The 70,866-nt window shown below is 48.3% G+C and overlaps 1 protein-coding gene across 3 annotated transcripts; it reads left to right on the top strand.

Moving 5' to 3' along the window:
- The first annotated feature begins 33,354 nt into the window (after window positions 1-33,354).
- FBP1 (fructose-bisphosphatase 1) lies at window positions 33,355-70,597 on the top strand. 3 transcript variants are annotated; one of them, XM_019034179.4, is made up of 8 exons: window positions 33,355-33,622; window positions 34,336-34,529; window positions 53,123-53,285; window positions 55,729-55,821; window positions 63,669-63,809; window positions 66,777-66,914; window positions 68,151-68,270; window positions 70,161-70,597. In XM_019034179.4, the coding sequence occupies exons 2-8, from the start codon at window positions 34,360-34,362 to the stop codon at window positions 70,350-70,352; spliced, it is 1,017 nt and encodes a 338-aa protein (XP_018889724.1). In that variant the 5' UTR covers window positions 33,355-33,622; window positions 34,336-34,359; the 3' UTR covers window positions 70,353-70,597. The 3 variants fall into 3 exon arrangements, with proteins under 3 accessions (XP_018889724.1, XP_055205957.1, XP_018889723.1); XM_019034178.4 differs by lacking the exon at window positions 33,355-33,622 and having other exon boundaries at window positions 34,031-34,529; XM_055349982.2 differs by lacking the exons at window positions 33,355-33,622; window positions 55,729-55,821 and having other exon boundaries at window positions 34,015-34,529; window positions 70,161-70,587.
- Window positions 70,598-70,866: the final 269 nt, after the last annotated feature.

Here is a 70,866-nt window from a genome sequence, read left to right as displayed (position 1 = left end):
CACCGTGTTGCCCAGGCTGATCTCGAACTCCTGACTTCAGCTGATCCGCCCGCCTCAGCCTCCCAAAGTGCTGGGATTACAGGCGTGAACCACTGCGCCCAGCCCCCCATCTCTACTAAAAAATACAAAAAATTAGCTGGGCATGGTGGCAGGTGCCTGTAATCCCAGCTACTCCAGAGGCTGAGGCAGGGGAATCGCTTGAACCCGGGAGTTGGCGGTTGCAGTGCGCCAAGATCGCACCACTGCACTCCAGCCTGGGCGACAGAGCTAGACTCCGCCTCAAAAAAAAAAAAAAAAAAAAGATTAGACACAACTCCAGGAAAGCAGGGAAGATCCCAAACTGACTACTAACATGATTCCATGGCTTGGCAGAAGAGAAGCTTAAGAGAAAATTGTTAAAAAAAAAAAAAAAAAATACAACCAGAACAATTAGTCAAGAAAAAGAAATAAAGGGAACCCAGATTGGTAAGGAAGAAGCAAAATTCTTTGCATCTGCAGATGACATGGTTTTGTATATAGAAAATCCAAAGAACACACAAAGACAAACCAAAAAAACCTATTAGAGCTAGTAACAAGTACAAGTTTGCAGGATACAGGATCAATATACAAAAACCAACTACATTTCTATTGGAGTAGAGACGAGATTGCGCCACTGCACTCCAGCCTGGGCAACAGAGCGAGACTCTTGTCTCCAAAAAAAAAAAAAAAAAGCACTTTGGGAGGCCGAGGCGGGCAGATCACAAAGTTAGGAGATCGAGACCATCCTGGCTAACACGGTGAAACCCCGTCTCTACTGAAAATACAAAAACAAAAACAACAAAATTAGCCGGGCGAAGTGGCGGGCGCCTGTAGTCCCAGCTACTAGGGAGGCTGAGGCGGGAGAATGGCGTGAGCCCGGGGGGCGGAGCTTGCAGTGAGCTGAGATTGCGCCGCTGCACTCCAGCCTGGGCGACAGAGCGAGACTCCATCTCAACAAAAAAAAAAAAAGGAAAAAGAAAAAAAAGTGAAAGAAAAAACGCTCTCTGCAGAGGAGAGAGGATTCCGAGTGGATTGCGGGGTTACAGCTGAGTTCAAAAGCTTTTATCAGAAACTCTTATCTCTGTAGCAGTTTGAGTCACTTCTCTTATCAGTAAAGCTGTCTGTGCAATTCCCCTTCTGTTACGCAGCTGTGGGTATGTCTCTAGGCCATCACGAATTCTGCTTTTCTAGTTTGTATTAACTGTGGGTTTGTTTTAGGTAAGCCCCCTCCCGATCTGTGCAAGTTTCCACCGTATATATGCCTGAAAAAAGGGAGGAAACTTTTTTCCTGGGAGCTCACTAAGTTGCTTATCTGTGCGCAGGTGCTGCCTGAGGTTTTTTGTTGTTTTTTTTTTCCCCCAAGGTTGTTTCATTTTTGCCTGTTGCTGTAACTTTTCAGGCAGGCTGCTTCTGCAGTCTGCATTTTCCCCCACTGATTTTTTCCTTTCCCTCTTCTCACAGTGGCTCTCATCTGGGGTGACTTTGCCTCCCTGGGGATGTTTGGCAATAATATCTGGAGACATTTTGGCTCTCACAACTGGAGGGCGGTGGATGCTACTGGCACCTAGTGGTAGAGCCCAGGGAAGCTGCTAAACATCCTGCACTGAACAGGACATCCCCACAACAAATGAATTATTAGGTCTAACGTCAATAGGGTGGAGGTTGAGAAATCCTGCTATAAATCTCGTTTAAATCCTTGAGGATGTGGGCTTTTGAAATAATAATAAATAATTTTAATTTGATTTTCTGTGGTTATATTGCCATCCCTGGGACATGGAGGCAGAAGGTCTATTTGATTAGGGAAGGGCAGGGAGCAGGAGAAAATATCAAAGAGCATCTCAGTCGAGTACCACACAGCAATGAAAATGAATGAGCCATAGACACACATGCCACACAACAACAAGATAACCTTGAACAAAAGAATATACAGCATGCGTTCATGTACATAAAGTTCAAAAACAGGCACAACTACTTTACTGAGGAGATTATAGCTGGACAGTAACACTACCAAGAAAAGCAAGGATATTATTGCCATAAAAGTCAGGGTAATGATTACCTCTGGGTGGGGAGTCGGAAAAAGGATACCAGGAGACTGGCATCATTCCATTCCTTGAACTTTTCATTTTCCTTTAAATAGTGCATTTTTATGAACTTCTACGTATGTTTCACAATTAAAATATAAAAAAGGGGGACATTAGTCAACATTCAAAAATCTCATCCTCCTAAAACAGAAAGAGTACCTAAGTGGAAAAACAGGTGAATTACTTTTCTTTTCTTTTCTTTTTTTTTTTTTTTTTGAGACAGAGTTTAGCTGTTTCACCTAGGCTGGAGTGAAGTGGTGCCATCTCGGCTAACTGCAAACTCTGCCCCCTGTGTTCAAGTGATTGTCAAGCCTCAGCCTCCTGAGTACCTGGGATTACAGGCACCCACCACCACGCCGGGATAATTTTGTATTTTTAGTAGAGACAGGGTTTCTCCATGTTGGTCAGGCTGGTCTCAAACTCCCGACCTCAAGTGATCCACCTGCCTCAGCCTCCCAAAGTGCTGGGATTATAGGTGTGAGCCACTACGCCCAGCCAAACAAGTAAATTTCAAACGAAGTCTGGGGTTTAGATAAGTCATGTACCAGTCGTAATCTCCTAGTTTTGACACATGTACTACGGTGATGTAAGATGTTCACAACTGGGGAAACCGGGAGGGGGAAGGGTCTCTCTAAATTATCTTTGCAGTGTAGACCTAAAATTCGTTCAAAATTATAAGTTTCTTTAAAAACAAGTCTCTAACACATTTCTAAATGTTTCCCTCTAACCTTTGATCTTTTTCTCAGCTTTCACTTTATCAACTTTTGATGATACGAGTAACAACGCTGGGAATAACAGCAGCTAATGCTTAAAGCAAGGCTAGCCCCACAGGCTGCGCTTCTGCTGTTGCTATTATGGAGGATTGGGGAAGTGCAGCAAAGTCTGAAGAAACAGAAAAAACAGCTACTCAGATGCAGTCACTATTTCACTGAGGCATGTTGCCGTCCTGTTTTGGTTTCTCTGTACATTTTAATTTGGCTTACACCATTTTGTAACCTGATTTTAAAAAAACTCTAAACATCGCTGGGCGCGGTGGCTCATGCCTGTAATCCCAGCACTTTGGAAGGCCGAGGCGGGCGGATCACGAGGTCAGGAGATCGAGACCATCCTGGCTGACACCGTGAAACCCCGTCTCTACTAAAAATACAAAAAATTAGCCAGGCGTGGTGGCGGTTGCCTGTAGTCCCAGCTTCTCGGGAGGCTGAGGCAGGAGAATGGCGTGAACCCGGGAGGCGGAGCTTGCAGTGAGCTGAGATCACACCACTGTACTCCAGCCTGGGCGACAGACCGAGACTCCGTCTCAAAAAAAAAAAAAAAAAGAAAGTAAATTAGACCAAGGTAGGAGGACAACATTTTTCTTTTTGTTTCTCCCACTTGACCATCTGAGGATTCTGTGCGTTCTCATTTTGGCAAAATTCATCAGGATATGGTATTGGCTCAATGTTACTCCTGCCTCGGGCAGCAGAAATGTATATGGCACCAATTCAGCAGCCAGGAGGAAAAGCCGTCTGCCCCACCTCACTCCAGCACAGTCGCTCCTGGGGGCATCACTACAGTACTGCCCGTGTTCAGTGTCCAGCTGAGAAGCACATCAGAGCCCACCCTGTCTGTTCAATGATCCTGTTTATTTGACCCTTATGACAAAAAGCGTGGAGGGGGCAAAATTCTGTCGCCCACAGCAAAATGTGGCATTTCCCTGGACACTGGAGTCTAGAACTTGGTAATTTAAGTTTGATTTATTTAATTTTGGATGTCACCCAGACACCCACATTGGTACAAACGTCATGGCAGGGTCAAGGGTCCCAGGTTGTTCAACAGCCACATCATCAGCTTTTTGCAAGAGCGGCTGACAACAACAGCGATTTCCCCATATGCAGGCTCAGGTCCGGCCCGACGGGGCTCCAGAGGCCTTACCTGCATCTGAACCTTGTGCTCTAAATTGAGCACCACACATTTCACAGCCCAGAAATCAGCTGATTCAGCTTTGTTGGAGTCTCTGGACTCGACCTTTCTCCTATAATCTCTAAGCTTGTTTTTAATAAATGTTTAACTTCTTGATTAATTTCAGTGATTTCTGAGGGTCATTTTTCACAGCTCAGATAATGCGTTCTAAATGCTTGCTGGGCTGTCCTCTCACTCAAAACTGTAAACGCTTCAGATTGCTTTTTGTCTCCCTAATACTCTCCCTTATGTGGGAATGAAATTCAGTCTTTATTCTTTCTGCCATCTGCATAATTGCCAGCGTTTAAAGATGCTTGCTTCTCTCTTTCATAGCCACTGGGAAAAAAGTGTTTGTTCGACCTTCACTAAATTCGTATTTTTCCGGTGTCTTATGCTCATTTCTTGAAAAGTGGCATATAATTAATTCTTAAATGTTGATTTTTTCACTATACTGCCTTTTCTTCAGCAATTTACCTGTTTTTCATTTTCTTCCTCCCCATCCATTTATCCCAGGGAGAAAACTTTTCATCCACATCTTTATTCCATTTGTTTTTTAAAAAGCTTTCTGGTTCTTTGGAAGAAGCAAATGTGATCTGCTGCCCTAGAACCCAAGTGGTCTCCTTTGTCATTTTGTTTGAGCTCCGTGGGTCACATTCCCCATCCTCTGTTCCTGGGTATTGGACTTTGTGGCGCCACATAATCCTGTAATGGAACCACACTTAAAAGCCGGTGGATTCCTCAGAGTATGACTGCTCTCATGCAGTCCCATTACCAGCATTTGTCAGTACAGGACTGAGACAGCAAAGCTACCAGGAGGATATCCGAAAGTGGCAGGAAAGACCAGGATGAGTGGGTTTTCTCCCAGTGTTTCTTTCCCCTCTGGCCATACCACAAACAGACTTCTTTCCTTTTCTTTTTTCCATCTCCCTCCTTCTTACCATGTTGCCTTGCCTTATAATAGCACGTGCTTTAAACTTGCTATTGTATGCCCTGTGATATGATTTTTCAATCACTTATACATAGCATTTTAAAAACATAAATTGAAGAATGCTGTACATACTGGTGGACACTTGTTTTTTTCACGGAAATCTTTAATTTCAAGATGATTCCAATCTCTCTCTGTTCTTTTACAGAAATGTTATCAGACAGTATATTACTATTTTCACTTAGCAATATGTAGACATCATGTTTCCATGCTTATAATCTCCCTTAAAATGATTTTTAAGAGGCCTAATTTTCTACTTTGGGACCTGTCATCTGTGTCAGTAACTCCTGTCTGCATCCCGCGATGTGCTATGTGGTTCCCGGGTGCTTCATCTACATTTGTGGCTGCACTAGAATTAAATCAACTCACTTCAATGGAAAAAGTCAAATGGTAGATTTGAAGAGTCAGAGGTGGGATTTAGAGAGATTGTAAGTTCTGCAGTCCAAAGGCACCCAAGATTTTTTAGTTTCTTGTTTCTGTTTGTTATTGCTTAATCTCTTTGGAACAAGCAGAATTATTTTCTAACCTCTCATCAGAGTGGGGGTGGGTGTTCCTGTCACACAGGGAAGAGCAGAACCCATCCTCAGGCTCAGCATTGGCACATCATTTGGGTTTTCATCTCTGAGTTGATTGAGGCATGGACCTAGTTGGAAGGCTGGTGATTGAATGAGACAGTCTCTCGAGGCCTTTGCAACCCCATTGGGGTTTTTTGTTTGTTTGTTTTTTGTTTTTGAGAGGGAGTTTCGCTCTTTTCGCCCAGGCTGGCATGTAATGACGCGATCTTGGCTCACTGTCACCTCTGCCTTGCAGGTTCAAGCGATTCTCCTGCCTCAGCTAGCTAAGTAGCTGGGATTACAGGTACCCACCACCATGCCTGGCTAATGTGTTTGTATTTTTAGTAGAAACAGGGTTTCACCATGTTGGCCAGACTGGTCTCAAACTCCTAACCTCAGGTGATCCACCTGCCTTGGCCTCCCAAAGTTCTGGGATTACAGGCATGATCCACCGCACCCATCCCAACCCTGTGGTTTTATAATTCCATGGTAATGTTAGGATGACTATCTTACACCTACTTTAAGATAAAACTCAGAAGATGGTGGAGACGTAAATTGAAGATTACCCTGGCTGGTCCTGAAAGCTTACAATTTGGCTTTCTTTCACAAGGGATAAAAATACCCCTTTAGTACCATGGTATTTTTACAGCTCTAAGATTATAATTTTTGAAGTGTAAGTCAGATCTAATTACCCCCCACCCCACCTTGTATAAAGCTCCAGTGCCTTCTCCTTGCCAATAGAATAAATCCAAATACCTCATTGGGGCCCATAAGGCTCTACAATGAAGTCAACTGACTGTGACTGCCATGCCGTATTCTTTTATGTTCTGTCGATGGCTGCTTCCACACCACAATGGCAACACTAGACTATGGTGCAACAGAGACAGTATGGTGCTCAAAGACAGAAATATTTGCTGTCTGGCTTTTTTTTTTTTTTTAATTCCAGGAAAACAAGCCCCCTCCTGCTGTATATGATCTAGCCGCTACCACCTCCCACCTGTGACAGGTCAGCACGAACATCTGACCTCCATTGCTTCAAGACTTTGTCATCTCCACGGCTCTCAGCAAGCCAAGCTCTGTGACTTTGTCACTGCTCAGTGTACTTGAGTCAACTCAAGGCTGCCTTTGGCTATTTGCACCCAAAGTCAATGAACTTTGGCTGGGGTGGGGTGGGACAGGGTCACAGGGCCTCCTAGGCATGGTGACTGTTGACCATGTAATTATCTCTTGGAAGGAAAGTGCATATAAGGTATTCCTAAAACAACACTTGGAAATAATTTTTGAAAATCTGCTTTCCTAGGGAATGTAGGGAAGTTTAAATTTTTCCCCTGAAATTTTGATAATTTGGGTCTATAAAACACACTGAGACTAGATTGGTGGGAAATTTTATTAACGTGCACGTACATGCACAGGAGTCCCACAAAATACGAAAACTCAAAGAATGGCAAGATGGTTGATGCTTCAATATCCTCTTCGTTGGAAAGAGGGGAGATGAAGGAGGTGTAGAAATAAATGATTTTCAGGGAAGACGGGAGAGCCCAAAGAACAATGGCCTGGAACCACATTTCTCGGGAGGTGGGGTCACAGGTTGAGGGGAGCGAAGGGAGGAACGCTCCTCACACCAAAGCTCTCATGTTACGCACGTGGAAATTGCTCAGGTAATCACTGAGCTGCTCTCAGAAAGAATGGGTGGGGCCTCAGAGAAAGCCTGGCTGTTTATTTCACCAGTGCAGACTTTTTCCTACAGACGCAAATCTCTTCCACAAAAGGTAGCTTTGCAGGGCTATTCCTGTCTGCAGGCCCTCCAAAGAGCCACCCCAAAGTATGACAAAGAAGTATATTTTGGGATAAAATATTTTTGGTTTCCTTTAAAAGAGAGCTGAGAAACCCAGGAGCCTAAGTAGAGGAAGAAGAAATAATATTAATACTGAGGAAGTTAGTTTTACAATGTAATAATGAATTTCCAAGTGCCTGAACCCCAAGAATTCTCATAATAGAGGCTTCTAGACATAAGTATATATCAGAATCTTCTGAACAGTGGCCTAAAAATACACTACAGATTTCCTGGATTCTGATTCATTGGTTGAAGAGAGGGTGTATTGGGAATCTCTGTTTTTAGAATACCCTTCTCTGATTATTCTGATGCACAGTAGAATTTGAGAAAAACTACCACACAGGAATTGTCAGCAAAACTAACACAATAGAAAATCAAGCCTCTTTGCTAGTTAGAAAATTTCTTCTCAGTTGCCTATTGCCCTGGCTCTAGGGGGGTAATTCTAGCAGGAGAGAGGTTAGAATGCATTTAAAGGCTGAGGCAGGAGGATCACTTGAGCCCAGGAGTTTGAGGCAGTGAGCTATGATTGCACCACTGCACTCCAGTCTGGATAACAGAGCAAGATCCTAGCCAAGGTAACAAACAAGACCAAAAACAACCAAGAATGTAACCACACCTGAATAGAACTCATTCACAAGTTAATCTCTGTTCCCTGTTCCATTCATTCTCCCTAGTAATCATTTATTGCCCCTCAACAGAATCACCTATATTCCCTATCTCCCCTCACCCCTCTGAAATAAGGCTATATAAATATGTGGGCCCCAATGAGATAGGGGGCGATCACTCTGTGATTCTCCCCATGTGCACGTTAATACATTTTTATGCCTTTTCTCCAATTAGTCTTTAAAAACAAAAACAAATACGAACAAAACATCACTGAGAGAAGTGAAATAATACCTAAATAAATGAAAAGTTATACATATTCAGGCGTCAAATTGCCAGTCAATATTCTTGCAAGATTTTGTGGGAACTGACAAACTGACTCTAAAATTCACAAGAAAACTTAAGAACCTAGAATACTCAAATGACTTTTGGGAAAAAGTTGGGGGATTAACACTACCTGATTTCAAGACTTATTTTAAAGCTACAATAGTGAAAACATATGGTGTTGGTGCACAGAGAGACAAATAGATAAATGGAATAGAATAGGGAGTCCAGAAATCAGAAACAGATCCACACATATATGGATAACTAATTTTTGACAAAGGTGCAAAGGCAATTCAGTGCTGGAGCAATTGGATCTACATTGGCAAAAATTGAACTTGGATCCATACCTTGCACCATATATAAAAATTAACTCAAAATATATCATAGACCTAGAGGTAAATCTAAAACTGTAAAATTTTGCCAGGCGCGGTGGCTCACGCCTGTAATCCCAGCACTTTGGGAGGCCGAGGCAGGCGGATCACGAGGTCAGGAGATCGGGAGCATCCTGGCTAACACGGTGAAACCCCGTCCCTACTAAAAATACAAAAAAATTAGCCAGGCGTAGTGGCGGGCGCCTGTAGTCCCAGCTACTCAGGAGGCTGAGGCAGGAGAATGGCATGAACCCGGGAGGTGGAACTTGCAGTGAGCCAAGATCATCCCGCTGGACTCCAGTCTGGGTGACAGAGCGAGACTCCGTCTTAAAATAAAATAAAATAAAATAAAATAACTGTAAAATTTCTAGAATGAAGGAGTACAGAGAACTTTACCCTGAAATATGGCTTCCTGGTATAATGAGTATTTTGAATTAAAGGCCCTTAGAGGTCAACAGACCTTTGATCCGGAAGAGACTTTCTCCTACCTTCATAAAGACTAGATGGACCCATCAGGAGAACAATTGTTGTTCCCTCCCCCTCCCTATTATCTTATTATCTGTTGCAGAAAACAAGACCAAGGCGGTAACTCATGCCTGTAATCCCAGCACTTCGGGAGGTCAAGGTGGGCAGATTGCTTGAGCTCAGGAATTCAAGACTAGCCTGGGCAATGTAGTGAGACCCCATCTCTACAAAAAAATTAAAAAATTAGCAGGACGTGGTGGCATGCATCTGTAGACCCAGCTACTCAGAAGGCTGAGGTAAGAGGATCAGTTGAGCACAGGAGATCAAGGCCAAGATTGTGCCATAGCACTCCAGCTGCGGTGACAAAGCAAGATCAAAAACAACCAAGAATGTACCCACACCTGAATAGGACCCAATCACACCTGAATAGAACTCATTCACAAGTTAATCTCTGTTCCTCTTTCCATTCATGCTCCCTAGTAATCATTTATTACCCCTCAACAGAATCACCTATATTCCCATCTCCCCTAACCCCTCTGAAATAAGGCTATATAAATACATTGGCCCCAATGGCATATGGGGCCATCACTCTCTGATTCTCCCGTGTGCACATTAATACATTTTTATGCCCTTTCTCCAATTAGTCTGCCTTTTGTCAGTTGATTTTCTAGTAAATCTTCACAGAGTGAAGGGGAATCTTTCCCTTGGCTCTTACAAAAACACAGGAAAATGTTTTATGACCCCGGGCTAGGCAAAGTGTTTTTGTTTAGATCCAACACCAAAACACAGTACATAAAAGAAAAAAAATTGACAAATTTGACTTCATCAGAATTAAGAACTTCAGGTCAGGTGAGGTGACTCATATCTGTAATCCTAGCACTTTGGGAGGCTGAACTGGGAGGATTACTTGAGGCCAGGAGTTTGAGACCAGCCTGGGCAACATAGTGAGACCATATCTCTACAAAATTTTTTAAAAATTAGCTGGGTGTGGTGTCACACACCTACAGTCCCAGCTACTCAGGAGGCTGAGGTGGGAGGAATGATTCAGCCTGGGAAGTAGAGGCTGCAGTGAGATGAAGTCACATCACTGTACTCCAGCCTGGGCTACAGGGAGAGATCCTGTCTCAAAAAAAAAAAAAAAAAAAAAAAGATGAAAAACTTCATCTCTTCAAAAGACACTGTTAAGAGAATAAAAGGACAAGCCACAGAATGAGAGGAAATATTTATAAACCATATATTTGATAAAAGACTTGTATGCAGAATATGTAAAGAACTTTCAAAACTCAGTAAGAAAACAACCAACCCAATTTTTATTTATTTATTTATTTATTTATTTATTTTATTTTATTTTTTTGAGATGGAGTCTCGCTCTGTCGCCCAGGCTGGAGTGCAGTGGCACGATCTCGGCTAACTGCAAGCTCTGCCTCCCGGGTTCACGCCATTCTCCTGCATCAGCCTCCCGAGTAGCTGGGACTACAGGTGCCCGCCACCACACCCAGCTAATTTTTTGTATTTTTAGTAGAGACAGGGTTTCACCATGTTAGCCAGGATGGTCTTGATCTCCTGACCTCGTGATCCGCCTGCCTCGGCCTCCCAAAGTGCTGGGATTACAGGCATGAGCCACTGCGCCTGGCCCAACCAACCCATTTGTTTTAAATGGGCAAAAGATTTGAATGAACACTTCACCAAGGAAGCTACATAGCTGGGAAACAAGCACAGGAAAATAGGCTCAACATCGTTGTCATTATAGAAATGCAAATTAAAAATCACCATGAGAGGCTCGGCACAGTGGCTCGTGCCTGTAATCCCAACACTTTGGGAAGTCGAGGTGGGAGGATCACTCGAGCCCAAGAGGTCGAGCCCATGATTGCACCACTGCACTCCAGCCTGGGTGACAGAGTGAGATGCTATCTCACACACACACACACACACACACACACACACACACACACAAAATCATAATGAGAACCACTACGACTGTTAAAATAAAAACTTAAGACATTAAATTTAAGAGTTTAATTGAGCAAAGAACGATTCATGAACTGTGTGGCCTCCTGAGCCAGAATAGGTCAGAATAACGCTGGTGGCTGCCACGTGATTGGAGAGGAATTATAGAAAAAGAAAATTGAGTGCAATTTGATAATTGGCACAGGAGTAGGTTATAGTCTGTTTACACATCCAGTTAAGTTATAGTTCACTATGTACAGAGGAAATTAAGGCCCAACTTAAACTATGTATGGAGGCACCTTTAGGGTAACCTTAGTTAATACCTATTAGAATGGCTAAAATTAAATGACTAATCATACTAGGTGTTGGGAAGATATAGATCACCTGGGAACCTGTAACAATGGTCCCAGGCTAATGGGAATGTAAAATGGTCCAATGGCTTTGGAAAAGTTTGGCAGTTTCTGAAAACGTTCACCATATAGCAGCCTATGACCAGCCATTCCACTACTAGGTATTTTCCCAAAAGAAATGAAAGCGCTCTCCCTCTCCCTCCCCCTCCCCCTCTTCCCTTTCCACGGTCTCCCTCTCCCTCTCCCCTTTCCACGGTCTCCCTCTCATGCCGAGCCAAAGCTGGACTGTGCTGCTGCCATCTCAGCTCACTGCAACCTCCCTGCCTGATTCTCCTGCCTCAGCCTGCCCAGTGCCTGCGATTGCAGGCGCGCGCCGCCACGCCTGACTGGTTTTCGAATTTTTTTGGTGGAGACAGGGTTTCGCTGTGTTGGCCGGGCTGGTCTCCAGCTCCTAACCGCGAATGATCCGCCAGCCTTGGCCTCCCGAGGTGCCGGGATTGCAGACGGAGTCTCGTTAACTCAGTGCTCAATGGCGCCCAGGCTGGAGTGCAGTGGCATGATCTCGGCTGGCTACAACCTCCACCTCCCAGCCGCCTGCCTTGGCCCCCCAAAGTGTGGAGATTGCAGCCTCTGCCCGGCCGCCACCCCGTCTGGGAAGTGAGGAGCGTCTCTGCCTGGCCGCCCATCGTCTGGGATGTGAGAAGCCCCTCTGCCTGGCTGCCCAGTCTGGAAAGTGAGGAGCGTCTCTGCCCGGCCGCCATCCCACCTGGGAAGTGAGGAGCGCCTCTTCCCGGCCGCCATCCCATCTAGGAAGTGAGGAGCGTCTCTGCCCAGCCGCCCATCGTCTGAGATGTGGGAAGCGCCTCTGCCCCGCCGCCCGGTCTGGGATGTGAGGAGCGCCTCGGCCCGGCTGCAACCCCGTCTAGGAGGTGTACCCAACAGCTCATTGAGAATGGGCCATGATGACAATGGCGGTTTTGTGGAATAGAAAAGGGGGCAAGGTGGGGAAAAGATTGAGAAATCGGAAGGTTGCTGTGTCTGTATAGAAAGAAGTAGACATGGGAGACTTTTCATTTTGTTCTGTACTAAGAAAAATTCTTCTGCCTTGGGATCCTGTTGATCTATGACTTTACCCCCAACCCTGTGCTCTCTGAAACATGTGCTGTGTCCACTCAGGGTTAAATGGATTAAGGGCGGTGCAAGATGTGCTTTGTTAAACAGATGCTTGAAGGCAGCATGCTCATTAAGAGTCATCACCACTCCCTAATCTCAAGTACCCAGAGACACAAACACTCTGCCTAGGAAAACCAGAGACCTTTGTTCACTTGTTTGTCTGCTGACCTTCCCTCCACTACTGTCCTATGACCCTGCCAAATCCCCCTCTGCAAGAAACACCCAAGAATGATCAATAAAAAAAAATAAAATAAAATAAAATAAAGAAAAAAAAGAAATGAAAGCATATGTCCACACAAAAACTTGTATACAAATGTCTGCTGCAGCTTTATTTGAAATAACCCCAACCTAGAAAAGGTCCAAATTTCTCAACGATAAACATAAACAGACTGTAGTATTTCTGGATGATAGAATGCTACTTAGCAATAAAAAGGGAATAATTATTGATAACTCAAAACAACATAGATAAATCTCAATTATGCTTTGCGAAAGAGCAAAAAAAAGAGTACATGTAGTATGATTCCATTTATATAAAATCCTAGAAAATACAAAGTAGTCTATGGTGACAAAAGCAGACCAGTTGTTGCCCGAGTCTGTGTGAGAGGGAAGGGGTGGAGGGAGAGATGACAAAATTACACGAGGAAATTTCTGGGGGCAATGGATATTGCAGGGACCAAGGGAAAAAGCTCCCCTGCGTCCTCTAAAAACTTGTTGAAAAATCAATTTATAGAAGGCAGACTAATACTAGAAACAGCATACAAATTTATCAACGTGCATGGAGGGAAAATCCAGAAAGATGACCCCAACCCCCATGGGTGCAGAAGCTTGTGTATCTCCTCGAGGTTACAGAGAGAACGAGGGATCTGAGGGTGGCCCACAGTGGGTTAAGATGGCAAGTCGGGGGGGCCAGGTGCAGTGGCTCACGCCTGTAATCCCAACAGTTTGGGAGGCTGAGGCGGGTGGATCACCTGCGATCAGGAGTTCGAGAGCAGCCTGGCCAACATGGTGAAACCCTGTCTCTACTAAAAATACAAAAATACAAAAAAAAAAAAAAAATAGCTGGGCGTGGTGGCATGCACTTGTAGTCACAGCTACTCGGGAGGCTGAGACAGGAGAATCGCTTGAACCTAGGAGGTAAAGGTTGCAGTGAGCCGAGGTCACACCACTGCACTTCAGCACCTCAGCATGGGCAATAGAGCGAGACTCCGTCTCAAAAAAAAGAAAAGAAAAAAAAGATGACAAATCAGCTTATGGCAGGGGCAGAAGAGGAGGCCTGGCTCACAAAGATGGTCTCTATAGACACAAACCTCCCCCAGCAAGACAGCTTTTCAGCTATTCTTGGATTTCTAGCCCTTTTGAATAGCCATCTTAAAATATGCCAAAAAGTATATTTTGGAGTGAAATATTTTGATTTCCTTCAATATACTTATTATTCTGATTGTGGTGGTAGTTCCATGGGTATAGACATGTGAAAACATACCAAAGTGTGTATTTTCAGTGTGTGCAGTTTCTTGTCTGTTAATTGCACTTTGATGAAGCTGTTTTGAAAAAGGAAGATCTTCTTAGGATTCCTCACTTCCTGTGACTCTCCCACAGCAGCTGGGGGAATGGGCCAAGAGCAGAATCTGGTGACAAAGTAGCCTTGGGTGGCTTGGTTGGCCACACATGCCACTGAAAGCACCTCTCCCAGGAATCCAGTCGCCTCCAGTGCCTGCTGAAGCAAGAAAACGCTCCAAAGGATGACTCCAGCTGTGTCTGCATCATAATTAAGGCTGCAAAAACCCAAAATGAATGAAGTCTCCCCAGCTAATGTGCCACTTCTAATTTAATCTAATTGGCCTCTGAAAGAGAGCCTTGGCCTGCCCCAGAGGCAAAATCGTCCAAATGAAGTGAATTTAAACTAATTTAAGCTAACTAATTACAAACTGGGGGGTACTGTCACAAGAACAATTGTTATTGTTCTTTGATTGCTTGCTCAACTGGATTATTTGCTCATTACCTTCAGAGCTGTTGGGACTTTCATGGGGTGCCCCTTGCCGCACATCAATAAGGCATTCTACAAGGCAGCCTGGAGTGGAGGGTCCCCACACCAGATTGGCGTGGTAGCGCTGAGGATTAGCTTGGCTTTCTGAGTGTTTGGAGAATCTTTTCTTTTTTTTTATTGACCATTCTTGGGTGTTTCTCGCAGAGGGGGATTTGGCAGGGTCACAGGACAATAGTGGAGGGAAGGTCAGCAGATAAACAAGTGAACAAAGTTCTCTGGTTTTCCTAGGCAGAGGACCCTGCGGCCTTCCGCAGTGTTTGTGTCCCTGGGTACTTGAGATTAGGGAGTGGTGATGACTCTTAACGAGCATGCTGCCTTCAAGCATCTGTTTAACAAAGCACATCTTGCACCGCCCTTAATCCATTCAACCCTGAGTGGATACAGCACATGTTTCAGAGAGCACAGGGTTGGGGGTAAGGTCACAGATCAACAGGATCCCAAGGCAGAAGAATTTTTCTTAGTACAGAACAAAATGAAAAGTCTCCCATGTCTACCTCTTTCTACACAGACACGGCAACCATCAGATTTCTCAATCTTTTCCCCACCTTTCCCCCCTTTCTATTCCACAAAACCGCCATTGTCATCATGGCCCGTTCTCAATGAGCTGTTGGGTACACCTCCCAGACGGGGCGGTGGCCGGGCAGAGGGGCTCCTCACTTCCCAGTAGGGGCGGCCAGGCAGAGGCGCCCCTCACCTCCTGGACGGGGCGGCTGGCCAGGCGGGGGGCTGACCCCCCCACCTCCCTCCCGGACGGGGCGGCTGGCCGGGCGGGGGCTGACCCCCCCACCTCCCTCCCGGACGGGGCGGCTGGCCGGGCGGGGGCTGACCCCCCCCACCTCCCTCCCGGACGGGGCGGCTGGCCGGGCGGGGGGCTGACCCCCCCACCTCGCTCCCGGACGAGGTGGCTGCCGGGCGGAGACGCTCCTCACTTCCCAGACGGGGGTGGCTGCCGGGCGGAGGGGCTCCTCACTTCTCAGACGGGGCGGTTGCCAGGCAGAGGGTCTCCTCACTTCTCAGACGGGGCGGCGGGGCAGAGACGCTCCTCACATCCCAGACGGGGCGGCAGGGCAGAGGTGCTCCCCTCATCTCAGACGATGGGCGGCCGGGCAGAGGCGCTCCTCGCTTCCTAGATGGGATGGTGGCCGGGCAGAGACGCTCCTCACTTTCCAGACTGGGCAGCCAGGCAGAGGGGCTCCTCACATCCCAGACGATGGGCGGCCAGGCAGAGACGCTCCTCACTTCCCAGACGGGGTGGCGGCCGGGCAGAGGCTGCAATTTCGGCACTTTGGGAGGCCAAGGCAGGCGGCTGGGAGGTGGTTGTAGCGAGCCGAGATCACGCCACTGCACTCCAGCATGGGCGCCATTGAGCACTGAGTTAACGAGACTCCGTCTGCAATCCCGGCACCTCGGGAGGCCGAGGCTGGCAGATCACTCGCAGTTAGGAGCTGGAGACCAGCCCGGCCGACACAGCGAAACCCCGTCTCCACCAAAAAAATACGGAAACCAGTCAGGCGTGGCGGCGCGCGCCTGCAATCGCAGGCACTCGGCAGGCTGAGGTAGGAGAATCAGGCAGGGAGGTTGCAGTGAGCTGAGATGGCAGCAGTACCGTCCAGCTTCGGCTCGGCATCAGAGGGAGACCGTGGAAAGAGAGGGAGAGGGAGACCGTGGGGAGAGGAGAGGGAGGGGGGAGGGGAGGGAGAGGGAGAGGGAGAGGGAGAGGGAGAGGGCTGGAGAATCTTAAAGCAAACGCACAGCATATGCTGCTCATTCAAGTAACCTGCAGCTAACTACACCTCTTTTTGGAGACATAAGTTTTTCTTCAGCTTCGGGATGTAGGTTATGAGTTTTGAGGTCATCTGTTGAACCAACCTCTTTATTGTTCAATCGTTCTGACCTTGAGATGCAGCCCGTTATACCTGGGTAGAGATCTGAAGCAAAAGTGGGGAGAAAGAAAAGACCTGTATCCAAGCCTGTTTCTCAGCAGCTGTGTGAGGTAGCTGTGCTGCCACACCTCTCTGAGCCACAGGCAGAGATCTGGTGGAAAACGCATGAAATTTGCAGACCCATCTATCTGCTGCTTCTGGTTTGAGCTTCAGTTCCCTCCTCCCAGGCATGTTAAATTTAGCCTACAGCTGCCTCCTTACTTATTTTAAGTGTAACAAATGTTATGTTACATTTGGGACCTGTGTGGCTAAAGGTTTCTCTGCACAAAGGGAACTGTCACTTAACTGGATGTGAAAGGGGCTGTAACCTACTCTTGTGACAAGCAACCATACTTCAACCACTCACAGATGGCCAAGTCTTCCAACTGTGTTCGAGTAAGGCCAACGCTGAGCTGTAGCCAATCAGGCTGTTTCTCTGCCTCACTTCTGTTTTCTGTGCTTCACTTTCCGTTCTCTGCCCGTAAAGACTCTCACCACACGGCAGCACCAGAGACGCTCTGAACCTCTTCTGGTCAGGGGGCTGCCTGATTCCCATATCATTCTTTGCTCAGTTAAACTCTGTTAAATGTAGTTTGCCTCAGTTTTCCTTTTAACAGGCAGAAACTACCACCTCACAGAATTGCTATGAAGACTGAACATGGTCACTCTGTGAAAACATTTCATAAACTGTGTCGCTTGCGAATGCTGTTATTTTTCTCATCTGTAAAATAAAGGAATTCAACCAGGGGATTTGAATAGTTCCTGTATTCATTTCCTGTGGCTGCCATAACCAAGCACCACAAATCGGGTGGTTCATAGCCACAGAACTGTGTCCTCCTGCAGTTCTGGAAGCCGAGTCTGAAATGAAGGTGGCGGCAGGGCTGTCCTTCCTCTGACGACTCGGGACGAGTCCTCTCCTGCCTCCTCCAGCTCCAGGCGCTCCTCAGCATGTGGCTGCTTTGCTGGGTCTCTGTCCCACCTCCACATCACCTTCTGCTCTGTGTGTTTCAAATCTCTCTCTGCCTTTGTCTTGTGAGGACACTTGTAATTGGGTTTAGGGCTCACCTGGGTAATTCAGGATGATCACATGGAACAGCCTTCACTTGACTACATCTTCAAAGACCCCATTTCCCAAATAAGGCCACCATCCCAGATTCTGGGCGGACACTGTGGGCAGTGGCACCATATTCAGCCCACTGCAGCCCTCCTTAGCTCTATGGTCCTATCTTCTTCTGGATGTTACCATTTGGTCTAAATTTCAACCAGTCTGAGTTGCATATTGAGTGGTACATAAGCAATGGCCACATTTGATGTTTCTTGTCTGAGAATGTATGTTTCTTCAATATTTCCACGAAAAATGTGCATCGAATATTTTACTACGGTGGGAGTAGGGGCCAAGTACAGGGCAAAAACTTATTGATGACAAGTTTATGCAAATTAGACAGCAAAATGAAAATTTCAAGCAGCCTTGGCACTACAACAAAAAAGTCTGTCCAGCAAGAGATTGGATTTAATTATTAAGAAAGTTGGGGGCCGGGCCTGGTGGCTCATGACAGTAATCCCAGCACTTTGGAAGGCTGAGGTGGGTGGATCACCTGAGGTGGGGAATTTGAGACAAGCCTGACCAACATGGAGAAACCCTGTCTCTCCCAAAAATACAAAAATTAGCTGGATATGGTGGCACATGCCTGTAATCCCAGCTACTCGGGAGGCTGAGGCAGGAGAATCGCTTGAACCCAGGAGGTGGAGGTTGCGGTGAACCGAGATCGCACTATTGCACTCCAGCCTGGGCAACAAGAGCAAAACTCTGTCTCAAAAAAAAAAAAAAAGAAAAAAGAAAAAGAAAGAAAGTTGGGGGAGTGACTGTCCCACTGTGCTGTTTGATAGAATCAGTGTCTCTGGGTTAGTGGCTTTTGGCAGATGTCTGCTAGTCTAAAAAGCCACAGTTGAGGGTAGAAAGAAGAAGATGCTAGAAAGAATGCTCATAATGGACCATAAAAGCTCTTTCTACTTCCAGGGAATCTTTCCATTTGGGAACACTGAAGTGCTTTGCAGACAGTCGTTACAATTACACAAGCGTTGGGATGTCCATGTTCTCTCTTCCTCATGTTAGACATTGAGCCACTGAGGAAGTCTAAGGAGACATGGGGTGTGTCATTGGAGAAGGGCCCCTAGCTGACTGTTGAGGGTAAGCAGAGCCACAGCCTCCAGATTTTATTCAAGGTGAAATGGACATTGGGTGAGCTCTCTTGTTCTCAGATGATCTGCTTTATAGTACAGGACTAGGGCCATAGCAGTTGCCATCAAAGTGGCTGGATTTCAATCACCTCCAGCCTGTGGACTGACAAGGTCTGGGTCGACTGTCCCTCCCTCCCTTAGGCTGGACGTGCTGAGGCACATGTGATGGGGAGTTGCTGGGCTGGTGACCACCTGACATGTCCTCTCTGTACTTCCTTCCCCAGCATCACTGCCCACCAGTTCCTGCTCTAGCCAATGACTCAGTCTCAGCGCACCCACTCGTCAGTACTCGCATGGAGAAGAACTCTGACTTCTCTGATTTCTGTTCCAAGAAGGCAGTACGTGGACAGCAGTCCTCTTGGAGGACTATGGAGATAGCTCTTGATGGGACTTGGAGAGGGGCTCCAGCTCTGAGGACTGTGCTCTGGGACTTGTGCTGGTTGTTTGCACCTCCAGCTCCATTTTCCATCCTTCTCCACCTGCTCGAGGCCCTGGGAGGCTGACCCGCAGGACGGCATCAAGGGTTCCCCTGCCCCAGGGCTGCCAGCTGGGTTCAGTCAGTGCACAGCCTCAGAGGGGAAGCGAGTCTGGACACTTTATTCTGGTGCCCTCAGGGGTACCTTGGACTGGCCACAGCCCTTGACCTGCCATCTTGGCTCCTGACAGGCAGCTCCTCCACTCTGCCCTCTCTGTGTGGGGTTCTGGCAAACTTCAAGCGTGGGGGTAGCAGTGAAGTCCCCAGCAGTCACTATGAGCCCTGAGGCATCACAGCCCCTTATGCCTTTCTTCCCCCCACCCCTGTCCACATTGTTGTCGAGGGTTCCTTTGTGAAATTCTCCTGAAATCATCCTGAGTGTGCCATCTGTTTCCCACAGGGCCCCTGACTGGTTCCTTTGTTTATAAAAATTGAACAGTAATGCCCATCTCATGGTGTCTTCAGGATTAAATGGGCGAACACATGAGAAGCATTCAGCATAATGACCCATAGTTTTACATGCTCAGTAAGTGCTAGCTCGAGACACATTTTCCAGTGGAGCTGGTGAGTGCGTCAACTCAGTTCAATTCAATCCTGCCAATATTTATGAAGCCCCCACTAGGTGCAAGGCCAGAGCCAGCCATTTCCCAAGTGACAAAGGTGCGTGACTGAATCAGCGCAATCCACTCCCTCCGAACACTTGGGAGTCCTCACAAGCGGCGGCCTCATTGCCCTCTCTCTCTCTCCCCACTTCAGTCACCATTTGACAAATATTTCCTGAGGGCCTACATTCTTCGGGGTGCCATGTTAAGAACACCTTGGGATAAAAGAGTGAGCAGAATAGATACCCCCACTCTCAGAGAGTGAACAGCCTGCTGGAAGGAGACAGACATCAGTCCATCACTCGGATCCCTATATTAGCAAGTGTGTTTCACAAACTGGCATCAGGGCTCTAAAGGAAGAAAACTGGCTTCTGTAAGGAATGAGACCTGGCCTGCATGGGGGTCAGAGGATGCTTTGCTGAAAACACAAACGTAGACACAACCCAAGCCAAGCAAAGGGCGGTGGCCAGGGCAGTGCACTCAGAACACCATGCAAAGGCCCTGCACAGGGAGGGCGCCATGTGGCTGGAGCAGAAACAGGGAAGCAGGGGCTGCTGGTGGGACATGGAAGATGACACTGGAGAGGCTGGGGGGCCAGATGGTGCAGGGTCTGTAGGCCAGGGTTAATATTTTAGCCCTTATTCAAAACACACACAACCAAAGTCATGTGTGTGTGTGTGTTCTCAGCTATTTCAAAATGTTGCTTTGGCTGCAGCAAAGAGAATGGGCTGGAGAGTGCAGGATAGATATGAAAGAGCCACGAGGAGGCCTCTGCTATAGTCTGGGAGGAGGATGACTGACAGCTTGGGCCGGAATGGTGCCAGAGGAGAAGGGAGAACTGGACCTGTTCAAAGACATCAGGAAAACACAAATTATGGGGGGTGGGGTGGGCTGAATATGGAGCGGGGGGCGGGGAATGAAGGAGAAACTTGGGGGTGGGCTGGATATGGAGGGTGAGGGGGGCTGTCAAGGAAAAATCCTAGACTTCTGGCTGATTGGTAATGTCATCACCCAAGAAATAAAATATTGGACAAAGATCTGGCTTGGTGTGGAAGGTCAGGAAAGACCATGAATTCAGTCTTGTGTGTGACATGACTTTTGAGACATCGAGATACAGAAATCAAGAAGCAGCTGGATATAGGGATTTGGAGCTCCAAGGGGAGAGCTGAGCTGGTGATGTGAGTTTCACAGCCATTAGAAAACAAATGGTAATTAAAGCCATGGGCTGGCCCCGGAAGACTGCCCAGCCAGAGAGTCCATGAAGAACCCCAGAGAGCTAAAGGCAGAGCAGGAGAGTGTGGGACAAAAAGCAAAGGAGTGTGGCAAGAAAAAGGGAGTAGCCCACAGTGTCTGATGCCCTGAGAAGTCAGGAGGGGAACTGGAAAGTGTCTGTTGCATTTAGCAACATGGAAGTCATCAGTGACCCTGGCAAGCACCCTTTCAATGGGCCACAGAGGTCAAAGCTGCCTGGGAGTGGCAGGAGGAAACAGAGGGAGTTTTTGTACTCACTGACTTTTTTTTTTTTTTTTTTTTGAGACAGAGTCTTGCTCTGTTGCCCAGGCTGTAGTACAGTGGTGCGATCTCTGCTCACTGCAGCCTCCACCTCCTGGGTTCAAGCGATTCTTCTGCCTCAGCCTCCTGAGTAGCTGGGATTACAGGTGCCCACCACCACGCCCTGCTAATTTTTGTATTTTTTTTTTTTTTTTGAGACGGAGTCTTGCTTTGTTGCCCAGGCTGGAGTGCAGTGGTGCAATCTCAGCTCACTGCAAGATCCGCCTCCCGGGTTCACGCCATTCTCCTGCCTCAGCCTCCCGAGTAGCTGGGACTACAGGCGCCCGCCACCACACACAGCTAATTTTTTTTTTTTTTTTGTATTTTTAGTAGAGACAGGGTTTCACCATGTTATCCAGGCTGGTCTCGATCTCCTGACCTTGTGATCTGCCCACCTTGGTCTCCCAAAGTGCTGGGATTACAGACATGAGCCACCGTGCCTGGCCAATTTTTGTATTTTTAGTAGAGATGGGGTTTCACCATGTTGGCCAGTCTGGTCTCGAGCTCCTGACGTCATGATCCGCCCACCTCGACCTCCCAAAGTGCTGGGATTACAGGCTTGAGCCACTGCGCCCAGCCCTCATTGACTTTTGTTTTCCATTTTCTCAAGAGATTTGACTGTGAAATGGTAGCTGGAGAGGAGCAAGAGGGTCAAGGGAAGGTTTATACTTTTCTTTTAAGAAGTGAGAGACTTAAGCATATTGGTCTGTGAGACAGATCCGGTGAGAGGATGTAGTTGAATATTCAAGAAGGAGCCAGGTGGACATGGGGCAAGGCTCACTAAGAAGGCACATGGATGCCATCAAAGCTCAGAAGCGGGGTTTGGCTTAGGAGGAGGGAAGCAGATTGGGTGCGAGGCAGATGTCATGAGACTTCTAGCCAGTCAGGAGAAGCCAAAGGGCTCCTACCTAAGAATTGTATTTAATCTGTCAAGTAGGAGGGAAGCAGATTGGGTGCGAGGCAGATGTCATGAGACTTCTAGCCAGGCAGGAGAAGTCAAAGGGCTCCTACCTAAGGATTGTATTTAATCTGTCAAGTAGGAGGTAGGGGGTTGGTGGTTTGAGAAGAGCAGTGTCACCCAGGCTGGAGTGCATGGCTTGATCATGACTCACTGCAATCTTGACCTCTTGGGCTCAAGTGATCCCCCCACCTCAGCCTCCCAAGTGGCTGGGACTACAGGTGTGCACCACAACAGCAAGCTAATTTTTAATTTTTTTTTCGTAAAGACGGGGTCTTGATATGTTGCCCAGGCTGGTCTTGAACTCCTGGTTTCAAGTGATTTTCTTGTCACGCTCATCTGAGTGAAGAGACCACCAAGCAGGCTTTGTGTGAGCAACAAGGCTGTTTATTTCACCTGGGTGCAGGCGGGCTGAGTCTGAAAAAGGAGTCAGCAAAGGGAGGTGGGATTATCATTAGTTCTTACAGGTTTTGGGATAGGCTGTGGAGTTAGGAGCAATGTTTTGAGGGCAAGGGGTGGATCTCACAAAGTACATTCTCAAGGGTGGGGAGAATTACAAAGAACCTTCTTAAGGGTGGGGAAGATTACAAAGTACATTGATCAGTTAGGGTGGGGCAGAAACAAATCACAATGGTGGAATGTCATCAATTAAGGCTATTTTCACTTCTTTTGTGGATCTTCAGTAGCTTCACGCCATCTGGATGTATACATGCAGGTCACAGGGGATATGATGGCTTAGCATGGGCTCAGAGGCCTGACATTTCTCACCTTGGCCCTCCCAAAGTGCTGGGATTACAGGAGTGTGCCACCTTGCCTGGCCAGACAAATATTTATTAAACTTATTATGTGTTGCCAAAGAATAAAACAAATACCATCAGAACCATACATAAATACATATTATAGCAGTAATAATAGTGATAATAACAATGCTGAGTTGATTTACTGGCCAGACAAGGGAATATACCAGTGAAGAAATTTACTGGCATGTTTTCTGGGAGGCAAAAACTTAGGGTTTTGATTTTGGTGGTGTTGTTGCTTGTTTTTTTTTTTATTTTAAATAATTTTAAAAAATGGTTTTTCTCAGTGGTTATGCTAATTAAGGATTGGCAACATGCAACCCGGGTAGGACAGAATGAGGCCTTTAAGTCTCAATAAGCTTGGTTAAGAAAAGCCGCATACGCCGGGTGCGGTGGCTCACGCCTGTAATCCCAGCACTTTGGGAGGCCAAGGCGGGTGGATCACGAGGTCAGGCGATCAAGACCAGCCTGGCTAACACGGTGAAAACCCATCTCTACTAAAAATACAAAAAATTAGCTGAGCTAATGGTGGTGGCACGTGCCTGTAATCCCAGCTATTCGGGATGCTGAGGCAGGAAAATCGCTTGAATCTGGGAGGCGGAGGTTGCAGCGAGCTGAGATCGCCCACTGCACTTTCGCTGGTCACAAAAGTCATTAGCGAGATCCTGGGCTACTTCAGCCGGTTGGAACCAGTAGAGGTGAAACACAGCAGCCCTCCGTTTAATGTTTCCCCAGCAAGGGCTTCTCTCAGAGAAAGTCTTTTCCTTTTGCAACACAACATGTTGTCTATGCCCTGGAGACACACAGTAGTTCCTGCCCTAAGAGTCTGTGGGCAGTGAGAGCCCACAGGAGGGTAGCTGACCCAGCCCTGGGGAACCCGGCCTTCAGAGACCTGCCTGGTGGCCGGAAATTACCCTGGACAAGTGAGCTCAGGGTGGGCTGAACTGTTTCCCCCAGATGGAGGAAGCAGCCAGGCCTGCACTCTGAGGTCGTGGAAGCCAGGCAGGCTAATAAGAGTGTGGACCCCAGAGCCAGTGCGTCTGAACTAGAATGTCCTTCCCCTGCTTCTCAACTGTGTGACCTTGGAAATGCTGCTGAGCTTCTCCAAACCACAGGTTCCTTATTTGCCAAAGGGGAGTGCTAACTGCACTTAATCATAAGGGTGTGGTGGGACCAAATGAGATAATTCATATAAAAGTGCTCTTAGCTTGATGCTAGGCATGTAACAAGCCTTAACAAACGTGAGCTATTATTATCGCTCAGAGCAAAATAATGTAAGAGAAGGAAGGAATTTGGCAAAACATATACCTCCTTATTTTACAGATGAGGAAGCTTGGCCAGCAAGATGAAGTGACCTTCCTAAGGTGAGCTGGTTTCTAGCAGAGCCAGTCCTGGAATATGGGTGTTCTCTTTTTCAGTCTCATCTGATGAAAAAGAAGCAATATGTTTAGTACCTACAAGCAGGTTTCGGAATCAGAGAGGCCTAGGTTCAAATCCTGGCTCTACCGTTTCCTACTGTGTGACTTCGGGCACAAGAGTAAAGCTGTTTAAGCTTTTGTTTCCTCCACTGCAAAGGTGGCTAAACACCTCCTCAGTGGGTTGTCACAGGAATTAAATCAGATGAAAGGCATTGAGGACATAGGCAAGAAACCCAGCAGATGGAAGCTTCTTCGTGCCCTTTCCTGACCTTTCCTTTCCTTTGCTAAGACTGAACCCCCAAATGAAGCATTGCATGGAAGCTAGGCTGGAGGCGGGCACCCAGCCCTAGAGTGAGTGAGTGGTGAAGATTTCCCCACCCCGCCTCGGGTTCAGAGCAGTGGTCTTGTGGAATTTGCCCAACACAACAGGTACAAATTCATAGTCACAGAGTGAGCTGTGCAGGAAAGGCAAATAAAAGTGCAAAAGTGACTCTGGAACACTCAGCAGGACAGCTGGGGCAGGGGAGTGGTGGGAGAGGTGGTGTTCAGGGTGAAATGTGGGGTGGGATGACATGCACTGGGCTTTAAATGCCCTGCTCAAGGGCTGTTTGTTCCCAGACAATGGGGAGTCATGAGAGGTTTGGGAGTGAGGGAGTGGTGAGATCTGAGTTACTTTGGAATTACCCTCTGGCCTTCAGGAGTCATTCAGCATGAGGGCAGAGATGGGAGGGAGGAGAAGGGGACTGGCAAGGAGGAGGGAGGTGGAAGAGCTGTTTCGTAGGCAGAAAGAAAGTGCCCTGATGGGACGTAGAGGTTCAGGAAGGCAGGGTTTATGCTGAGGTTATATCAGGAGTGGCAATGCCATCCGGCCCACATACCGGAATCCAAGATTTATTCTATATGTGTGTCTGAGGTTAGGGGAGGCGCCTTTGAGTACGTTAGGGCCTATAAGTCCAGTTCATTGTAACTTTCCTTTCACACGGAAGCCCTCACGTCGTTAAGGCGCTGGTGGAAAAAGAAACCCCTGCCCTGGGCCCTCCTTCCAGGGGTCTTCGCTCCCACCAGCCTCAGTGCAGGTCAGACCTCAACTGGCTCCCACCCAGATGGTGGCTCTCTGTTTCTGTCCCCTGCAGGCTCCTCTACGTGCTCCTTTGGGAGAAGCAGATGCCTGGGATGACATCTGTTAGAAAACTTGGATGGGCCTTGGCTGGGCGCGGTGGCTCACGCCTGTAATCCCAGCGCTTCGGGAGGCCGAGGTGGGTGGATCACGAGGTCAGGAGATCGACACCATCCTGACTAACATGGTGAAACCCCGTCTCTACTAAAAATACAAAAAATTAGCCGGGCATGGTGGTGGGCACCTGTAGTCCCAGCTACTCGGGAGGCTGAGGCAGGAGAATGGTGTGAACCCGGAAGGCGGAGCTTGCAGTGAGCCGAGACAGCGCCACTGCACTCCAGCCTCAGCGACAGAGTGAGACTCCATCTCAAAAAAAAAAGGGAAAACTTGGATGGGCCCCTGGCATCCTGAGGAGTGCGTTTCAAACCGTCTGCAGTGAAGGACCAGTTTCTGAAACATTCCCAACCCATCACAGGTCACTGCTTTTGTAAAATACAACAAAGAATGAATTTCTAGAAAAATAGAATTAAAAAGACATGTAGAATATACCTCCCGGATTTTTATTATTAGATTACAGAGACATACATTTACTGTGTCAAATCGCTGTAACTTTTTAGCCTCCGTTTCCATAAGTATTGTGGACAGGTAACCATTTGTAGTCTGGAGGCCCCAGGGTAGCCGTGGCCAAGAGGGCAGAACACGCCTTCCTCCCGCATTGGCGCCCTCCCTCCGTGGCCTCGCCCACCGGCTCTCGGGGCACGCTGACTCCTCTCTCACTAACACGCTCCACTTCGTCGCTCTGGGTTACACACTCACTTCAGCTTTCTCATGCTATTTTGTTTGTTTGTTTGTTTGTTTTTGATGGAGTCTCGCTCTGTCGCCCAGGCTGGAGTGCAGTGGTGCCATCGCAGCTCTCTGCAAGCTCCGCCTCCCAGGTTCACGCCATTCTCCTGCCTCAGCCTCCCGAGTAGTTGGGACTACAGGCGCCCGCCACCACGCCCCGCTAATTTTCTGTATTTTTAGTAGAGACGGGGTTTCACCGTGTTAGCCAGGATGGTCTTGATCTCCTGACCTGATGATCCTCCCGCCTTGGCCTCCCAAAGTGCTGGGATTACAGGTGTGAGCCACTGTGCCCGGCCTCTCATGCTATTTTATGCTCCCTCAGCTCCAGAATGCTCCACCCTGGCTACCATCCCTCCATATCTGCTGCAGCCACTGTGTATTGGGCGTATCCCAGCTTCCATGATTTCAGTGAATCCGTGTAACAGAGCACTAATGTGTGTAATTACTTACACCTTTTATAAATTGGAGGAGGTCTGTGCTATCACTATAACAATTCTTGGCCAGGGAATGGTCACCTCTCTGGACCAGGAAGAGTTCCACACTGGATTTTTGCTGGAACTAGAGGGAAAGGAAGCTGGGCTGACTGAGCACAGTTCTGGGGATACCTGTGGCCATACATGGGGCTTCAAGGGGAGAGAGTGTCTGAGAGTGATGCCACACAGAGGAAAGGAAAGCCGAGAGATGCAGACAGACCCTGCTTCCCCGCAGTTTCTGGCCTTCCTTGCTGATGACGGTGGGTGCTGTGGGATGCCTTGCAGCTCCTCATTAAGGACAAAGAAGGGGCTCCCAGCTCTTGGGACTGCTGCCGGTGGGCGGTGCTCAGCTGTCTTCCTTCTTTGGAACTGCCTCTGCTGATGACAGCTACCTCTCCCATGTCACGCCCCTTCCCACGACAGCCAATAGCCCATGACATGTTGGCCTGGAGGTCTAACTTCCAGGCCTCTTTGCCCCAACTCAGGACAGCTCTGCAGAGTCATCTTAGCTTCAGAGGAGCTCCCCGCAGGGCTGGCTGAGCTCTTTACTACAACTGCATCATGGTTCAGTTGCCCTCTGCCCCATCCTGCTGCTGCAATCATCAGCCTGTTCCTAATATTATCAGCAGGGGGGAGAAAATACAGCTAGTTTCTTAGGAGAGAGGACCCCTGGAACATGAGGTGGAGCAGATGGGTGGAATCGTGGTAATAGAGCATGGGGTTATAAGGAGCTTCAAGGGGCCACCGGGTCCAGAACAGGAAGGGAAGAACTTCAAAATCTTGCCACATGAGGAGCAGCTGGAGGAGCTGAAAATATTTAACTGGAGAAGTAAAGATGTATGGGGAATATGACAGTGAGCTTCACATATTTGACTGTAAATCAAGTAGAGGTTAGGTCAGACTCCTTCTGCTAGGTCTCCTGGCTTCTGCTCTTGACCACCTACAGTCCATTCTCACACCGTTTAGTAAGTCATGTCGCTCCCCAGCTTAAAACCCTCCCATCTTCTTTTTTTCTTGAGACAGAGTCTCGCTCTGTCACCCAGGCTGGAGTGCAGTGGCGCGATCTCAGCTCACTGCAAGCTCCGCCTTCCGGATTCATGCCATTCTCCTGCCTCAGCTTCCCAAGTAGCTGGGACTACAGGCGCCCGCCACCACACCAGGCTAATTTTTTTGTATTTTTAGTAGAGACGGGGTTTCACCATGTTAGCCAGGATGGTCTCAATCTCCTGACCTTGTGATCCGCCTGCCTCGGCCTCCCAAAGTGCTGGGATTACAGGCGTGAGCCACTGCACCCGGCCTCCCCTGTCTTCTTGCTGCATGAATAGAACCTGAGCGACTTGCTGTGAGGCCTTTCATAATCTGCCCTCGTCTCTCTTTCCAACTTTATCTCCTGTGGTTCTTCCCTCACTTGCCTTTCAGGCCACACTGGCCTTCTCCCAGCTGATCCTTGAATGCACCAGGGTCTTTGCACCTGCTGTAGCCTTGCTTGTTCTTCTGTATGTTCCTCTATGAGCTCTTCATTTGCCCCATTCCTTTCTGTTGTTCAGTCTCTGATCAAAAGTCATTTCATAAGAAAGGCTTCGAGTTTTTACCTCATTATCCTGCTTTACAGTCTTCATAGCACTCTGCTCCCTGAAACAGTTTTGTGTCTTTGTTGGTTAAATGATTTTTTTTCTTATCTCCCCCACAAAGAATATAAACCTAAAGTGGACTGAGGTGTGTCTGTCCTGTTCACCACTGCAACCTCAGGGTGTGGTATGGTTTTGGCATACAGCAGGTGTTCAAAAACTATGTGTTGAGTGAAAGAATGAATGAACATGAGCCCAGAAATAGCTCTAGAGTCCAGGGAGCTGCCGTAGGCGGGCTCAGAGCCTCGCCTGTCCGTGGAGGCGTGACGTGGAGGGAAACTGCCACTTAGGAGAGAACCAGCAAGTCAGTGGGAATATGGGGTTTGGAATCAGACAGATGAGGGTTTGAGTCTTTGTTCTGTCACTTCCTGCCTGGCTGCAGGCCTTGGACAGGTTATTTGACCTTGTTGGCCAGGCGTGGTGGCTCACATCTGTAATTCCAGGCCTTTGGGAGGCCGAGGCGGGCAGATTACCTGAGGTTGGGAGTTTGAGACCAGCCTGACCAACATGGTGAAATCCCATCTCTACTAAAAATACAAAAATTGGGCCAGGCGCAGTGGCTCACGCCTGTAATCTCAGCACTTTGGGAGGCCGAGGTGGGTGGATCACGAGGTCAGGAGATTGAGACCATCCTGGCTAACACAGTGAAACCCCATCTCTACTAAAAATACAAAAAATTAGCTGGGCGAGGTGGCGGGCGCCTGTAGTACCAGCTACTCAGGAGGCTGAGGCAGGAGAATGGTGTGAACCTGGGAGGCGGAGCTTGCAGTGAGCCGAGATCATGCCACTGCACTCCAGCCTGGACGACAGAGTGAGACTCTATCTCAAAAAAAAAAAAAAAAAAAAAAAAAAAGAAAAGGAAAAGAAAAGCTCAGTCCCTTCATCTGTAAAGACAGGGGTTTGATTAGAAGCCACCCCAGAGTGGTTCTGGATTGATTAAAGGCTGCTTCTGAAGCCCTGGCCAAGTGCCACACCCTTAGCAAGTGCTAAATAGATGTTTGCTGTTTAGTTTCCACACCAGGCCCCCGGGGCCACAGGAGCTGGGGGAGGTGTTTAAGGAAGAACCATGCTACTGCAATCCCTTTCACATACACCACTTGGCTTTTGTTTTTCTTTTTGTCTTTTTGTTAGAGACACACTCTCGCTCTGTTGCCTAGGCTGGAGTTGAGTGCTGTGATCACGGCTCACCGCAGCCTCGACCTCCTGGGCTCAAGTGATCCTCCTCCTTCAGCCTCTCCAGTAGCTGAGACTACAGGCATGCGCCACCACTCCTGGGTAATTTTTAAATTTTTTTAGAGACAATGTTTTCCTTATGTTGTCCAGGCCGCTTTTAAAATTCCTGGGCTTAAGTGGTCTGTCTGCCTCAGCAACCCAGAGCATTGGGATTACAGGTGTGTGCACTATGCCTGGCCTGTTTTTCTTTCCTGTGGCACTAACCGCCCCCACAGAGGGGAAAGTAAGCAGTGGAGCCCTGGGTTGAGGGCGGCTGGTGTAGGGGCAGGGACTGTCCAGACTGTTACTTCTCCACTGCCCGCCTCCAACATAACCCCATCGCGGGAGCTGGGTGAGGAAATGCATGAGCACTGATTCTTCGCAGGATTTCGAGTGTTACACATGTGGTAATACTGCTCACATCACTTGAATCTGCAATCCCATGTGAAGTTGGAGTATGTGGCAAGAAGCAACTCTGCGAGGGTGGTGGGTGGAGGAGGGAGGGGCCCAACCCACAGGCCAGGAACCCGTGTGAGGTGGCCGCCTTCCTCTGTCTCTTGCTAATACCTGGGTGATGGGCTTTATGCATCTTGACCCAGAAAAGAGCGAGTCACAATCGACCAATATGATGGAGGGGATATCACTGCACACCAGGCAAATACAGGCTCAGCTGCCAATTCCCACATCCCTCTAGCCCCTTTTGATGGCCAGGGAACTTTCTTGCTTCTGTTCACATGAAAACAACAGTTGGCCCTACCCATGTAACGAAGCAAACACTTACATACTGTGTACTTACTACATGCTGGGCACGGTTCTTAAACACTACCAGCACTGCCTGTATAATTCTCCCAGCAACCCTATGAGGTGGCTACAATCATTAGCCCCAGTTTACAGATGAGCCAATGGTTGCTTGGTGGGGTTTAGCCAATTGCACAGGCTTGCACAGCCAGTAAGTGGCCAGGCCAGGATTTGGACCCAGGCCATGCAGCCCCAGAGTCTGTGCACTTCACCCCCATGCGACGTGGCCTAGTCCCAAGGGGAATGGCTTGCCTTGTAGGGGATGAGCTGCCCATCATCGTGGGTGACAAGCAGAAGTGACTGAGCTAGACAGGGGTCTCCTCCACGTATTCAGTGTGTCCCCTGTGTGTAGCTCTGAGCTAAGCACTCTGCCAATGCCATCTCATTTCAGCCCGATGACACCACTGCCAGATGGAACCATTATTCCACTATATGGATGAACAAACTGGGTTTACAGAGATTAGGTAACTGGCCCGAGATCTCTGGCTGCTGAGGGCTGGAGCAGGGACTCAAGCAAGTTTGCTTAATGCAGATCCCAAGCTCTTCACCTCTTATCAGGGATGGTGTCCAGTGAGGGTTGGCTGGACTAGATGACTTTTACGGTCCTAGCCAATCCAAGATCCTGAGGGACTGAGAGTCTGGCAAGTAAAGGGGCACACTCCCCTAGTTACCAGCTCTAGCTCTCCCCTAGTAACTAGTTACTACGCCAAAAATACTAGTCATCACATTTCAGTTTTTTTTTTTTTTTTTTTGAGATTGAATCTCGCTCTGTTGCCCAGGCTGGAGTGCAGTGGCAGGATCTTGACTCACTGCAACTTCTGTCTCCCAGGTTCAAGTGATTCTCCTGCCTCAGCCTCCTGAGTAGCTGGAATTACAGGTGCACACCACCATGCCCGGCTAATTTTTTTAGTAGAGATGGGTTTCACCATATTGGCCAGGCTGGTCTTGAACTCCTGACCTCAAGATCTGCCTGCCTCAGCCTCCAGTTTGTTTGTTTTTCTTTTTTTTTTTTTTTTTTTGAGATGGAGTTTTGCTCTTGATGCCCAGGCTGGAGTGCAATGGTGCCATCTCTGCTCACTGCAATCTCCGCCTCCCAGGTTCAAGCGATTCTCCTGCCTCAGCCTCCTGAGTAGCTGGAATTACAGGCATGCACCACCATGCCCAGCTAATTTTTGTACTTTTAGTAGAGACGGGGTTTCTCCACCTTGGTCAGGCTGGTCTCGAGCTCCCAACCTCAGGTGATCCGCCCGCCTCGGCCTCCCAAAGTGAAGTGCTGGGATTACAGGTGTGAGCCAGCGAGCCTGGCCTATTGAGTTTTTATGTTTAAGGATGTATTTCTCTTACTATTTTTTTTAACACAGGGTTTTTCCTGAAAAGTTGCCTGAGGAACAAAGAGTTAATAAGACCCTTAAAGGATCAACTCTCTTTGCCAGGCATCTGAGTCCCCTCTGCGGCTTTGAGGAGACAGTCGCTGTCTTTCCTGGTGGTACCACCACCTTCCTTCATCCAACGCCGCCGCATCTGACAACCCTGGGCACAGGAATCTGCACCCCAGGTCTCCACGATGAATCCAGCAGTCAATTTTCAGAGCTTGTTCTGCCTGCCCCATCCACACCACTCGGCACATGGGTCAGCCCGCCTTTACTTACCTTCTTCATCTGGCTTCCCGGATGTCACATCTCTTCGTTTTTGGTTGGTTTTTCCAGTTGGCTTTTCCAATTTATACCTGCAGCATGGATCTCTCCTCTGAACTCCAGATACATAAATCTGTCTATTTGACATTGCCTTGGATGTCTAGAAGGCATTTCAAACTTAGCAGGTCCCACACTTAGCTCCTAATTGTCAGTCCTGCCTCCAGCACACGCCCCTCTTGGTGTTCCCCATCGCAGTTGAGGACAACTGCATTCTTCTAGTTTCTCAGGCCTCAAACCTTAGAATCATCCAAGACTCCTGTCTCTCACATATCTCATCTGTCAATGAATCCCATCAGCTCTACCTTCAAAATATGCCCAGAATCCACCACCTCCACTGCTAACACCTGGCTCACTATCTCCTAGTAACCTGGAGGGCACTGTCTTCAGTCTGATCTTCACACAGTAGCCGGAGTATGAAGACACAGGGTAGACCATGCCTCTCTTCTCCAAACTCTCCAGTGGATTCCTCCTAGTCAAAGTCAAAGTCAAACCTCACTTGGCCCTCTAGACCTCACCTCTGCATCCTTCCACTGGCCTTATCTCCTCCATCTCTGACCCTTGCTAGCTCTATTTCAGCTCCACCGGTCTCCTGGCCATTCCCTGAACCTGACACATGCTCTCCTACCCCAGGGCCTGTGCACTGGCTCTCCCGGTGAGGAAACCGCTCTCCTTCCCGTCTCCACCGGCGCGTCACCTCTTTGCTCACATATCCCTTTCTCAGAGAAGCTTTTATTGAGGCCTCTGCTCACCCTCTTCTCCCCTCCACATTCCCTGTCTTCCTTTTCTATTTCGTTTTTCTCTATGGTACTTATGGCTTATGTAACAAACTAATCTATTGTTTATATATTTATTTTTACTGTTTCTCTGTGAAAACGTACACTCGAAAAGGGCAGGAGTTTTGTCTGTTTTGATCAGGCTCCACCCCTGGAAGGTAGGACAGTGTTCAGCACAGCAGGTGCTCAATAGGTGTTGTTCCGTGAATCAGCACATCAGTTGCAGCATTGTGGCTACCAGGGGGTCAGGATGCGGGCGGTGGAGCCCTCTGGCCTTTGTGTGGTAGCCGAGGACTCTGTGTCAGCGACCGTTTTCCGGGAAACTTCCGGGCGAGACTCACATCTTGGAAACTCAAATACTCAATAGCTCTCGAATTCTAGGAATCTTGAGAAGAGGCCTGGATTAAGGATTCAGACGTGGGCCCTCAGATGGGTGAGAAACGGGGACTCTGTGTCTCCTAGCGGGGACAGAAGGGCCAGGTGACAGGCCAGGCAGAGTGGACGGGGCTTGGGCAGGGGGCGGGGGCAGGCAGCCACGCGGGGCAGGAGCTGCAGAGCTAAACCCAAGCCATGTGGACTGGCTGCGGGTTTCGCTGCCTAGCTGGTGGCGTTGAGCAAGTTACTTAACCTTTCTGAACTTCCGTTTTATGATTTTGGAGGAAACAGTCATAGCTTTCTCTCTGGCAGAGTCCGATGGCCCGAGTCCCGCTCCACAGTGCGGGTGGAGGGCACGGAGGGGTGTGGGGGGCGGGGGGTGCGACAGCCCAGGAAGTCTAGGGGGCGGCAGGGCGCGTGGGGGCGGGGGTTGGGAGACCGCAGGGAGGATCCCCGACCTTGTCTGAAGATCCGAGCAGGCGGAGCCGCGGTCTGGTCCGCGGGGTAGGCGGGGCGCAAGAGTGTTCCCGGGGGCGGGGGGCCGACCCGCGTCTAAAGGTTTCCGCGATTCACCCGCGGGCGCCTGGCCTGGCCCAGTTGCACCGCGAGCGCTGCGGACACTCGGGGCGGCAGTCGGTCTGTCAGTCCTCCCGCCAGGTCCCGCGGCCCGCACCTGCCGCCCGCACCTGCAGCTCGCACCTGCGGCCAGTGCCTACTGCCCTCTCTTGCCGCCCGCACCTGCAGCCCCGTACCTGCCGCTTGCACCTGCAGCCCCGCTTTCTGCCCAGTTCGAGCATGGCTGACCAGGCGCCCTTCGACACGGACGTCAACACCCTGACCCGCTTCGTCATGGAGGAGGGCAGGAAGGCCCGCGGCACGGGCGAGTTGACCCAGCTGCTCAACTCGCTCTGCACAGCAGTCAAAGCCATCTCTTCGGCGGTGCGCAAGGCGGGCATCGCGCACCTGTGAGTCGGGTCTTGGGCGGTGGGCCCCGTCCTGTCTGTCTGCCTGGGGAGCCTGCCCGGCGGGCTGACGTTGGGCCCTCTGAGCCTCCTGCCGTCAGCCTCTGTCTGTCCGTCTGATGTCTGAGCGCCTCTCTCGCTCTCTGTCTGGTAGCCCCTCTCTCCAGAAGCTGGCTCAGCCTCACTTAAGTCCTCATCTCCTCCCTTAACCTTGGAGGGGCCCACCTGGGGGTCCATTTCGCAGGTGTACACCTGATTCCATCTTGCATTCCTCTCCTCTGCCCTGAGCAGCCTGCCTCGTACCCCTCTCAGCCGGCCAAGTGCGGGCACCTGGCCTGCCCGTCATACCCGCCCTAGCCTCAGACAGGAAAGTGCTAGCTCAGGTGCCTTCCTTCCCCATTTCTTCTTTGTCCTCCTTCACTTTTTCTGCAATTAGGGACCCAAGTCAGGTTTCTAATCCAGTTATCTGTGACCTGAAACAAGACCTGTTAGGAGCGAGTGTCCCCCCCCCCGCCCCCCCCCCCCCGCGCAAGCAGGCTGGGAGGTCTCCTGTGTGTCCAGAGCCTTTAGGAGCAGCAGGGCTTGTGTGCAAAGGAGCTCCCGTGGGCTGCCCCTTGCTGGGACAGTTGTCATGCTGTGCCAGAAACAGGAAACACCCAGGGCTTCAAAACCCCTATCGATTTGCAATGATGGTGTGTGCAGCCTCTACCCAATTAGTGGAAAGCTCAAAAGTGGTTTGTAGAATGGTTCTCTGAATGCGCTATGGAGTGCATCTCGACCGTCACTGGGCACAGGAATCATTTGGGGATCTTGGTAAGATGTGTGCCCTCCTTCCATAGCTCTGGGACAGGTCCTGAGATTCTGCATTTCTAAGTTCTCCTGTGGTGGGTGCTGCCCATCAGATACTGTTTGTCTACTCATCACATTGTGAGTAGCAAGGGGTCAAGTGGAGTGGAGACTCAAAGGACCCCTTCTTGTGAGGTTTTTTGTAAGTCACACAACATCCTTTCATTTGTGTTGGTGTGCATAGGTATTTTCTTTTTCTTTCTTTTTTTTTTTTTTGAGACAGAATTTTGCTCTTGTTGCCCAGGCTGGAGTGCAATGGTGCGATCTTGGCTCACCACAACCTCTGCCTCCCGGGTTCAAGCGATTCTCCTGCCTCAGTCTCCCGAGTAGCTGGGATTACAGGCATGTGCCACCATGCCCAGCTAATTTTGTAATTTTTTTAGTAGAAACGGGGTTTCTCCATGTTGGTCAGGCTGGTCTCGAACTCCTGACCTCCGGTGATGCCTTGGCCTCCCAAAGTGCTGGGATTACAGGCATGAGCCACCGTGCACAGCCGTGCGCAGGTATTTTCTAGCTAACTGATCCACACTTTTAACTGAAGTGTAACTGGGTTTTCAGATTGTCCATACACTTTACTAACATTCCCCGCACTTATGCACACTATAAAAATGACACATGATGGGCTGGGCACGTAGGCTCTAGCCTGTCATCCCAGCACTTTGGGAGGCCGAAACAGGTGGATTGCCTGAGGTCAGGAGTTCAAGACCAACCTGATCAACATGGTGAAACCCCGTCTCTACTAAAAATACAAAAATTAGCTGGGTGTGGTGGCAGGCGCCTGTAATCCCAGCTACTCGGGAGGCTGAGGAAGGAGAATCGCTTGAACCCAGGAGGCAGAGGTTGCAGTGAGCCGAGATTGCGTCATTGCACTCCAGCCTGGCCGACAAGAGTGTGACTTTGTCTTAAAAAAAAAAAAAAAAAAAAAAAGACGCATGATGCTCAGAGCTGACCTGAACAAATACACCCTGCTACTTGGGTTTGGAATGCATTTCTCCATTCTTAAAAACTCTTCTCCGCCCCGCATCCTGCAGTCTAGATTCCTTTTCTTACTGGCAGGCTGTCTGGCTTTGGTCCCACAATATGGACTGGCAGAGGTAATTAGTGTAAAGGAGTGGTATGATCACATTTATTTTTGAATATTAAGCAGACATGTTAAGGAAGGTGATGACTCCGTTACTGTTGCCTCTGGCCCCTCTTAATAATACATTCCTAAGGATTCTTATTTTAGAAACATACCCAGGTGAAATCTTAAGCTTTAATTTACAACTAGTATAGGTGGCTCACAGCTTTAACTGCCTTTGAGGACCAGGGATATATTTTAAAAAGAGGGCTTGTCAACTGGGTGTGGTGGCTCACACCTGTAATCCCAGCACTTTGGGAGGCTGAGATGGGTAGATCACTCAAAGTCCAGGTGTTTGAGACCAGCCTGGCCAACATGGTGAAACCCTGTCTCTACTAAAAACACAAAAATTAGCCAGGCATGGTGGCGGGCGCCTGTAATCCCAGCTACTTGGGAGGCTGAGGCAGGAGAATTGCTTGAACCCAGGAGGCGGAGGTTGCAGTGAGCCCAGATCGTGCCACTCCGCTCCAGCCTGGCGACCGAGTAAGACTCTGTCTCAAAAAAAGAAAAAAAAAGGGCTTGTCATGTCTGATATTGTTTAAAAAATGTGTCAGTACCTTTCACACCGCTAGAGAGACTGAGAAATGTAAGATGTGTTTTGAGGTGTCCCACTGTCTAAGGTTACTTAGACAGTGGGACCTTGGATAGTGAGATTTTGATGGTGGGGCCTGGATGAAGCATGCTAATTTTGGCTACATAAGGTATGCGTATTATTTATTTATTTATTTTGAGATAGGGTCGCACTCTGTTGCCCAGGCTGGAGTGCAGTGGTGTGATAATGGCTCACTGCAGCCTCAACCTCCCAGGCTGAATTGGTGCTCCCACCTCAGCCTCCCCTGTAGCTGGGACTACAGGCATGTGCCACCATGCCGGATAATTTTTGTGTTTTTGTAGAGATGGGGTTTTGTTATGTTGCCCAGGCTGGTCTCAAATTCCTGGGCTCAAGTGATCTGCCCACCTTGGCCTCCCAAAATGCTGGGATTACAGGTATGAGCCACTGTGCCTGGCCAATATGTGTACTTTTATACTAGATAGTTGTGAATACCAGGTTTTAAAGAAATACTATGTTGCACTCATTGACAAAAATTTAAACCATTCAAAAGAATTCAAGGGAAGAGTGAAACCCACCCCATATATATCCCATGGGGTATCCACTGCAAATAATTTACTGCTTATTTTTCCGGATACTCTTTTACAGTCATATAAGTTTACACATGAACATATTATTTACATATGCCTATAATAGCAGACAAAATGGGATCACAATACACATTTCTGTAGTTTGCTTTGTTATTTAACATTATTCAAGAAACATCCATTAATATCGGGACATCTACATCTACCTCCTTTTAACTGCTGTGTGCTGCTACCCTGCACACATCATGAGGTATTGAAGTTTTTCTCTATTTTGGGGCACTTTGGTTTTTACTAGCCTTTGGGTATTACAGTGCTGTACCCTAGGAACTGGTGTGCATGCCTGGTTGTTGGGGTAGCTGACAGGACTAGATGCTGGACACTGAGGTGATCTTGTGGGAAGTTCAGCGTTTGGCCATTTTCAGTATCACATGTCATCAGGCAGGTAGCATGATTCTCAAGCCAGGCCCCCAACCTACATTCATTCCAGGCATTGAAATCCAGAAAGAAAAACCAGCATTCCTGCAAAGATCTTGTTAGTGCTGAAGACTGGACCTAGAAGAGCATGCACCCAGAGGGACGGGGTGATTGCAGATTTGCAGGAACCTCACTGGAGCCAGTTTAGGGAGCTCACCCAGGATCATTATGGAAACATCAGGAGTTTAAGCACAGAGCCTGGTGTAACCTAAAGTTGCTATTGTAGTCACTTTCATTGCTCCTGTTAAAATGTTCATGGAATCATTGAGTTTTAAACTGAAAGAGACTCAACAGTCAGCTAGTCTATCACCTCCTCATACAGAAGAGGACCCTGAGACCGAGGAAGATGAGATGACTTGGCCTGTGGCTGGGATCTCAGGAACCCCGGATTGGGGGTCTTTTGGCCACACTAGACATCTCTTCCTTTATTTTTTAGAAATCAATTAGAATTCACCAAACTCTAAATCTCATCTATTAGTTAACTGTTTTTTTGTTTTTTTTGAGACAGGGCCTCACTCTCACTCAGGCTGGTGTGCAGTGGTGCAATCTCAGCTTACTGCAACCTCTGCCTCCCGGGTTCAAGTGATTCTCCTGCCTCAATTTCCCAAGTAGCTGCGATTACAGGCGTACACTACCACACCTGGCTAATTTTTTTATTTTTAGTAGAGATGGGATTTTGCCAAGTTGACCAAGGTCGAATTGGCCTCAAGTGATCCACCTGCCTCGGCCTCCCAAAGTGCTGGGATTAGAAGTGTGAGCCACTGCGCCCGGCCTAATTTTTGTATTTTTAGTAGAGACAGGGTTTAGCCATGTTGGCCAGGCGACATTTTTGATGTGAATTCAGGCTTAGATACCAAGGAGTCATTGCTTTGGGCAAATGTGCCCTGGGAGCCTTCCCTCTGGGCTTCTGGCTCCCTCCATCCACTCTTGGGAGAGAAACTGTGCAGATCAGAACAGTCTGCAAGTTGAAGTCAAGCTGATGAAGTTGTGGTTCAAATGTCAAATTCGAGTGTTGTCCACTTTGTTTGCATTCCTTTGGGAGAAAGTGGTGCTCCAGTGGCTTCAGGTTTTTTGTTTTGTGGAGTTGACTTCCCTTTGTATCCATTTCCAAATCACTGACTGAAGAATTCACTGATTTCATTCAATTAACAAAATATTACTGAACATCCACCATGTACAAAGTTCCAGAAGACGAGAACAACACAGAGTTTACTCTGTAGGAAAAAATATTTGTATCATTCTAACACGCAATAGAGGTTTTGAAAGATGCTTTCTTTCTTTCTTTCTTTTTTTTTTTTTTTTGAGGCGGAGTCTCGCTCTGTTGCCCTTGCTGGAGTGTGCAGTGGGGCGATCTCAGCTCACTGCAACCTCCGCCTCCTGGGTTCATGCCATTCTCCTGCCTCAGCCTCCCATAGCTGGGATTACAGGCGCCCACCACCAAGCCCAGCTAATTTTTTTGTATTTTCAGTAGAGACGGGGTTTCTCCTTGTTGGTCAGGCTGGTCTCAAACTCCTGACCTCAGGTGATCTGCCCGCCCCGGCCTCCCAAAGTGCTGGGATTACAGGCGTGAGCCACTGCGCCCGGTCTGAAAGATGCTTTCGCGGTGGCTCACGCCTGTAATCCTAGCACTGGGAGGCCGAGTCGGGCGGATCACGAGGTCAGGAGATGGAGACCATCCTGGCCAACACGGTGAAACCCCGTCTGTACTAAAAAATACAAAAAAATTAGCCGGGCGTGGTGGCGGGCGCCTGTAATCCCAGCTACTTGGGAGGCTGAGGCAGGAGAATGTTGTGAATCTGGGAGGCAGAGCTTGCAGTGAGCCAAGATCGCGCCACTGCACTCCAGCCTGGGCGACAGAGGGAGACTCCGTCTCAAAAAAAAAGAAAGATGCTTTCATAGAGGTGCCAAAAATACGATTCATGGTGAAGGACTGTGGAGCGCCAAGAATGGGCACGTGCAGGGGAAGCAAAAGGCCCGGCGGCTGGACCGCAGTTCAGGCTGGCGGTCACAGCGGGGAGGAGTCCTGAGGTGGGAAAGTGTTTCTGGAAAAGTTGCCCACTCAATTTGACCAAAGCATGGAGTACTCATGGTAGGGCGTTCGTGGATGTGAAATTGTGGGTACATTGGGGAAGCATCAAATGGCAAGGGTGAACACTTTACGCTTTTGGGGGTATAGAAAGGGAGAGATCAAGGATTTTGAAAGTTTTTTGAGTGGGGCAGTTGCGTGATTGCAGACAAATCTGGAGAAGGTGTGGCTGGAAGTATATCGGAAGAGCGAAAGATAGGATATGGGAAAACCAGTGGGAAGGGGGAGGCGTGAGTTGAGTAGCCAGCAGAGCTGCAGCCTTGGAGGGGAGAGGAAGGATTTGGAAGAAGTCTGAGCATGGATTAGATGAGAAGGGCTGTGAGGGAGTTTCTGAAATCGCTGGTCCTAGCAATTGAAAGCAGAGCCCATGCCACCACAAAACAAAACAACACAAAAACAAAAACAAGGAGGAGCTGGTTTTTAGTCTGGGAAAGGAGGGAAGATGATCCCAACATTTTGGAAACGCTTAACTTGAGATGTTAGAGGGTGATCTGTTGGGAGATGCTGTCCAGCCTGCAGCTGGACTTGCCTGTCTGTTTTGGCACACTTGCCCTGAGGCAGAGAAAAGAGGAGGAGATCTGGACCAGTTTAGCAGACAGGAATGTGCAGGGATTCAGAGCACGTTTTGGAGAGAGATGGAGCCAAGCTTAGATTCCTGGCCCTGCCATTCAACGTCTGTGAGGATTGGGCTGTTGATGTGACATTACTGAACCCGTTTCTCCAATTGTAAGATGGAGACAGCTGTGTTTTCAACCTCAGAGAATCGTAGGAGGATCAATTAAGTTTACTAATTGGTACCAATGTTATTAATATCATTGTTTTCCTGAAGGCTATTTTTTTTATTTTTCAGACAGAGTCTAGCTCTGTCACCCAGGCTGGAGGGCAGTGGTGTGATCTCGGTTCACTGCAACCTCCACCTCCAAGGTTCAGGTGATTTTCCTGCCTCAGCCTTCCAAGTAGCTGGGATTATAGGTTCCTGCCACCACACTCAACTAATTTTTGTATTTTTAGTAGAGACGGGGTTTCACTATGTTGGCCAGTCTGGTCTTGAACTCCTCACTTCGTCATCCACCCGCCTCAGCCTCCCAAAGTGCTGGGCTTACAAGTGTGAGCCACCGTGCCTGGTCTATTTTATTTTCATTTTTTTGTAAACTTTTATTTGCCTGTTTTGTTCTTCATTTCTTAGCAGTAGCCTGTATGCTATCAGCAGGGAGAGAGTCCAGGCTAGCATGTTACATATTAGAACAATGTTGCACCCAAGAGTGGCTGCAGGAAATGTCCTCCCATCAGACTCATATTATGTCCAGAAGAGTTACTTTTGTATATGGGGTCCTCTTAGCTGTTTGACAGAAGAAATAGTAAAGAGCTTCAGATTTCGTTTTAGAATGACACGTCAGCTAATACACGTTTAGGCTTATCTTCCAATTTGCAGTTTTTGGCATTAAGCTTTTAGAAACTTTACCAGATTTATTTTATGTTTCTTGAATTCTCTTCTCCACATGACCAAGGAGTGAAATTGCAACTTTGTTTGCATAAAAGAAGCGCAGACAGCCACGTTCCATCCTGTTTACCAGTTTAGGCCCCGGTGAATGCAAGCAGAGGCAGGTATTTGTGACCTTTGAAAGCAGCTCTCACTAGCACCTCTTCAATGTATTTCTGAACCTTTGGATGTTCCTGGCTGGGCAAATGGTTGATTACCATGGAATCAAGCAGTTAACAAGCCAGTCTTACCTTTGACTTTAGTGATAAGGATTAGGTAATAATCTCCCTCCCTTTTGGTTGAGCTGCGTGTTCTGAGCCCGAGTCTGGTTCTTCTGTGTGCTGTGTGAAGTGTTGCTGCTGCAATCGTGTTACTCAGTCACAGTGACTTCGGGAGGAGATGGTCCTAAGTCAGCAGATCCAGGCAGCCCTGGAGGGCTCTAGTTCTGTCAGCCCCGGCTCCAATCCTTGTGTCCTTCAGTGCTTTAGAGATGCTGTGGAAGGCAGCCTCCCCCAATCATCACAAATCTGCATGTTCAGTGTCACAAAGTCCATGGCTGTGAAATGGTTCATTCTGTTTTAGAAACCATTTGTAAACTTGGAAAACAATGCTAAAATTTAATTAAAATATCCAAGGATTTCAAAATACTGGCCACATTAATCTGTGCTTCTAAGGTGTTCTCCATCATATGAATTAAAATGACTTAGAGCTCTTTAAACTTTTCAGTGGGGTTTACAGTAAAAGTAAAGAAGAGATATTATAGGCAGTTTCTCCAGTTGAGTTCTGCTCCCCAAACTCCAGGAAGAGCTCCTTCGTATCTCTGGGGCTGGAAAGGGAAAGGACACAGAGACTTCAACCCTGCCTGGTGCTTTTCCACTTTACTTGGGCTGCAGGGTCAACTAATTTGAATAAAATTGAAGTGAAATGTCAAGAACATCTCAAATAAATAATATTCCCGGTGAGATTTTATCAAATGTAAACTTGGAGCACTTTTTTCTTCTTTTGCCAGTTCCTTATTGGCTGTCCTCCAAGAAGTTGCCTGCAAAACTGGTTTAGAGATACCTCCCCTTCCCCCAATCCCCAGATCAACCGACACTTACTTAGTGGATGCCTGCGGGGCTCTATTGTCATGTGGCTGCCTTGGTGGGGAGTACTATGAACCAGGTGCACCGTGTGCATTATCCACGATCCCCACAAACATGGCCAGAAACAGCCACTCAGGGGCTTTGCACAACTTGATGGAGGTCACATCATCAGTAAGAAGCAAAGGCAGAATTTGAACCCAGGTCTTTCTGGTGCTGAGTTCTTGCTTCTCCGCGTGGTTGTGTTATGCCAAGGGAGCTAGGGGTGGAAATGGTAATATTTCTTGCACACTTGCCTATGCACCAGGCACTTTTCTGACCACTTTACCGGTATCAACTCAGTTATGCCCCCTCTCTGTAGACTATGAAGCAGACACACTACATTCCCATATTGCAGATGAACTAGAGGTCACAGATGCTAAGTGACTTTCCCCGGCTGCTGAGCATGGAGCAGAGCTGGGATTGGAACCCTGGTGGTGTAGAGTGCCAGCCTGGGGCCTTGACCATTACACTCTAGTTTCCTGAGGAACCGGGTGAAAGGCCATTGCATTTGTCTAACGCTGTTTGCACAGCAAACACACTTTTACCAAGAAGCTATGCTAATCTGGAGGGTTTTTTCAGGGGTTGGGAGTGTTGGATGGTAGAGGTTATGCAGGCAGGCATTACCAATACCACTGGGTCTAATGGAGTTTATGATCTTAGGAATTCTTGGATCCTTTTATTACTCTCTAAATTTATTCATCCATTTACATTGAGAACTTACTATGTGCAGGCATTGTTCTAGGTGCTAAGGATACATGGTGAACAAAATATTCTTTTTTCCAGGATCAAGACTGATGGGTCTTTCTTCCTCCAGAGGCACATTCAGATGTGCCATGTTTATGCAAGAGTTTCGGTCCCCTTGGAGAATACACTCGGCATTTACCTGGTGCCCTGTACTTTTGCTTCAGACCTCACTAGAAAAACCTCTGGCTGCCTGTAAGGTTCTAATTTCGAATGTCCCAGGTAGAGGGCTGTGCCATCCTCAGGATGGCCCAACAGGTGAGGTGAGCTCAGAGGCCCTCCACTCCTGGCATTCTTGTACAAAGCGGGTTGGGCCCAGGCCTCTAAGATCGAGGTTTTAGGTAGCATTTCCAGGGGTGGCAGCCCTGTCTGTGCCCTCCCTCCCAGTGGCTCCTAGAAGAGAGTGGGCCATTCCTAAGGCCATGAAGACAGTGCCCCATAAAGGTCACGCTTCCATGCCTGAGGGCTCTCCTGGTCCTCTCTTGGTGGGAGTTGAGATACTAGACCCTCCCCCCTACCTCCCCAGGAGTGGGGGTTATGTGATGTCACCAATGCTGGTGTCTCACTCTTGCACACATTTTCCAGGCTCCTGGCACCATGGAGGATCTCCTGGAGGCTGGTGCCTTCAGCTTCAGGCTCTGATCCTTCCTTGTTTCTTTAATTATCTGTCTTACCACCCAAATCAATTAACAGGTTTCCTAGTTAACAGGCTTCCATTTTCTAGGCCAAGGCTTGAGAGGTGAATTAGTTCCTCCAAGCAGCTGTGATTTTATTTCCAGAAGCGCCCCCATATCAACAGCTGTGCCTATTCAATGGCCATGGATCTGTGAAGGGCATGAGCAGGACTCATGCTAATCAGCTCTGCTTTTTCTATATTAAAAAAACCTTTGGCCAGGTGTGGTGGCTCACGCCTGTAATCCCAGCACTTTGGGAGGCCAAGATGGGCGGATCGTGGGGTCAGGAGTTCGAGACCAGCCTGGTCAACATGGTGAGACCCTGTCTCTACTAAAAATACAAAAATTAGCCAGGCGTGGTGGCAGGTGCCTGTAATCCCAGCTACTCTGGAGGCTGAGGCAGGAGAATCGCTTGAACCCGGGAGGGGGAGGTTGCAGTAAGCCAAGATCTCGCCATTGCACTCCAGCCTGGGTGACGGAGCGAGACTCTGTCTCAAAACAAACAAAAAACAACAACAAAAAGCCTTTAATTGAAATTACCCAATAGATTGCATGTAATATATACTTGTTTTATAAACTTGATACAACATAGAACGAGATTTTAAAGTATTTAAATATAGTATAAATCATGATTAGTGTTTCCTCATCATTGTTCTCTTTGCTATTCTCAAGAAAATCTCAGCTTCAACTTGGATATATGGAAACCAAATATCCGGGTCTCTGGAACAGTGCAATTTAAAAGCATGTCCTAGAATTTTCAGCCGTGGTTTGAAAGCCACCTATTGATTCACACATGCCTGGAAGTAGCTGACATTTGTGCAACACTGTGCCCTGATTCAGCTGGGGCTCTGGGGTTCTATGCAGCGGGTCTGGCCTCCTTGCTGTGAGGTGCAGGGCATTTAAATTCCGTTGCCAACAGTAGCGGCCAGTGGTGCTCTGGCCTCAGCAGGTGCCCTGTTCTCTTGCTTGCTGCCTGCTACTTCTCAAGGAAGGCCTCAAGCCACTTTGCTCCTTATGCTCTGACATTTCTCCTCTTAGGCCCAATACAGAAAAGGTGGAGAAAACCTCACAATGTTGTCTTTCCCCTCTATGATAAATTTTTTTTTTTTTTTTTTTTTGAGACAGAGTCTCTGTGGCCCAGTCTAGAGTGCAGAGGTGTGACCTTGGCTCACTGCAACCTGTGCCTCCTGCGTTCCAGCAATTCTTGTGCCTCGGCCTTCCAAGTAGCTGGGATTACAGGCATGTGCCACCACACCTGGCTAATTTTTGTATTTTTGGTAGAGGTGGGCTTTGACCATGTTGGCAGGCTGGTCTCGAACTCCTGTCCTCAAGTGATCCACATGCCTTGGCCTCCTAACATGTTGGGATCACAGGCATGAGCCATTGTGTCTGGTCACCTCTGTGATAACTTTTATTCATAAAACATTTCCTTGGCAGATCAAGTCACTGGCTCAATCAAAATTGCCCTCCCTGCCCCTGCATGATCAGCCCCCGACTGCTACTGCTGACTCCTTTTCTGGCAGCGGGGCTTGGGGGCAGAGCAGGGGAGGGAGGTAGGGGAAGGCAGCTAGGCCTGGAGGTTTACAGCTGGCTCAGTTCAGCCCATGTCTTGGCCATTTCACCTGTTCCTCTCCTTTAATTGTAAGGCACAGTTGGCCTGGGGAGGGCTTTTTTGGACAGCGTCGTGTGATGGTTTCCCATATCCCTGCAGCCTCATTTGCTGCCTTTTCCCATCCCTAGAGAACGGCAAATTGGGAGCTGATCTAGAAGGGAGCTGGGTGGTGTGTGTAAGGCTCCAGTCGAGTCCCATGGAGGGTAGTTGGTGTCATCACCTCTGGTTCACAGCTGCCTCCTGGAAACGCCTTCCAAGGCAGGATGGTCTTCTGGATCCACTGGGCTCTCCTGGAGTCTTCCTGGAACTTCAGGCGGGGGATGGCAGCCGCTGCATTCGCTAGGGGTCAGGGCTGTCTCACCAGGAGCTGAGGCCCACACCTGCTATTGACTCTAGGCTGCTGAGCCCGCCCTCTCTAGGTGGTGATTGGAATATAGAGTGAATGCTCTTGTTAATCTACCCTTCAGGGCCTTTCAGGAATGATGACTGATCAGCAGGCAGACATTTATTATTTCTTTTCTTTTTCTTTTTCTTTCTGAGGCAGAATTTCACTCTTTGTTGCCCAGGCTGAAGTGCAGTGGTGTGATCTCGGCTCACTGCAACCTCTGCCTCCCGGGTTCAGGTGACTCTTCCTGTCTCAGCCTCCCTAGTAGCTGGGATTACAGGCGCCCGCCACCACGCCCGGCTAATTTTTTTTTTTTGAGATGGAGTTTCGCTCTTGTTGCCCAGGCTGGAGTGCAATAGTGTGATCTCAGCTTACTGCAACCTCTACCTCCCGGGTTCAATCGATTCTCCTGCCTCAGCCTCTTGAGTAGCTGGGATTACAGGCACATGCCACCATACCCAGCTAAGTTTGTATTTTTAGTAGAGACTGGGTTTCTCCACGTTGGTCAGGCTGGTCTTGAACTCCCAGCCTCAGGTGATCCACCTGCCTCAGCCTCCCAAAGTGTTGGGATTACAGGTGTGAGCCACCGCGACTGGCCAATTTTTGTATTTTTAGTAGAGATGGGATTTCACCATGTTGGCCAGGCTGGTCTCGAACTCCTGACCTCAGGTGATCCGCCTGCCTTAGCTTCCCAAAGTGCTGAGATTACAGGTGTGAGCCACTGTGCCTGGCCAGACATTTATTATTTCTAAGGGGGCTTCTGAAAGCTTATGGAGAAAATAAACTGCATGTGATCTTCAGCTAATTAAGTCCTTGAGCTTGTTTCTGAGGACTTTTTCCTCTCTCAAATCACAGAAGCCTTGCCTGCTTGCGACTTTTCATTGACCTGTGTAAATGTGTTACTCGGGGAAATCTCAAGCCCTTCTTAGGATCCCCGAGGTGTGATGGGGGAGGCTTGATGGAGCCTGCATCTGGTCCTGACTGCTCATCGTGGCTGTGCAGCCCCGACAGGACTAAGCCAGGGTGGTGTGACCAGCACGGTGCGGCCAGCTTAACTCACTGCGGCTCAGAGGAGACCTGGAGACATGAGGGACACCTGGACATTGTTGCTATCAACATGGCAGCATAGTTGGCTGGCAGCCGGGGGAATTTATTCTCTTGACCCACTGTTTCTACCTTAGGATCCTTTTCCTGTGCTTTTCTGGAAGCTTTTCCTAACGCCAGGATTAACCAGGAGTAGCCTTCCCTCAAGATATCTTAGCAAAGTTATAAAGTACGTGAACATTGAGTTGGAGCAGCCCAGAGTAATCTATCTTCATGTGTTCTTTTACACTTCAAAGACAACTGGAGGATAGCTGGAGAAGGGTCCTTCCTGCTAGAAGAGGGGAGGGACCCTTACTGGGGGTAAAGAGAAGAGGTGTTCCCAAGAAAGGGGCAGGAACCAGCTTAACACATCTGTCACCACCCAGTGGTATCATGGAAACGTGAAGCAGGTGGAGTCCATTTCCTCCCGTGGTTTGGTGGACGCAGGTGGCCCTGTCTGTGCAGGTGCTGAGGGGCCTGTGTGGTTTGGTGGATGCACGCGGCTCTCTCCATCCAGGTGCTGAGCTGGACGCAGGCGGCCCCATTCATGCAGGTGCTAAAGGCCCTGTGTGGCTTGGTGGATGCAGGCAGCCCTGTCCATGCAGGTGCTGAGGGTCCTGCGTGATTTGGTGGATGCGGCCGGCCCCGTCCTTGCAGATGGTGAGGGTCCTGCGTGGTTTGGTGGACGCGGGCAGCTCCGTCATTCTTTCTTTTTGACGGAGTCTCGCTCTGTCGCCCAGGCTGGAGTGCAGGGGCGCCATCTGGGCTCACTGCAAGCTCCGTCTCCCGGGTTCACGCCTTTCTCCTGCCTCAGCCTCCCGAGTAGCTGGGACCACAGGCGCCTGCCACTGTCCCCGGCTAATTTTTTGTATTTTTAGTAGAGACGGGGTTTCACTGTGTTAGCCAGGATGGTCTCGATCTCCTGACCTCGTGATCCGCTCGCCTCGGCCTCCCAAAGTGCTGGGATTACAGGCGTGAGCCACCGTGCCCGGCCCCAGCCCTGTCAGTTCTGTGGCGAGGGCCTGCATAGCTTGGTGGATGTGGGCAGCCCCATCACTTCTGTGGTGAGCGCCCCGCATGGCTTGGTGCATGCGGGCAGCCCTGTCCATGCAGGTGCTGAGGACCCTGTGCCATGCGTCCTTGCAGAGTGCTGTGTGGCCCCACAAGCCTACCATCGTGAACGGTGTACCACCCCTTCTGTGGCCCTCAGCTTCTCTGTGTTGGTTCCTCTGTGTGCTAAGGGTAGGAGCCATCTGAGACTCTTGGAATGGCAGTGGGGAGGGCTGGCTGGTGGTTATGATTTGCTAAGTCACCCACCCTGACACTGACTGTAACCTCTCGTAGGTCTGGGCATGATCTGGGGCAACAGAAGTTGCTTCTCACTTTAATGTGGCCAACTGCTGAGTCTGCAAGCTCGGAAAATGCAGTCCACTGCATGAGGAAATAGCCTACTTTCATTTAATCCCACAAAACAAGTCACGGTGCCCCTGTGTTTGGGACACAGTTACAGGATAACTTGTCTGTCTCTGGATGGTGGGGCTGGCCCAGGAGTACTGCAAATCAGAGCCAGCCTTACAAGGACTTTCTCCCTCTGGTCTCCTCTCTCTGAATTTAGATGCTTCCTGGATCCAGGCATCACAGGAAAAAGACCTCAGGCTTTACAAAATTACTTGTATAAATGTGCACATAGTACCCACTCCCTTCCATTTGGAAATATGTGAAAAATGAACTTACTGTTTCCTTTGGCTAAATTGCTAACATACAGCTCTTCTCTGGAGTCATTACTCAGTGACTTATTTGGGCTTCTTTAGGGCTTTTTCATTTCCTCCCATTCTTTCTTTTTTTTATTTTTTTGAGACAGCGTTTCGCTCTTGTTGCCCAGGCTGGAGTGCAATGGTGCGATATCGGCTCACTGCAACCTCCGCCTCCTGGGTTCAAGGGATTCTCCTGCCTCAGCTTCCCAAGTAGCTGGGATTACAGATATGTGCCACCACGCCCAGCTAATTTTTATGTATTTAGTAGAGATAGGACTTCACCGTATTGGTCAGGCTGGTCTCAATTTCCTGACCTCAGGTGATCCACCCGCCTTGGCCTCCCAAAGTGCTGGGATTACAGGCGTGAGCCACCGTGCCTGGCCCATTTCCTCCCGTTCTTTCTTTCTTTTTTTTTTTTTTTGAGATGGAGTCTCGCTTTATCCCCCAGGCTGGAGTGTAGTGGTGCAATCTCGGCTCACTGCAAGCTCCGCCTCCCGGGTTCACACCATTCTTCTGCCTCAGCCTCCTTAGTAGCTGGGACTACAGGTGCCCGCCACCATGCCCGGCTAATTTTTTTGTGTTTTTAGTAGAGAGAGGGCTTCACCATGTTGATCAGGCTGGTCTCGATCTCCTGACCTCAGGTGGATCCACCCACCTCGGCCTCCCAAAGTGCTGGGATTACAGGCATGAGCCACCGTGCCCGGCCTATTTCCTCCCATTCTTACGAAAAACATTCAAAGTACCATTCAGCTTGAATGCCCCCCTAGAGATCTTCCTGACCATCTAAATTAACCATCTAGCCTCTCATCTCCCTCTCCTGTCACCTTGTTTTTGTTTTATGTCAGCGAGCACCTATCACTATCTGACATATCTTTTTCATTCCAAAACACTTATTTATTTCTTGTTTGTGCTCACCCCAATAGAATATACGCTCCACAAGGGCGGGATCTGATCTACCATGTTCAGCACTGTAACCCCAGCATCTAGAACGGTTCCCCGTGCACAGCAGGTCCCCGGTGAATATGTGTAGAATAAATGAGCACTCAGATAGCTGTCTAGGAAGTTTTTGAGTAAAAGAGACCACATGGCCTGAGTGTTCCTGAGGGAAGTGCCTGAGCGGATGGGACTTGGGCCAAAACGTAATATAGGACTTTCCTTCTGCACCTGCCTCAGTGCCTCATCCATGTCCAGTGCCTTCGGCCCCTCTGCCCAGCCCTCCTGGCCCCCCGAGCTGTCCCTGTCAGGCTGCACCTATTAGTGCTAAGCCTTTTGTGTATGTCATCTCATGCAATCGTCTGACAGCCGCGTGGGGGCGGACTTCACTTCCCTCTTTGGACACATGTGAAAGGGAGGGAGGTTCAGAAAGAGCAGGGGAGCCTGGGAGCTGAGGCCTGGACCTGGTCTCTGCCTTGAAGCCCTTCTTCTGGTCCATTGGTGCTATTTGTCCTCCGGAATCAGAAGTGACTTTGACAGTGGGCTGGGCACGGTGGCTCATGCCTGTAATCCCAGCACTTTGGGAGGCTGAGGTGGGTGGATCACTTGAGGTCAGGAGTTCGAGACCGGCCTGGCCAACATGGTGAAACCCTGTCTGTACTAAAAATACAAAAATTAGCTGGATGTGGTGGCATACGGCTATAGTCCCAGCTACTCAGGAGGGTGAGGCACGAGAATCGCTTGAACCTGGGAGGCGGAGGTTGCAGTGAGCCGAGATCACGCAACTGCACACCAGCCTGGACAACAGAGTGACACTGTCTCCAAAAAATAAAAATAATCACAAAGTGACTTTGACAGTGCAACTCTCAGGCTGGGAAGGAGAGAGCACTGCTGCTAGTGGGGTCACTGAGGGAGCTGCATTTGGGCTGGTGGGCCCTGCCAAGTCCCTCTGGCCTCCCAGATTTTGGCTGCCTTCTTCCTGCACAAGCCCCAGCCTCACAATTGGGGTCAGAAAAAGATTATGTGGAAATAGAATCGAAAGCCCAGGGACACGGGGTGGAGCTCAAAGCTCGATAGACATCTCGGTCTTTTACTCATGAAATAGGAGTGATGGGTGAAAAGAGAAGCAGCAGGAGGAGGGCTGGTGGGATGAGACGTGCTTTGCAGGCTGGAAAGGGAATGATGCCAAGAGTAGCCGAAAGACGCTGACAGGCGGGCCCGAGAAGACAGCCGGAGCTAGCTCCTGAGATAGGCCGGACCAGGCATGTGGGTTTGGACGGTTTCTAGGCGGGGCTCAGTTTTGCCCAGCCAGTCACAGCGAGATATGTTTTGGGCAAATGCACTTGCAGGAGCTGAAGCAGTCATGGCCACTGGATCAGGGACCATCAGTTCCCAGGTGAGCGCATATCGCCATCCTGGCCAAGGGTGTGGGTGTGCCCTTACCACCCACTTTCAGAGGCTTGCTGGTGTCTTCAAAGACCCATCTTTTTCCCTTCCCACATCAAGGCTCTCGCCTTGCTCTGTGCATCCTTCCTGTGAGACGTCTCCCTCCTTTCTGTGTTCAGGGTATGACAACCCCCCCAGGCTATGACAACCTGCCGCTTCTCTAAGTCTAACAAGCTAGGCTGCGTTTGGACAAGCCACTGGATTCTGGGAATTCTACAATTGCTGACTTGCAGTTTGCTTAAAAATAGTGAAAACTCCAGGATCCCTGCAACTTCCATGCCCTAGGACTCCTGCCAGGGGCCCAGGGTGTCACCAAGAGAGCCCTGGCCTGGGAGTCATAGGCAGCGTCTCGCCTCCACCCTCTGCCTGGGAGTCATAGGCAGCGTCTCGCTTCTACCCTCTGCCTGTGTGGAGAAGTCCACAGGAGTCTTGGGTCTGAGTTTTCTCCTCTATGAAATGAGGCAGAGGGGCCAGTTGATGCTTTGTTTCTTTTAGGGTCTTTTTAGTTATAAAGCCATAAACCCCTTGGCTTGGCTCGCAACTCAGGCTACCCCCGACCCAGGCTTCCTTGCTTGCTGGGTCTCTCTATTGATTCGTTTAACCCGTGTGTTTGGGGGCCAACACTGGTTCTTTCTGGGCAAAACCAAAAACACCCGCAAACTTTTTATGTAAAAAGCACTAAGACACATACTGCAATAAACAGATATCTACTATATCTGTAGTATTAAAAATATTTCATGGGGGAATATGGTTGAGGAAAAAATGTTCTAAAAAGCTTCCTAGGGGAACCATAATGAAAACAAAGTTAAGAAACACTGATTTAACCACAAAAGTGTGCAGGGCACCATGACAGGTTCGAGGTGAAGAGGTGGATGATAGCATCTCCTCCTCTCTAGGGTCTGTCCAGAGGGACCATCACCCTTCCTGCCTTGTTCTCCCAAGCTGTATGTCCTCCTTCCTTTCTTCTAAATCTTTTTTTTTAGACGGAATCTTGCTCTGTCGCCCAGGCTGGAGTGCAGAGCCGCGATATCGGCTCACTGCAAGCTCCACCTCCCGGGTTCACGCCATTCTCCTGCCTCAGCATCCTGAATAGCTGGGACTACAGGCGCCCGCCACCACACCCGGCTAATTTTTTGTATTTTTAGTAGAGACGGGGTTTCACCATGTTAGCCAGGATGGTCTCGATCTCCTGACCTGGTGATCCGCCTGCCTCGGCCTCCCAAAGTGCTGGGATTACAGGTGTGAGCCACCGCTCCCGGCCCTTTTTTTAAAAAATTATTATTATACTTTAAGTTCTGGGATACACATGCAGAATGTGTAGGTTTGTTACATAGGTATACACATGCCATGGTGGTTTGCTGCACCCATCAATCTGTCATCTACATTAGGTATTTCTCCTAATGCTCTCCCTCCCCTAGTCCCCAACTCCCTGAGAGGCCCCAGTGTGTGATGTTCCCCTCCCTGTGTCTATGTGTTCTCATTGTTCAACTCCCATTTATGAGTGAGAACATATGGTGTTTGGTTTTCTGTTCCTGTATTAGTTTGCTGAGAATGATGGATTCCAGCTTCATCCATGTCCCTGCAAAGGACATGAACTCTTTCTTCTAAATCTTACCGAACACTTACTTTTGGTGGGTTTATGGACTCATCTACATGTTCTGGTGGTCATGGCTTATTTTTTGTGGCTTTTGTTCCCTGTAGCTATGGCATTGCTGGTTCTACCAACGTGACAGGTGATCAAGTTAAGAAGCTGGACGTCCTCTCCAACGACCTGGTTATGAACATGTTAAAGTCATCCTTTGCCACGTGCGTTCTCGTGTCAGAAGAAGATAAACACGCCATCATAGTGGAACCGGAGAAAAGGGTGGGTCCGTACTTCCACCATTGAGGGTTTTAATGTAGCCGGTCTTCTTCCCAGCTTCATAATTGACTCCACTTGTTCAGCTGAGCTGGGTTTCTGGGAGTCCCTCTAGATCCCTGCTGTGGTCTTTTCACAGCTTCCACCTCACTGCTGCAATCTCTCGAATCCTCCCTGAGCCACTGTGCAGATGAGTGTTGTGGCTCACGCCGCCTTCTCTCCAGTGGACTCCCACAAACTCATCTCCATTTCTAACTTTTTATTGCCATGTTTAAGGCTCTTCAAACCCTGGCTTCTGTTGGTCACCTCTTGTACTACATCCCTATCCACCAAATTCCTGACCTTCACACTGACCCTCCTGTTGACCTAGACTGATTGAAACTTCCATCCCTGATGCACGCATTGGAGTCCCTATTGGTCTGTCTCTGCTTCTTTTTTTTTTTTTTGAGACAGTGTTTTGCTCTTGTTGCCCAGTCTGGTGTACAGTGGTGTGATCTTGGCTCACTGCAACTTCTGCCTCCTGGGTTCAAGCGATTCTCCTGCCTCAGCCTCCTGAGTAGCTAGGATTACAGGTTCCCACCACCACACCTGGCTAATTTTTGTATTTTTAGTGGAGACGAGGTTTCACCATGTTGGCCAGGCTGGTCTTGAACTCCTGACCTCAAGTGACCTGCCCACCTCAGCCTCCCAAAGTGCTGGGATTACAGATGTGAGCCACCACACCCGGCATTATCTCTGCTTTTTGAGAGCAGAAAATGAATCTTATTTGTCTCTGTGTCCCAGTGTCTAGTGCAATGCCTGGCACATTGGAGGGCCTCAACAACAAGTGACTGTTGAAAAATATTGTTAAATGAAAGAGTATTCCCAGCTTTTATAAAACAACAATTGTAATTAGAAAACAAAACTTCTGAGATTAGAAGTGCAGTTATATGGGCTTACTATCTTTCCCAGTTTGAGAGGAACTGGGAACATGAAGGAGTAGAATTAGGAAAAAACAATGAGAAGATGAAGAGGCTGCCTGTCCTCACCCTATTAAGAGGGCAGGAGCCACATCTGATGAAGTTGTTTTTCATCATTCCTAAAATAGCCGTACATGCCAGACTTGAAGTTCATGTTTTTCTCAGCTGGGCCTTTCAAGGTCTTTGGCAGCTTTAGGCGTATGGCTTAGATTTGTTGTTTAATATTCTCCATCACTCACGCCGGACTTCTCTGTCTACCATAGGCCTTCATGATAGGCAGCTTCCTGTGTTCCAGTTTCCAGTTCCTCCTGCATTAGTGAGGGTGGTCTGTGAAGAGCAAGAGGGCAGGGAATCATGTTAATCTGCTACAGACATTTAAAAATCACATTGTAAAGTGGCTAATTTGGAGATGGAAAACTCCCAGTGATGTGCTGGTAAACTGGGTCTCAAAGCAAACAAACAAGTCTCTGATATGTCCACTTGCCTCTGTCAATGGTGTGAATACTCTCCCATCGTTGATTTTAAGCTACCAATGTGATATCACTGAAGGCAGAGTTGGGAAGAGATGTGCACCGTTAGCTCCTGAGAGCCGATACCAGCCAGCTCCTGAACACCACTGAAAATCCCACTCAAAACAGGAATCTGCGGTATTCCCACTACCGCTGACAGTTATCTCCTTTGGGAATTATGCTAGAAATTTGTTTTGTTTAGTTTTGTTTTTAGAGACAGGGCCTCATTCTGTCACCCAGACTGGAGTGCATAATCATGGCTCACTGCAGCCTTGAACTCCTGGCTCAAGTGATACCTCCTGTCTCAGCCTCCTGAGTAGCTGGGACTACAGATGTGCAGCATCATGCCCAGCTAATTGAATTTTTTTTTTTTTTTTTTTTTTTTTTACAGAAGGAGTCTCTCTATGCTGCCCAGCTGGTCTCAAACTCCTGGGCTCAAGCAATCCTCCTGTCTTACCCTCCCAAAGTGCTAGGATTAGGCATGAGCCACCGTGCCCAGCCAGGATATTTTTGAAAACTCTATGCACCCCAACCTCAAGGGGCATCTGTAAGACCTCCATGAGAAGTTTCTTATAGATCTCAACCCTAGCAAAGTCTCTGCTTCACCTCAGGAATTATTTTTTTCCTTACGAATAAAGGAAAATGAGTGACTAACCTTCTTTTTCCTTTGGCTGCCAGGAAACTCAATGCAAAATTACGATTTGACTATATCAACAATATAGGAAATCATGACTTATCTGTATTCCATTACCTTCATCTGCACCTCCTAAGTGGTATTTTCTCTGTTTAATGGTCTTGTGTGTATGTGTGTGTATCTGTGCATTCTGTATGCCATCTCATGCCTTCCATGACAGTACCAATAAATAAGACCCACATTTTTTGAACTTTCTTCTAAATTCCCATTCTTAGTCCCTAACATATACTCCTTTAGTGTATCTTGCTATAACATTTTAAGGTTGTATTTCTTTTTTCTGTGCTCAGGGTAAATATGTGGTCTGTTTTGATCCCCTTGATGGATCTTCCAACATCGATTGCCTTGTGTCCATTGGAACCATTTTTGGCATCTATAGAAAGGTAAAACGTGCTATCTTAAGCACTTGGTTTGGGGACAGAAGTTAAGATTGAGCATCCAGTCCTATTTCACTGTGGCAGAGCAGCCGGAGTGGAGATCATGAAACTCTGTGAGGCTGAAGTAGATTTGTATCTCAAGTTCTGAGGTTTTCAGCACTAATTGCATGACGAAGACCCACTAGGTTGTTGAAAGAGAATATAGGGTAAAATATGGGTGGCAAGAGAAGGATATTTCACTCTTTTTACTATGTCTTACTTTTTATGATAGAAAATGAGATTTAAAAAAGAGGCAGTAGAGGGTAAGTATAGTGATGATACGATGTGAACTCAGAGTTGAGAGCGTAAGACAATAGAGACTATGTCAAAACTGTCCTTTAAGTTCCCTAGTCAATGGTCTATAAGCTATGAGCCCCGGGCTGAGTCCAGCCTGTGGCCTAATGTGTACAGCCTGTGAACAAAGAATAACCATTTTTACATTTTTAAATAGTTGAAAAAAACTAAAGAACAAAGTTTCGTGATCCATTTTAAGTTTTACTCTTCACAAATGAAGCTTTAATTGGCATTTGGTCACATTCATTTTTTCACATACTGCCTTTGGCTGATTCTCTGCTGCACTGTCAAAGTTTTGTAGTTATGATAGAGACTGTATGGCCCATAAAACTGAAAAATTTACTATCTGTCTGTCTGTAGAAACAGTTTACTGAGCTTTGCTCTAAGTCATAGAAAGCACACAGCATAGGATGAGAATCCAGCCCTGCTCGGGTCTCCTAACACCTGACTCGGGCAGTCACCCCTCCTCCAGAGCTGCTTTTTCTGAGAGAGAGAGAGAGAGAGAGAGAGAGAGAAAGAGAGAGAGAGAGGAGAGAAAGGAGAGGGAGGAGGAGGAGAAGAGGGAGGAGAGGGAGGAGAGGGAGAGGGAGGAGAGGGAGAGGGAGGAGAGGGAGAGGGAGAGGGAGAGGTGCTCAATTATACAAATAAGTGAAAAATAGAATGAAAACCAATCCACCCATCAGGAAACATGATAAAATCCAAGGTACATCCTCTTAGCTTTAGCTCTTGTTTTGTTTTAGTTTTTCAAAGTATATATTTTAGGCCGGATGCAGTGGCTCACGCCTGTAATCCCAGCACTTTGGGAGGCCGAGGTGGGTGGATCACAAGGTCAGGAGATTGAGACTGCCTTGGCTAACACTGTGAAACCCCGTCTCTACTAAAAATACAAAAAAACAGCCAGGCATGGTGGTGGGCGCCTGTAGTCCCGGGAGGCTGAGGCAGGAGAATCGCTTGAACCTGGGAGGTAGAGGTTGCAGTGAGCCGAGATCGCACTCCAGCCTGGGCAACAGAACAAGACTCCGTCTCAAAAAAAAAAGTATATATATATATGTGTGTGTATATAATATATACACACACACATATATATATGTGTATATAATACACACACACACACATATATATATATATATATATATATATATATATATATACTTTTAACAGTTTTTGGGGATACAAATAGTTTTTGGTGACATGAATGAATTGTATAGTGGTGAAGTCTGAGATTTTAGTTTATACCTCATGAGAATAGTATATATTGTATCCAATATGCAGTTTTTTTATCCCTCATCCCCTCCCATCACCCCCTTCTAAGTCTCCAAAGTCTAGCATACCATTCTATATTCAGCTCTTGTTTATTTCAGAACTGAAACCTCACAGGCTGGAATCGACTGAAGAGGTTGGTTCAGCTGAACTCTGTTCTAGGACACAAAGGCATTAACTTAAGAACTGAGACCCTTGGTCTGGCGAGGTGGCTCACGCCTGTAATCCCAGCACTTTGGGAGGCCGAGGTGGGCGGATCACAAGGTCAGGAGATTGAGACCATCCTGGCTAACACGGTGAAACCCCGTCTCTACTAAAAATTACAAAAAATTAGCTGGGCGTGGTGGCGGGCGCCTGTAGTCCCAGGTACTCAGGAGGCTGAGGCAGGAGAATGGCATGAACCTGGGAGGCGGAGGTTGCAGTGAGCCAAGATCGCTCCACTGGACTCCAGTCTGGGTGATAGAGTGAGACTCCGTCTCAAAAAAAAAAAAAAAAAAAAAAAGAACTGAGACCCAAATTTGCACTTTATCTCTAAAAGTGACTTATTGTCTAGTATTATACATAATTTCCTTTCAAATATGTGAAAAGTAGAGCCCCCATGGCACAGTTATCTTTGGTCATTGCAACGTATTTTGCTTTTTATCTTGGGTAACAGGCAGATCCACATCACAATCAGTTTGAGGAATAGAAGATTCGAATTCTCATACTAGAAAGGCAAAAAGGCAACAATTCATCCATTTTCCAAGTCATGCCAAGGAACATACCATTTCTGTTGTAGACATGGAAGAATGCAATTTTCCTTGCAAAATATCAAATCCACAGAAGAGCAAGAGAGGTTTGTAGCAAAATTCTTCCTTGCAGAGGAAGACATCTGGCTAATGTGTTAACCACAACTAAAGCAGTGTTGATGTTTACTAAGCCCATTCTCCATCTCAGTCCCCCCAGATAATACTCTTTTAAGGAAAAAAAACCTGGGAAATTGAGAGACATTGGCTATCAACTAAAAGAAAAATATCAAGCCAGCTTGCAACAGCAGCTTGAATTATGAATGACAGAATTCTCAACAATAAGGCTCGGCTGTCTTCTCAATAAACCAGAGGTGACTTTTTTAAAAGACAGAAAGTGGGGCCTGGTGCGGTGGCTCACCCCGGTAATCCCAGCACTTTGGGAGGCCCAGGCGGGCGGATCACGAGGTCAGGAGATTGCGACCATCCTGGCTAACACAGTGAAACCCCATCTCCACTAAAAATACAAAAAATCAGTCGGGTGTGGTGGCGGGCCCCTGTAGTCCCAGCTACCTGGGAGGCTGAGGCAGGAGAATGGTGTGAACCCGGGAGGCGGAGCTTGCAGTGAGCCGAGATCGCGCCACTGCACTCCAACCTGGGTGACAGAGCAAGACTCTGTCTCAAAAAATAAATAAATAAATTAATTAATTAATAAAAAGAAAGTGATGATGAGTATGACACAGACCTCTAAGTCATTTCAGTTTTTGGAAGCCTTATTGATTGCTTGAAACAGCTGAAACCAGTTGAGGGCTCATGAGGCATAAACATAGACATCTATAATGCTTCCAAGGGGATTTTTCCTGCTTTCTGCAGAGATGATTGTTGGCTAGAATCGCACCATGGTGCCCACGCCCAGTGGGGCAGCATGGGTAACTGTGACCCTGCCATGGTGACCAGGCCTTGCTACATGATTCCTGGAAAGGCACGTGGAAGGATGTGTGGTCATGTTGCATGCAGCTCCTGCCACAGCATCTTTCCAGGGCCTACCGACTACTACTATTTCTTTTTTGAGACAGAGTCTCTCTCTGTCGCCCAGGCTGGAGTGCAGTGGTGCCATCTTAGCTCCCTGCAACCTCTGCCTCCCGGGTTCAAGCGATTTTCCTGCCTCAGCCTCCTGAGTAGCTGGGACTACAGGCGCCCACCACCACGCTCGGCTAATTTTTTGTATTTTTAGTAGAGACGGGGTTTCATTGTTTTAGCCAGGATGGTCTCGATCTCCTGACCTCGTGATCCGCCCACCTCGGCCTCCCAAAGTGCTGGAATTACAGGCGTGAGCCACCGCGCCCGGCCACGACTACTACTATTCTTTCTCTTTCTTCTCCCTGTCCCTCCCCCTCCTCCCTCCCTCCCCCTCCTCCTCCTCGTCCCCCCTCTTCCTCCTCTGCCTTCTTCCCCTCCTCCTTCTCCCTTCTCTTCTTCTTCCTTTTCTTCCTTCTTCCTTTTTCTTTCTTTTTTTCTTTTTTTGAGATGGAGTCTCCTGTGTCGCCCAGGCTGGAGTGCAGTGGCACGATCTCGGCTCACTGCAATCCCTGCCTCCCGGGTTCACGCCATTCTCCTGCCTCAGCCTCCCGAGTAGCTGGGACTGCAGGCGCCCGCCACCACGCTCGGCTAATTTTTTTGTATTTTTGGTAGAGACGGGGTTTCACCGTGTGTTAGCCAGGATGGTGGCAATCTCCTGACCTTGTGATCCGCCCGCCTCGGCCTCCCAAAGTGCTAGGATTACAGGCGTGAGCCACTGCGTCCGGCCTTTTTTTTTTTTTTTTCTTTTTTTCTTTGTTTGAGACAAGGTCTCACTCTGTCGCCCAGGCTGAGAGCAGTGGCGCCACCATGGCTCACTGCAGCCTCACCCTCCCGGGTTTAAGCCATCCTCCTACCTCAGCCTCCTGAGTGGCTGGGACTACAGGGTGCACCACCACACCTGGCTAATTTTTGTATTTTCTGTGGAGACAAGGGGGTCTCGCTATGTTTCCTAAGCTGGTGTTGAACTCCTGGGCTCACGTGATCCTCCCGCCTCGACCTCCCAAAGTGTTGGGATTACGGGCATGAGCCACGGTGCCTGGCCCCACCAGTGTCTGGCTGGAGACATCCTGACAGGGCGAATTCTCCTGCAATGCTGGGTAACCATCATGGTTTGTCCAAATATTGAGTTGAAATCTGTTTCATTTTGCTCACTTGGCTGTTTAGAGCATAAGAAAATAAGATTCTTTGACATGTTTGGAAACAGTGTTTCTGCCCTCCCAATAATGCCCACCACACCCACTTTTTTTCCCTTTAAGCTGAACATCTTTCAGAGGAGAGGGAGCTGAGACTTCTCTCTAGCCTGATCACCCTCTACTGGACATACTCTAACTTGCAATGTCCTTTACAGCTCCCACCACAAAAGCAGAGATTCAGAAAAGTAGGGTTTGGTTTCTCCTCCGAGGAAAGACCACTGTGGACGTGACAGTCTCTCCTCCCCCAGGCCCCCCGTTTCTGTGCCTACTTCTCCTTATGTGATGACATGGAATAATATGTGATGACATGGAACCAGTGCCTACAGCAGGTGGTGGCCTCAGATAGGCAGAGAAAGGAAGGGTCCAGAGGTTTCTGATTTTGCCAAGTGCTCCGTGCTCATTGGTCCCTGGGCATCTGCAGGAGAATGGAATAGTATGTTTCCCTTGGAGGAAAGGCATGCATTGCTGAGCATTTGGAGGAAGGAATTAGAAAGGGGGCTGATCCCAGCTCTTTGGGAGGCTGAGGCAGGCGGATCACCTGAGGTCCAGAGTTCGAGACCATCTTGGCCAACATGGTGAAACCCCATCTCTACTAAAAATAAAAAAAATTAGCCAGGCGTGGTGGTGGGCGCCTGTAATCCCAGCTACTTGGGAGGCTGAGGCAGGAGAATCACTTGAACCCAAGAGGCAGAGGTTGTAGTGAGCCAAGATTGTGCCACTGCACTCCAGCCTGGCGATAGAGCAAGACTCTGTCTCCAAAAAAAAAAAAAAAAAAAGTTAGGGGCTGGGCTAGAAAAAAATTCCTCCAAATCCATGGCTCAGTGGGATAATTTTCTCTTCGTTTTGAGTATGTGGGTCATAGACAAGTATTACTAGTATTTTTTATTCCGTGTGAGGAAGTGTATAAGTGTAGAGCATTTGGTGACCGTATGTCAGGGAAGGGCTGTTTACTTTTGCACCTTTGCCACAGGCCAGCACGGATGGTTCTGGGCGAGGTGAATCTCTGGGAAAAGGGGCCTTTATTGGCAGAGAACTGGTCACTTGAAGCCTGCAGTGGGAGGAGAGGAGAGTTAGAGTCCTGAGTCCACCCACTGTGTACCTGGCTTCAAGGGAAGCTGGTGATTGTTAAAATGAGCCTCTGACAGGCAGCGCATGTTGACAAAGGCCATTAATTTCCTTTTTCAAGGTTGTGCATTGGCAAAACTTGGAATTATTCCCTCAAAGTTTTGATCCTGTAAGTTTAGTCTGTGTTTAGCTCCACTGCACTGTCTGGTGAATACAAACCAAACTGAATCAAATAACCCAGTGCAACCAGCTAACTAACCACCTCCCCAGGTGAAAACTAGGAGGGGCAGGGAAGCGGTGGAAAGAAATGGGTTTGTGGTTTTCTGGTTTGTGGTTTTCTCATTTATATGAGTAGTTGTTATGCTTGAATGTGAAGTTCTTACACTTGAGTGTGAAGGTCACCCCTTCACATTGCATAGTGCAATGCAGATTCTCAGGCCCCGCCATGGAAAGTCTGACAGTGTGTCTAGGCTGTAGCCCCAGAATATGCATTTCTTTTCTTTTTCTTAAAGAGGCAGGTTCTCATTCTGTCACCCAGGCATGTGCAGTGGAATGATAATGGCTCACTGCAGCCTTGACCTCCCAGGTTCAAGTGATCCTCCAGCCTCAGCCTCCTTAGTAGCCACAGGCACATGCCACCATGCCTGGCTAATTAAAAAAAATTTTTTTTTCGTAGAGATGGGGTCTCCCAGTGTTGCACAAACTGGTCTCAAACTCCTTGCCTCAAATGATCCTCCTACCTTAGCCTCCCAAAGTGCTGGGATTATAGGGATGAGCCATGACACCCGGCTGTGAATGTGCATTTTTAATAAATATCCCAGGTGATTGTAATGCAGGTGGTCTGTGGGCCACCCTTTTGAAAGTTATGGGAAGAAATTACCTGGAATGTTTTGCTGGGATGACTTCCTTCTCCAGCTGCATGATACAGATGCCCCTGCTTACGCTCAGCTGCAGGAATCTAGGAAAAGAATAAGTGCAGTTCGGGAAATTGCATATTTTTATTTCTGCTTAATTCAAGCAGAGAGTAGTTAAGCTGAAAGATTTGTTTGGGGCTGTCTTGATGACCAAAGAGGTCAATCCAGTGTTAATAAAGAAGATCAGGCTGGGCGCAGTGGCTCACGCCTGTAATCCCAGCACTTTGGGAGGCCAAGGCAGGTGGATCACGAGGTCAGGAAATAGAGACCATCCTGGCTAACACGGTGAAACCCCCTCTCTACTAAAAATACAAAAAATTAGCTGGGTGTGGTGGCAGGTGCCTGTAGTCCCAGCTACTTGGGAGGCTGAGGCAGGAGAATGGTGTGAACCCGTGAGGCGGAGCTTGCAGTGAGCCGAGATAGCACCACTGCACTCCAGCCTGGGCGACAGAGTGAGACTCCGTCTCAAAAAAAAAAAAGAAGAAAATCATTAATAGTAAGAAATCAGTGGTTAGGAGCTGTCTCCTTAAGGGGCTCCCTTCCCTAGTGTTAGAAAAACTCTGGACCACATGACCCAGTGTGCTGTGTTTCTAATGAAAAAATGGATTACAGCACATGCCACATTCTAAGTGTAGGTATTATTTTGGTAACTTTTTGGTGTGTGTGTGGGGGCACTGGTTTGTGATGTAAAATGTGCTTCTTCCCATGCATCACGGTTAAAACACTGGACAGCATTGCTCTACCCCATAATGACTCTGGGGAGATATTCTGAGTTCCTGCGTTTCTGGGAATTTCCCTGACGTGTGAGTGATATAGACCACATGCTCAGCAGAGTATGGGCTGCAGCGGCAAGAGCTCACAAAACTGATTTCCTCCGCAGACTGGCTGCCCTGCAGCCCAGTGTTAATTTGTTTAAATAAAGATGGAGTAGGCAGGTGAAAGAGATGGATGCCCGTAATAAGATTAAATTAGTGGGAGCTGGCAAGAAGGCATGCTCTTTTTTGGAACTGATAGTGGAGAGATGAGGGAATATCACATTAGAAAAATTGGAGGAGGGCCCTAATTGGAAAGAGGAATCCAGATGCAGGAAATCTGGGTTCTGGTGGGAAGGCTGCCGTGATAATCTAATCAGGATATTGCTGATGTGTAGGGGAAGGCCCCTCTGGGAAGATGCCCTATTTCATTAGAAGAGCACCTTGAGAATGCCTCCTGTTAATGGTTGAACTGTAAAAAAGAATCACAAAACAAAACAAAAACATTCTTTTATTTCTTTCTTGCTCTAGAAATCAACTGATGAGCCTTCTGAGAAAGATGCTCTGCAACCAGGCCGGAACCTGGTGGCAGCCGGCTACGCACTGTATGGCAGTGCCACCATGCTGGTCCTTGCCATGGACTGTGGGGTCAACTGCTTCATGCTGGACCCGGTGAGAGACCTCACAGGAGGCTGGGGGCTTGGCTGGTGTCTGTGAGCAAATGAATGATATGTGTGGGGGATTGGCAGGGGTATGTGGAGGTGGGAGGTGATGCCCATGGAGGGACAGAGATGATGATGTGTGGTGGGGAGGGGACAGGAGACCGAGAGACAGTGTATGCCTCCCGAGCAGACTATGGAGGTGAGAAATGGCATCTCAGAGCACAAGAGGGGGTCTTTGTTCCAATGTGAATTCCTCAGAGCAGCTGTTACTCAAATGACCCAAATGCCTCGAGTCCAGGCAGGCCATAGGGATGATGAAGTGTGCTGGGGAAGGAGGGCCGGGGGGCAAGGGTGGAACTGGGGTGAACTGAAGAGTTCCAGCAATTACAATTGGGAGGAGGGGGCCCGCCTTGCCAAGGCTCCTATTAATGGTTCAAGAAACACTGGATTGTAAAAAACATAATGTTTCTGCATGTGTGCAACACTATGCTGGCCAACTAAAATGCATTTATGGACCGGATGGGGCTGTAGATATTCTGTTTGCCATAAACTGTATCCATCCATTTCTAGCTTTTCTACTTTAGTCACCAAAAGGCTGTTTTCCTGAGATGAATGGGTGTGCCAACTGAAGCAGTGGATGACATTGCTTCTTCAAAAATAGCTCCCACATTTATTCATGTACATTTACACAAACCTTCAGTTAACTGGTGCAGTCTTTGTTTCTTTTTTTTTTTTTTTTCTGAGATGTAGTCTCGCCCTGCCTCCCAGGCTGGAGTGCAGTGGCGTGATCTCGGCTCACTGCAAGCTCTGCCTCTTGGGTTCGAGCGATTCTCCTGCCTCAGCTCCTGAGTAGCTGGGACTACAGGCGCCTGCCACCACACTTGTATTTTTAGTAGAGACGGGGTTTCGCCATGTTGGTCAGGCTGGTAGCGAACTCCTAACTTCAGGTGATCTGCCCGCCTCAGCCTCCCAAAGTGCTGGGATTACAGGCATGAGCCACCATGCCTGGCCAACTTTTTTAACTTTTAGAGATGTCCTCCTATGACATTAGTGAACTATGTGTAAAGTGCTTTTTGCTGGCAAACTGAACCCCAGGAACAGACAGGGAGCAGGAACCTTCTGTGGGAGATAGGCTGCTGGAGGTGAGGCTGGGTCTGTGTGTGGCAGGAAGGCTAACGCCACACAGGCTGCCTTTGTCCCAGGCTGTCAGGGAAGTGGACTTTCACCTCCTTGGAGGCATGGGCACTTAACAAATAAACAAGGGTAGGGTAATAGCACTAGTTAAAGTCTCCAAATGTGGTGACCTGGGTAGGGGTGGGGTGGGGGAGTTAGTGGCAGAACCAGAGCAAAGTTCCACCTGAGCCCAGGATGGAATTTCGGGCACCACTGATGTTTGCTGACTGTGATTTGCCAGACCCTGACTGCTTCCCATTCTTCTGGTGCCTTCTCTTGTTACCTTTGAGTTGGTGGAAGCAGAGAAAACATTAAATCCCTTCTTGTTTACAGATTGCAGGGGAGCATCCCTGTAGGGAAGTTTCTGTGTGTTTGATAGTCTTTTGCCCTCCTCAGTCCTAAATGTTTGGAAGCGCAATGCAGGACTGCTGGGATTTGATTCCAGCCCTTCTGTCTGCGGTGCCTGACGGGGCTGAGCCTCCCGCCAGGGAGGTGCTAAGTGCTTCCTCTTTGTTTGGGTTTGCTGCAAAGCCAGGCTGATGGTTTCTGCTGAAAACACTGCTACAGCTGTACCTGGGTTTCTAGCGGCTTCAACTCTCTGGGAGCTTTTATGTTTTGTCTCCGTACACAGACTTCCCTCCTTTGCACCATGGACAGTCTGGCTGGGCCCTGCGCTCTGCACCCAGCAACTGTTGTGAGATGGCTTTCTTTTCTGTATAGTTTTTTGAAAGACATTTATTTATTTATTTTTCTACCAATGATAAAAGAATATTCTGGTATACTTGTGGTCAAAAATTTTGAAAATATTAAAAAAGGCGTAAAAGTAAGAAAGAAGAATCACTTCCAGTGACACCTTTCAATGGCCATTGTGAATTCTCCCCTCCCTTTCTCCCTGTCTGTCTGGTTTCAACGTACTCCATATGGGTAGGAACCAATTTCTGCTGCGGAATAAATGGCTAGGTAGAGAGGTGTTGGTGGGCCTTTTTTCTTTTCAACTCTTGTGTCAACGTCAAGCCCCTCCTAAATGGGCAGAGCCTCGATCACCCTCTTGCCAAAAACACACAGGAACCCATAACAATCCTCAATCCGGAGCAATAGGACTTCTGCAACACTTTTCCCCCAAATTCAAATCTCCTTTGAAGAGCCTAAAGCTTAAAGCCATAAGCTTAACCCTGGGCTATGTGGGAAGAGGCAGTCTGAGAAAAACTTCACACGCCAGCGAGCAAAGGCCATCGGAAGTTACGTACGCCAGACTCAAAACTCAGGGTTCTACTTTGTTCTATAAGAACGCCCAGAAAGGAGAACTCCCATCAAGGTAGAAATGTAAAGCCGAGAACAGCGCTGAGCACTTGGGTGTAACTCAGGGACTGATCCTGCGGTGGCCCGTCTCTCCTGAGAGCCCACCTCCCGCCTGAACCAACCCTTTTTTCTGTTTGGTAAAGGCATACACATCTTATATTGCTTTGGACACACGGTTTTTACTCTCTTGCAGGCTTAGCAGTTGTTTCACAAGTCTGCTCTCCCTATTTTTGTGTGGTTTCTTTCTTGTTTGACTGAAATCATACGCCAACAAAGTCGAAAGTGTCTGTTATCACCCTGATGGCTTCTGCAGCATTGTCTTGCTTCCCCTCACCCCATTCACAGTTCCCAGAGAGCCTGGCAGGTGTCTCGGGGCCCCAGGATGAGTGGTGCCCGTGCGCCGCGACCCCAGCCCAGCGTAGCCCAGCCCATTGCTCGCCTCATCCAGGCCTGGGGGACCCAATGCGCTCGTCATCTCTCCACCTTTCCTTCCTTGTCTAAAAAGGCCATCGGGGAGTTCATTTTGGTGGACAAGGATGTGAAGATAAAAAAGAAAGGTAAAATCTACAGCCTTAACGAGGGCTACGCCAAGGACTTTGACCCTGCCGTCACTGAGTACATCCAGAGGAAGAAGTTCCCCCCAGTAAGTGAGGGCCTGGGGAGGGTGGTGCAGGTTCTGGGCATCTGGCACCAGAGGCCGTTCTGGAGGCAGGGGCATCCCCCGGAGATGAAAGGGATCCTTGGGATCGAGGGCCTTGGACCTCATGTGGGGCTCCTGAGCAGTGTGGAAATCTGTTGGTTGATGACTTACCCTAAAGGTGAAAGGAAGCAGGGATGGAGTGGATTGGGCTTCTGTCTACACTGAGCCCACGATGAAGTTCTCACCTCAGTACTGGGGACTGGAATTCTCACCCTGAGACATCAAAAATCAGTCTCCATGTCAGCCTTTGCTACTTTCTCTTGGCAGAAGAAAATTAGGATAATAAAGTTAACCAAATGAATGAATTAATGGCAGTAAAACATCTTCCCTTCTGGGGTCCATGGTCCCAGATGGGGTGAAATGTGGTTCCCCCACTCAAATGCCCGTCAAGTGGTGTCTGCCCCTTGCTAGGCCTGCCCGAGGTGCATCTATCAGTTATCTTGAGACCGAGAGTGCCCATCGTGACATCTCCCTAAAGAGGTTACAAGCTAGTGAATATGAAGAGAAGAAATGGCTGTGTGGAGCTTGCTCTATATGGAATATCTGATTTTGTCCTTTCTTTGTTTAAAAGCCATCGATGGCTGCTGTTTGCTAGAGATGAAGCTAAATGTTTGCAGGACGTTCAAGGAGGCCTCAGATCTGCCCCAGGCTCTCTCTCCAGCTTACTCATCTCTCCTTTCATCTTATCCTGGATTCCCCTCCTGCCCCCAAGCTCCGCACACGCACACCCGAGTCCCACAGGCTCCTCCTCCAGGACCATATCCCTCTCCACATTGCTAAGCAGACACTTGTGCAGTTTCCTCTCCTGTAAATTACACACTGCCTCCCACCCCTGCCCGGTTCCTTAGCTTGGTAACAAACTTTCTCAGCCTTTAAGGTGTTACTAAATGGTACAGTTTCTGTAATGCCTGCCTCAGCCCCATAACCCGAATCAACCATACCCTCGTTGGGGCTTCTGTGGGTAATCTGACCTATTGTGAGATGATGAGAGGCTGTCTCCATTTTTCCATTTTCTATTTATTGGGAGCAGGATTCTCATCACATTTTTTAGCACAGCCCCAATACATACCTTGTAGGTGCTCGGTGAATGGATGTGGAATCAAAGAAACTTAGGAGACACCAAGAAAACTCTCTTTCTTATTTTCTGCAATCCTAATTCTTGCGGGTCTTAACTTGCAGGATAATTCAGCTCCTTATGGGGCCCGGTATGTGGGCTCCATGGTGGCTGATGTTCATCGCACTCTGGTCTACGGAGGGATATTTCTGTACCCCGCTAACAAGAAGAGCCCCAATGGAAAGGTAAGGGTGTCCCCTGGAGAGGGAGTGAGGAGCAGATTTCACTTGCAGCCCACGCGATTTAGTTTAGGAAGAAGAAAGGTTTTGCCAGCTATTACGCTCCATGCTAGGTTGCTACGTGTGTCTGTAGCATATTCTTTTGTGGATTAAAGGTAAAGCCAGATGATATCAACTAAAGATAAAAATAGTCTCTTGAGAGCCCTTCCAGTGCTATGGCAAAAGAGAATGAATGGTCAGGACGAGGACTGAAAGTCCTTAGGGCTTCCAGTGGATACAGGGCTTGGCTGGGGCAAAATGAATTCCATTCATAAAGTGAAATGAAACAACCCAGCCTCACTTCCAAGGCAGCGAATCAAATGTGTATCCTCAGTAGAAGTCTTCTTTGGTTGCTTTCAAAAGGTGTAAAACAGAGGTAACTAGTGAGTCAACATCCACTACTTGGAAAACGATACCTTTTAGGGGAGGAAAGAATCTCTGGGGAAACCTAGAGCTTTCAGGTGAGCCGTCACCACCGACTCACTAGTTCAAGCCCACGGTGTTCCCAGCAGGCTGCAGGGTGGCTGCGCTCCCTCACGCTCGCTCAGAGCTGCCCTGCTTTCCTTCTGCCAGGGTGACAGTGTGCTTCCTTCCCAAGTATTGTGTCCTTCTTATGTTTTCCCAGTGGACAGATGGCTTTTTAGGCAGAGTCTTACTCGTCGCCCAGGCTGGAGTGCAGTGGCGCGATCTCAGCTCACTGCAACCTCCGCCTCCTGGGTTCAAGTGATTCTCCTGCCTCAGCATTCTGAGTAGCTGGGATTACAGGTGCCCGCCACCACGCCCGACTAATTTTTATATTTTTAGTAGAGACGGGGTTTCACCATGTTGACCAGGCTGGTCCTGAACTTCTGACCTCAAGTGATCCACCCGCCACAGCCTCCCAAAGTGCTGGGATTACAGGCATGAGCCACCACGCGTGGCTGCCTTTTTTTTTTTTTTTTTTTAATGCAAGAGGAGAACAGGAACAACAGTTCCCTTAAACACAAAACCTGTGTATTTGGATGTATTTGGGTCTGTTTGCAGCACGTGGCATCCAGAATGAAGGCATTTCTATTTACTGAAACCATCATCCAGCTGTAGCTGCCTCGGGCATCTCAACCTGTGTGGCTAGCCTGCTTTCCAGCACTTTTGTCTAACGTCCCCCGAAATTGTTCCTGAACACAAATATTGAGGCTCCTTCTTTTTTTTTGGTTTTTCAAAACTAGCCATGACACCTATGTGGAAATAGACTCAGGAAACACCTGTAGAAAGCTGTCGCTCAGTAGGCAGACTGCATGAAAAGGCATACAATAAAAAAGTTAATATTTAAAAGTGAATGCCAAGACGTATAATACACTGAATTCCAACCCAAAAGCCTTCGGAGAATCGTAAAAGGAATGCACACAGAGTTGCAAACAATATCACACTGTTTGGAGGAGCCGGTCTGCTTTCCAGATGTCTGTAGCCAGACACCACCATGGATTTTTTTTTATTGCTTTTAGAATAGGCGAAGCTCCATCCAACACACACAGAATCACTCATTAAGTCCAATTTCCATGGTATAAAGAGAAGGCAATGATCGCTTCTGCCAAAATGTCATTCTGTCCAGTATGCAGGTGGTCTATCTCACATTTGCATCAGGTAATCTATTGCTGGCACTGGCTTGATGAATGGTTGAATTTAACCAAATGGTTAACTGTTTTGTCTCAGATGCAACCTGGGGTGGGAGGAAACTTTTACAGCCTCACAGGAAGGAAAAATACAGTATTCGTTCCCTTGGAAACTCCCACCAGCTCTGCATGTTTTGCTGCAGAAAAGTCTCTTTTTTATGCAATACCTTCTGATACAAGGAGGCCGCTCCCCGGTCTTGTTTTCCAGCTGAGACTGCTGTACGAATGCAACCCCATGGCCTACGTCATGGAGAAGGCTGGGGGAATGGCCACCACTGGGAAGGAGGCCGTGTTAGATGTCATTCCCACAGACATTCACCAGAGGGCGCCGGTGATCTTGGGGTCCCCCGACGACGTGCTCGAGTTCCTGAAGGTGTATGAGAAGCACTCTGCCCAGTGAGCACCTGCCCTGCCTGCATCCGGAGAATTGCCTCTACCTGGACCTTTTGTCTCACACAGCAGTACCCTGACCTGCTGTGCACCTTACATTCCTAGAGAGCAGAAATAAAAAGCATGACTATTTCCACCATCAAATGCTGTAGAATGCTTGGCACTCCCTAATCAAATGCTGTCTCCATAACACCACTGGTGTTAAGATATATTTTGAGTGGATGGAGGAGAAATAAACTTCTTCCTCCTTAAAAAGAAGTCTCCCTTGCTTTGTGTCAAATAATAATGATGATGACAATAATAACTGCTGATGCATACAACATTAGATAACTCATTTAATCTTCACAATAACCCAATGAATCAGATACTCTGAATAATCCATTTTATAGATGACAAAATGGACGAGGAGAGGTGAAGTAATTGGCTCAAGGCTTCCAGCCGATGAGTGGCAGAGTGGGGACCTGAATGCAGGCAGCCTGGCCACTGTGAGCCAGCATACGGCTTCTCCTTCATGTTGTCCCGTT

The sequence above is a fragment of the Gorilla gorilla genome, chromosome 13 (genome assembly GCF_029281585.2).
Source record: "Gorilla gorilla gorilla isolate KB3781 chromosome 13, NHGRI_mGorGor1-v2.1_pri, whole genome shotgun sequence".
Taxonomy (NCBI): Eukaryota; Metazoa; Chordata; class Mammalia; order Primates; family Hominidae; genus Gorilla; species Gorilla gorilla.
The sequence above is the reverse complement of the archived record's forward strand: the minus strand, read 5'-3'. Positions and strand labels throughout refer to the sequence as shown.

Excerpts from the sequence above, each read along its gene's own strand:
- FBP1 (XM_019034179.4), top strand. The coding sequence starts at position 34,360 with ATGGCTGACCAGGCGCCCTTCGACACGGACGTCAACACCCTGACCCGC. Across the intron at positions 53,286-55,728 it reads TAGTGGAACCGGAGAAAAGG|GGTAAATATGTGGTCTGTTT; the intron begins GTGGGTCCGTAC and ends TTCTGTGCTCAG. Across the intron at positions 68,271-70,160 it reads AGAAGAGCCCCAATGGAAAG|CTGAGACTGCTGTACGAATG; the intron begins GTAAGGGTGTCC and ends CTTGTTTTCCAG.